General features: G+C 48.7%; 1 non-coding gene across 1 annotated transcript; it reads right to left on the minus strand.

Annotated features, from left to right (window-relative positions):
- Nucleotides 1-27,385: 27,385 nt before the first annotated feature.
- On the minus strand, nt 27,386-27,545 carry LOC119965506. Its single transcript, XR_005460532.1, has one exon. It is a non-coding gene; the product is annotated as a U1 spliceosomal RNA (small nuclear RNA).
- Between the last annotated feature and the right edge of the window lie 44,544 nt (nt 27,546-72,089).

Raw genomic sequence — 72,089 nt, forward strand, 5'->3', positions numbered from 1 at the left:
CAGAGCGGAGCTACTGATTGGCTGTTCCGGGGAGATTTGCATACGTGCAGTGCGGTCAGCCTAATTTGAAGGTGTACCTGCGAAAGAGACCCGAGGAGTTCGAGTGCAAATAAGCATCCAGCAGAGGGCAGCAGAGCGGAGCTACTAATTGGCTGTTCCGGGGAGATTTGCATACGTGCAGTGCGGTCAGCCTAATTTGAAAGTGGTTTGTGAAGGGGCTGTTGTCAAGTGACAATTAGCAGTTGCTGGGAGAAATTTAACTCTTCGTGTGTTGGTGAGTATTATGATTGGTAAGTAAAATCTTTATTCCTTTCACTTATTAATTATTTGATACTATATTTGTAATCAGTTAAGGTAAAGGGTAAAAATGGCAGGAGATCCCAGACCCGTGTTATGCTCCTCGTGCGCAATGTGGGAGTTCAGGGACGCGGCCGATGCCCCTGACTTCTACACGTGCGGGAAGTGTGTCCAGCTGCAGCTCCAGTTAGACCGCATGACGGCTCTGGAGCTGCGGATGGACTCACTTTGGAGCATCCGCGATGCTGAGGAGTTCATGGATAGCACGTTCAGTGAGTTGGTCACACCGCAGATTAGGATTGGTGAGGGAGACAGGGAATGGGTGACCAAAAGGCAGAGAAAGAGCAGGAAGGCAGTGCAGGTGTCCCCTGCGGTCATCTCCCTCCAAAACAGGTATACCATTTTGGATACTGTTGGGGGAGATGACTCACCAGGGGAAGGCAGTAGTAGCCAGGCTCATGGCACCGTGGCTAGCTCTGCTGCACAGAAGGGTGGGAAAAAGACTGACAGGGCTATAGTCATAGGGAATTCAATTGTAAGGGGAGTAGACAGGCGTTACTGTGGTCGAAAACGAGACTCCCGAATGGTATGTTGCCTCCCGGGTGCTCGGGTCAGGGATGTCTCCGATCGGCTGCAGGACATACTGAAGGGGGAGGGTGAACAGCCAGTTGTCGTGGTGCATATAGGCACCAACGATATAGGTAAAAAAAGGGATGAGGTCCTACAATCAGAATTTAGGGAGTTAGGAGATAAGTTAAAAAGTAGGACCTCAAAGGTAGTAATCTCAGGGTTGCTACCAGTGCCACGGGACAGTCAGAGTAGAAATTCAAGAATAGTCAGAATGAATACGTGGCTTGAGAGATGGTGCAGGAGGGAGGGGTTCAGATTTTTGGGACATTGGAACCGGTTCTGGGGGCAGTGGGACCATTACAAACCAGATGGTCTACACTGGGGCAGGACTGGAACCAATGTCCTAGGGGGTGCTTTTGCTAACACTGTTGGGGAGGTTTTAAACTAATGTGGCAGGGGGATGGGAACCAGATTAGGAAATTAGATGTCAGTAAAGAAGCAGCAACTAAAGCCAGTAAGGTATGAGACAATAAACTCAATGTGACTGAGGGGAAGAGTAGACAGGGAAGAGATGATGAATGCAAAGGTGGTCTGAGGTGCATTTGTTTTAATGCGAGAAGTGTAGCAGGTAAGGAAGATGAATTTAGGGCTTGGATCAGTACCTGGGAATATGATGTTATTGGTATTACTGAGACTTGGTTGAGGGAAGGGCAGGACTGGCAACTGAATATCCCAGGGTATAGATGCATCAGGAGGGATAAAGAGGGAGGTAGAAGGGGTGGAGGAGTTGCATTACTCGTCAGAGATGATATCACAGCTGTGATTAAGGAGGGCACGATGGAGGATTCGAGCACTGAGGCAATATGGGTGGAGCTGAGAAATAGGAAGGGTGCAGTAACATTGTTGGGACTTTACTACAGGCCTCCCAAAAGCGAGCATGAAGTAGAGGTACAAATATGCAGACAGATTATAGAAAAATGTAGGAGCAATAGGGTGGTTGTGATGGGAGATTTTAACTTCCCCAACATTGAATGGGATTCGTGTAGTGTTGGAGGCGCAGACGGAGCAGAGTTTGTAAGGAGCATCCAGGAGAGTTTTTTAGGGCAGTATGTAAATAGTCCAACTCGGGAAGGGGCCATACTGGACCTGGTGTTGGGGAATGATCCCGGCCAGATGGTTGATGTTTCAGTCGGTGATTACTTTGGGAATAGGAATCACAATTCTGTAAGTTTTAGAATACTCATGGACAAGGACAAGAGTGGTCCCAAAGGAAGAGTGCTAAATGGGGGAAAGGCAGAGTATAACAAAATTCGGCAGGAGCTAGGGAATGTGGATTGGGAGCAGCTGTTTAAGGGTAAATCCACATTTGAAATGTGGATGTCTTTTAAGGAAAGGTTGATTAGAGTGCAGGACAGACATGTTCCTGTGAAAATGGAAGATAGAAATGGCAAGATTAGGGAACCATGGATGATGGGTGAAATTGTGAGACTAGCTAAAATGAAAAAGGAAGCATACATAGGATCGAGGCAACTCAAAACTGATGAAGCTTTGGAGGAATATTGGGAAAGTAGGACAAATCTCAAACGCGCAATAAAGAGGGCTAAAAGGGGTCATGAAATATCTTTGGCTAACAGAGTTAAGGAAAATCCCAAAGCATTTTATTCATATGTAAGGAGCAAGAGGGTAACTAGAGAAAGGATTGGCCCACTTAAAGACAAAAGAGGGAATTTATGCATGGACTCAGAGGAAATGGGTGAGATTCTTAATGCGTACTTTGCATCGGTATTCACAAAGGAGAGGGACAAGGTGGATGTTGAGGCTAGGGATGGATGTTTAAATACTCTCGGTCAAGTTGTCATACGGAAGGGGGAAGTTTTGGGTATTCTAAAAGACATTAAGGTGGACAAGTCCCCAGGACCGGATGGGATCTATCCCAGGTTACTGAGGGAAGCGAGCGTCGAAATAGCTGGGGCCTTAACAGATATCTTTGCAGCAGCCTTGAGCACGGGTGAGGTCCTGGAGGACTGGAGAATTGCTAATGTTGTCCCTTTGTTTAAGAAGGGTAACAGGGATAATCCAGGGAAGTTTAGACCTGTGAGCTTGACGTCAGTGGTAGGCAAACTGTTGGAGAAGATACTGAGGGACAGGATCTATTCACATCTGGAAGAAAATAGACTTATCAGTGATAGGCAGCATGGTTTTGTGCAGGGAAGGTCATGTCTTACAAACCTAATAGAATTCTTTGAGGAAGTGACAAAGTTAATTGATGAGGGAAGGGCTGTAGATGTCGTATACATGGACTTTAGTAAGGCTTTTGATAAGGTTTCCCATGGCAGGTTGATGGAAAAGTGAAGTCGTATGGGGTTCAGGGTGTACTAGCTAGATGGATAAAGAACTGGCTGGGCAACAGGAGACAGAGAGTAGTGGTGGAAGGGAGTGTCTCAAAATGGAGACGGGTGACTAGTAGTGTTCCACAGGATTCCGTGCTCGGAACACTGTTGTTTGTGATCTACATAAATGACCTGGAGGAAGGTATAGGTGGTCTGATTAGCAAGTTTGCAGATGATACTAAGATTGGTGGAGTTGCAGATAGCGAGGAGGACTGTCAGAGAATACAACAAAATATAGATAGATTGGAGAGTTGGGCAGAGAAATTGCAGACGGAGTTCAATCCAGGCAAATGCGAGGTGATGCATTTTGGAAGATCAAATTCAAGAGCGGATTATATAGTCAATGGAAGGGTCTTGGGGAAAATTGATGTGCAGAGAGATCTGGGAGTTCAGGTCCATTGTACCCTGAAGGTGGCAACGCAGGTTGATAGAATGGTCAAGAAGGCATACAGCATGCTTGCCTTCATTGGACGGGGTATTGAGTTCAAGAGTTGGCAGGTCATGTTACAGTTGTATAGGACTTTGGTTCGGCCACATTTGGAATACTGCGTGCAGTCCTGGTCGCCACATTACCAGAAGGATGTGGATGCCTTGGAGAGGGTGCAGAGGAGGTTCACCAAGATGTTGCCTGGCATGGAGGTTGCTAGCTATGAAGAAAGTTTGAATAGATTATGATTGTTTTCGTTGGAAAGACGGAGGTTGAGGGGGGACCTGATTGAGGTCTACAAAATTATGAGAGGTATGGACAGGGTGGATAGCAACAAGCTTTTTCCAAGATTGGGGATGTTAGTTACAAGGGGTCACGATTTCAAGGTGAGAGGTGAAAAGTTTAAGGGAGATGTGCGTGGAAAGTTTTTTACGCAGAGGGTGGTAGGTGCCTGGAACGCTTTACCAGTGGAGGTGGTAGAGGCGGGTACGATAACATCATTTAAGATGCACCTGGACAGGTATATGAATGGGCGGGGAACAGAGAGATGCCGAACTTGGAAAATAGGAGACAGGTTTAGATAAAGGATCTGGATCGGCGCAGGCTGGGAGGGCCGAAGGGCCTGTTCCTGTGCTGTAATTTTCTTTGTTCTTTTGTTCTTTGTATTTGCAGCAGCGCAGACATGTCTGAAAAAAGGGGGAGCTGAAACAAACCAGCTGAAACAGCTTTTGAAGACATACAGCCAGAGTTTCTGCATGGGCCTGCCAGGAGTCAGATCTTTTCTTTAAAGCAGGGTCAAGAGATCTTTCTCAATGAAACTCTCAGTAAAGCAAGTATTCCGAAGTACCAGTGGCATGTAATGATGGATTGATGGCTGTAATGGGTTTTTTCCTTGTTGTTTAAGTGGTAATAAAGATATCAATTAGGGTATTGTATTCGCTGTATTGAGCAGTATTCTTTAAGAGGTATTTGTAAGTTATTCAGGAGTGATCTTAAAGGTTTCAATACTGTGTTACTAACAGTCTGTTTTAAAATACCAGATACCTAATTATTCATGCAGTCACTCCTGAGTGACATACCCTTTCCTCAAAGTCTTACAATATTAAAACAAAATATAATAATAATCTTTATAATAATCTTTATTGTCACAAGTAGGCTTACATTAACACTGCAATGAAGTTACTGCGAATAGCCCCTAGTCGCCACATTCCGGCACCTGTTCGGGTACACAGAGGGAGAATTCAGAATGTCCAATTCACCTAACAAGCAAGTCTTTCGGGACTAGAGGTTCAGTCCAGAATCCCATTCACTGTTGGGGTCTGGTCTGGGATGATAATAGTGTCATCACATAATCACCTGGCCACTCGTCTCCAAGCTAGACGGTTTTCTTCTTGTAGCTGAAGAATTGTAGCATACTGTTTTGTGGGAAAATTAATAACAATAAAAATAAGTTTAGACTCTGATCTTTCTTTTGGCCTCCTGATGGTGTAACCAAAGCATAATTATGTAATTTGTCACCCAACGGCATGGTGGCACGATGGTTAGCACTGCTGCCTCACAGCTCCAGGGACTTGGGTTCAATACCAGCCTTGGTTGACTGTGTGGAGTCTGCATGTTCTCCCCGTGTCTGTGTGGGTTTCCTCCGGGTGCTCCGGTTTTCTCCCAGAAGTCCCGAAAGACTTGGTTGTTAGGTGAATTGGACATTCTGAATTCTCCCTCTGTGTACCCGAACAGGCACCGGAGTGTGCTGACTCGGGGCTATATACAGTAACTTCATTGCAGTGTTAATGTAAGGAGGGGTTCTATGAAATTTGTTGACGAGATGCAACTCAAGTAGGAAATGCAATTCTTCCCTCAATTACTGTCGCACAGTGGTTGCTGTGACTGCTCCATTGGGTCACCCTTCCATATCTCTGCTATCTCCTCCAACCCCACAAAGCTCTGACATTAATGGCTCTGTTAATTCTGGCTCCTTGTGCTTCCCAATTTTAATAGCTGTGTCAGTCAAGGCAGGAGCTAGAGCCGCCTCAGCTGAAACCTCTGGAATTCTCCGCCCCCCGACATTATTTTCCTTCTTTAAGAGTGTCCGGGAACCTAACCTTTTGAACCAGTCTTTGGCTCTCTGACCAATATCTCTTCATGTGCCTGGGTTTCACGTTTGGTTTTCTAATGCGCACACAAAGCATCTTGGGATGTTTCATTACTTTGAAGATGTAATGGAAATATAAATTGATATCGTTTATCAAGAAAGAGTTTATATTTACCTTGTCTCAATGTCCAAATAATGATGAGGAACTGGGGAAGACTGAAGACAGCTGCTTCCGGTTGGGATAATTTTGGGAATCAAGCCGGTGTGAAGCCTGTTGTGCGAGGAAGTAGTGGGATGACCAGGTGCCTCAGATGTGGGCCCCTGATTTTCAATGATTGCACCAATCTGGCAAATGGTTAAACAAATGTCTGCAGTGTTGGGGGGATGTTGGAGGTTACCGTGTTGGGGGGATGTTGGAGGTTACCATGTTGGAGGTTACTGTGTTGGGGGGATGTTGGAGGTTACCGTGTTGGGGGGATGTTGGAGGTTACCGTGTTGGGGGGATGTTGGAGGTTACCGTGTTGGGGGGATGTTGGAGGTTACCGTGTTGGGGGGATGTTGGAGGTTACCGTGTTGGGGGGATGTTGGAGGTTACCGTGTTGGGGGGATGTTGGAGGTTACCGTGTTGGGGGGATGTTGGAGGTTGCCGTGTTGGGGGGATGTTGGAGGTTACCGTGTTGGGGTGATGTTGGAGGTTACCGTGTTGGGGGGATGTTGGAGGTTACCGTGTTGTGGGGATGTTGGAGGTTACCGTGTTGGGGGGATGTTGGAGGTTACCGTGTTGGGGGTATGTTGGAGGTTACCGTGTTGAGGGGATGTTGGAGGTTACCGTGTTGGGGGGATGTTGGAGGTTACCGTGTTGGGGGGATGTTGGAGGTTACCGTGTTGGGGGGATGTTGGAGGTTACCGTGTTGAGGGGATGTTGGAGGTTACCGTGTTGGGGGGATGTTGGAGGTTACCGTGTTGGGGGGATGTTGGAGGTTACCGTGTTGGGGGGATGTTGGAGGTTACCGTGTTGGGGGGATGTTGGAGGTTACCGTGTTGGGGGTATGTTGGAGGTTACCGTGTTGGGGGGATGTTGGAGGTTACCGTGTTGGGGGGATGTTGGAGGTTACCGTGTTGTGGGGATGTTGGAGGTTACCGTGTTGGGGGGATGTTGGAGGTTACCGTGTTGGGGGGATGTTGGAGGTTACCGTGTTGGGGGGATGTTGGAGGTTACCGTGTTGGGGGGATGTTGGAGGTTACCGTGTTGGGGGGATGTTGGAGGTTACCGTGTTGGGGGGATGTTAGAGGTTACCGTGTTGGGGGGGATGTTGGAGGTTACCGTGTTGGGGGATGTTGGAGGTTACCGTGTTGGGGGGATGTTGGAGGTTACCGTGTTGGGGGGATGTTGGAGGTTACCATGTTGGAGGTTACTGTGTTGGGGGGATGTTGGAGGTTACCGTGTTGGGGGGATGTTGGAGGTTACCGTATTGGGGGGATGTTGGAGGTTACCATGTTGGGGGGATGTTGGAGGTTAGCGTGTTGGGGGGATGTTGGAGGTTACCGTGTTGGGGGGGATGTTGGAGGTTACCGTGTTGGGGGGATGTTGGAGGTTACCGTGTTGGGGGATGTTGGAGGTTACCGTGTTGGGGGGATGTTGGAGGTTACCGTGTTGGGGGGATGTTGGAGGTTACCGTGTTGGGGGGATGTTGGAGGTTACCGTGTTGGGGGGATGTTGGAGGTTACCGTGTTGGGGGGATGTTGGAGGTTACCGTGTTGTGGGGATGTTGGAGGTTACCGTGTTGGGGGGATGTTGGAGGTTACCGTGTTGTGGGGATGTTGGAGGTTACCGTGTTGGGGGGATGTTGGAGGTTACCGTGTTGGGGGTATGTTGGAGGTTACCGTGTTGAGGGGATGTTGGAGGTTACCGTGTTGGGGGGATGTTGGAGGTTACCGTGTTGGGGGGATGTTGGAGGTTACCGTGTTGGGGGGGATGTTGGAGGTTACCGTGTTGGGGGTATGTTGGAGGTTACCGTGTTGGGTGGATGTTGGAGGTTACCGTGTTGGGGGGATGTTGGAGGTTACCGTGTTGGGGGGATGTTGGAGGTTACCGTGTTGGGGGGATGTTGGAGGATACCGTGTTGGGGGGATGTTGGAGGTTACCGTGTTGGGGGGATGTTGGAGGTTACCGTGTTGGGGGGATGTTGGAGGTTACCGTGTTGGGGGGATGTTGGAGGTTACCGTGTTGGGGGGATGTTGGAGGTTACCGTGTTGGGGGTATGTTGGAGGTTACCGTGTTGGGGGGATGTTGGAGGTTACCGTGTTGAGGGGATGTTGGAGGTTACCGTGTTGGGGGGATGTTGGAGGTTACCGTGTTGTGGGGATGTTGGAGGTTACCGTGTTGGGGGGATGTTGGAGGTTACCGTGTTGGGGGGATGTTGGAGGTTACCGTGTTGGGGGGATGTTGGAGGTTACCGTGTTGGGGGGATGTTGGATGTTACCGTGTTGGGGGGATGTTGGAGGTTACCGTGTTGGGGGGATGTTAGAGGTTACCGTGTTGGGGGGGATGTTGGAGGTTACCGTGTTGGGGGGATGTTGGAGGTTACCGTGTTGAGGGGATGTTGGAGGTTACCGTGTTGGGGGGATGTTGGAGGTTACCGTGTTGGGGGGATGTTGGAGGTTACCGTGTTGGGGGGATGTTGGAGGTTACCGTGTTGGGGGGATGTTGGAGGTTACCGTGTTGGGGGTATGTTGGAGGTTACCGTGTTGGGGGTATGTTGGAGGTTACCGTGTTGGGGGGATGTTGGAGGTTACCGTGTTGAGGGGATGTTGGAGGTTACCGTGTTGGGGGGTTGTTGGAGGTTACCGTGTTGTGGGGATGTTGGAGGTTACCGTGTTGGGGTGATGTTGGAGGTTACCGTGTTGGGGGGATGTTGGTGGTTACCGTGTTGGGGGGATGTTGGAGGTTACCGTGTTGGGGGGATGTTGGAGGTTACCGTGTTGGGGGGATGTTGGAGGTTACCGTGTTGGGGGGATGTTAGAGGTTACCGTGTTGGGGGGGATGTTGGAGGTTACCGTGTTGGGGGGATGTTGGAGGTTACCGTGTTGGGGGGATGTTGGAGGTTACCGTGTTGGGGGGATGTTGGAGGTTACCGTGTTGGGGGGATGTTGGAGGTTACCGTGTTGGGGGGATGTTGGAGGTTACCGTGTTGGGGGGATGTTGGAGGTTACCGTGTTGGGGGGATGTTGGAGGTTACCGTGTTGGGGGGATGTTGGAGGTTACCGTGTTGGGGGGGATGTTGGAGGTTACCGTGTTGGGGGGATGTTGGAGGTTACCGTGTTGGGGGATGTTGGAGGTTACCGTGTTGGGGGGATGTGGAGGTTACCGTGTTGGGGGGATGTTGGAGGTTACCGTGTTGGGGGGATGTTGGAGGTTACCGTGTTGGGGGGGGGTGTTGGAGGTTACCGTGCTGGGGGGGTGTTGGAGGTTACCGTGTTGGGGGGATGCTGGAGGTTACCGTGTTGGGGGGATGTTGGAGGTTACCGTGTTGGGGGGATGTTGGACGTTACCGTGTTGGGGGGATGTTGGAGGTTACCGTGTTGGGTGGATGTTGGAGGTTACCGTGTTGGGGGGGATGTTGGAGGTTACCGTGTTGGGGGGATGTTGGAGGTTACCGTGTTGGGGGGATGTTGGAGGTTACCGTGTTGGGGGGATGTTGGAGGTTACCGTGTTGGGGGGATGTTGGAGGTTACCGTGTTGGGGGGGATGTTGGAGGTTACCGTGTTGGGGGGATGTTGGAGGTTACCGTGTTGGGGGGATGTTGGAGGTTACCGTGTTGGGGGGATGTTGGAGGTTACCGTGTTGGGGGGATGTTGGAGGTTACCGTGTTGAGGGGATGTTGGAGGTTACCGTGTTGGTGGGATGTTGGAGGTTACCGTGTTGGGGGGATGTTGGAGGTTACCGTGTTGGGGGGATGTTGGAGGTTACCGTGTTGGGGGTATGTTGGAGGTTACCGTGTTGGGGGGATGTTGGAGGTTACCGTGTTGGGGGGATGTTGGAGGTTACCGTGTTGGGGGGATGTTGGAGGTTACCGTGTTGGGGGGATGTTGGAGGTTACCGTGTTGGGGGGATGTTGGAGGTCACCGTGTTGGGGGTATGTTGGAGGTTACCGTGTTGGGGGGATGTTGGAGGTTACTGTGTTGGGGGGATGTTGGAGGTTACCGTGTTGTGGGGATGTTGGAGGTTACCGTGTTTTGTGGGATGTTGGAGGTTACCGTGTTGGGGGATGTTGGAGGTTACCGTGTTGGGGGGATGTTGGAGGTTACCGTGTTGGGGGGATGTTGGAGGTTACCGTGTTGGGGGGATGTTGGAGTTTACCGTGTTGGGGGGATGTTGGAGGTTACCGTGTTGGGGGGATGTTGGAGGTTACCGTGTTGGGGGGATGTTGGAGGTTACCGTGTGGGGGGGATGTTGGAGGTTACCGTGTTGGGGGGATGTTGGAGGTTACCGTGTTGGGGGGGATGTTGGAGGTTACCGTGTTGGGGGGATGTTGGAGGTTACCGTGTTGTGGGGATGTTGGAGGTTACCGTGTTGGGGGGATGTTGGAGGTTACCGTGTTGGGGGGATGTTGGAGGTTACCGTGTTGGGGGGGATGTTGGAGGTTACCGTGTTGGGGGGATGTTGGAGGTTACCGTGTTGGGGGGGATGTTGGAGGTTACCGTGTTGGGGGGATGTTGGAGGTTACCGTGTTGGGGGGATGTTGGAGGTTACCGTGTTGGGGGGATGTTGGAGGTTACTGTGTTGGGGGGATGTTGGAGGTTACCGTGTTGGGGGGATGTTGGAGGTTACCGTGTTGGGGGATGTTGGAGGTTACCGTGTTGGAGGTTACCGTGTTGGGGGGATGTTGGAGGTTACCGTGTTGGGGGGATGTTGGAGGTTACCGTGTTGGGGGGATGTTGGAGGTTACCGTGTTGGGGGGGATGTTGGAGGTTACCGTGTTGGGGGGATGTTGGAGGTTACCGTGTTGGAGGTTACCGTGTTGGGGGGATGTTGGAGGTTACCGTGTTGGGGGGATGTTGGAGGTTACCGTGTTGGGGGGATGTTGGAGGTTACCGTGTTGGGGGATGTTGGAGGTTACCGTGTTGCGGGGATGTTGGAGGTTACCGTGTTGCGGGGATGTTGGAGGTTACCGTGTTGGGGGAATGTTGGAGGTTACCGTGTTGGGGGAATGTTGGAGGTTACCGTGTTGGGGGGATGTTGGAGGTTACCGTGTTGGGGGATGGTTGGAGTTTACCGTGTGGGGGGATGTTGGAGGTTACCGGGTTGGGGGATGTTGGAGGTTACCGTGTTGGGGGGATGTGGAGGTTACCGTGTTGGGGGGATGTTGGAGGTTACCGTGTTGGGGGGATGTTGGAGGTTACCGTGTTGGGGGGATGTTGGAGGTTACCGTGTTGGGGGATGTTGGAGGTTACCGTGTTGGGGGGATGTTGGAGGTTACCGTGTTGGGGGGATGTTGGAGGTTACCGTGTTGGGGGGAATGTTGGAGGTTACCGTGTTGGGGGGGATGTTGGAGGTTACCGTGTTGGGGGGATGTTGGAGGTTACCGTGTTGGGGGGATGTGGAGGGTTACCGTGTTGGGGGGATGTGGAGGTTACCGTGTTTGGGGGATGTTGGAGGTTACCGTGTTGAGGGGATGTTGGAGGTTACCGTGTGGTGGAGATGTTGGAGGTACAGTGTTGGAGGTTACCGTGTTGGGGGGATGTTGGAGGTTACCGTGTTGGGGGATGTTGGAGGTTACCGTGTTGGGGGATGTTGGAGGTTACCGTGTTGGGGGGATGTTGGAGGTTACCGTGTTGGGGGGATGTTGGAGGTTACCGTGTTGGGGGGATGTTGGAGGTTACCGTGTTGGGGGGATGTTGGAGGTTACCGTGTTGGGGGGGATGCTGGAGGTTACCGTGTTGGGGGGTAGGTGGAGGTTACCGTGTTGGGGGGATGTTGGAGGTTACCTGTGTTGGGGGGATGTTGGAGGTTACCGTGTTGTGGGGATGTTGGAGGTTACCGTGTTTGTGGGATGTTGGAGGTTACCGTGTTGGGGGGATGTTGGAGGTTACCGTGTTGGGGGGATGTTGGAGGTTACCGTGTTGGGGGGATGTTGGAGGTTACCGTGTTGGGGGGATGTTGGAGGTTACCGTGTTGGGGGGATGTTGGAGGTTACCGTGTGGGGGGATGTTGGAGGTTACCGTGTTGGGGGGATGTTGGAGGTTACCGTGTTGGGGGGATGTTGGAGGTTACCGTGTGGGGGGATGTTGGAGGTTACCGTGTTGGGGGGATGTTGGAGGTTACCGTGTTGGGGGGGATGTTGGAGGTTACCGTGTTGGGGGGATGTTGGAGGTTACCGTGTTGTGGGGATGTTGGAGGTTACCGTGTTGGGGGGATGTTGGAGGTTACCGTGTTGGGGGGATGTTGGAGGTTACCGTGTTGGGGGGGATGTTGGAGGTTACCGTGTTGGGGGATGTTGGAGGTTACCGTGTTGGGGGGGATGTTGGAGGTTACCGTGTTGGGGGGATGTTGGAGGTTACCGTGTTGGGGGGATGTTGGAGGTTACCGTGTTGGGGGGATGTTGGAGGTTACTGTGTTGGGGGGATGTTGGAGGTTACCGTGTTGGGGGGATGTTGGAGGTTACCGTGTTGGGGGATGTTGGAGGTTACCGTGTTGGAGGTTACCGTGTTGGGGGGATGTTGGAGGTTACCGTGTTGGGGGGATGTTGGAGGTTACCGTGTTGGGGGGATGTTGGAGGTTACCGTGTTGGGGGGGATGTTGGAGGTTACCGTGTTGGGGGGATGTTGGAGGTTACCGTGTTGGAGGTTACCGTGTTGGGGGGATGTTGGAGGTTACCGTGTTGGGGGATGTTGGAGGTTACCGTGTTGGGGGGGATGTTGGAGGTTACCGTGTTGGGGGGATGTTGGAGGTTACCGTGTTGGAGGTTACCGTGTTGGGGGGATGTTGGAGGTTACCGTGTTGGGGGGATGTTGGAGGTTACCGTGTTGGGGGGATGTTGGAGGTTACCGTGTTGGGGGATGTTGGAGGTTACCGTGTTGCGGGGATGTTGGAGGTTACCGTGTTGCGGGGATGTTGGAGGTTACCGTGTTGGGGGAATGTTGGAGGTTACCGTGTTGGGGGAATGTTGGAGGTTACCGTGTTGGGGGGATGTTGGAGGTTACCGTGTTGGGGGGATGTTGGAGGTTACCATGTTGGAGGTTACCGTGTTGGGGGGATGTTGGAGGTTACCGTGTTGGGGGGGATGTTGGAGGTTACCGTGTTGGGGGGATGTTGGAGGTTACCGTGTTCGGGGGTATGTTGGAGGTTACCGTGTTGGGGGGATGTTGGAGGTTACCGTGTTGGGGGGATGTTGGAGGTTACCGTGTTGGGGGGATGTTGGAGGTTACCGTGTTGGGGGGATGTTGGAGGTTACCGTGTTGGGGGGATGTTGGAGGTTACCGTGTTGGGGGGATGTTGGAGGTTACCGTGTTGGGGGGGATGTTGGAGGTTACCGTGTTGGGGGGATGTTGGAGGTTACCGTGTTGGGGGGGATGTTGGAGGTTACCGTGTTGGGGGGATGTTGGAGGTTACCGTGTTGGGGGGATGTTGGAGGTTACTGTGTTGGGGGGATGTTGGAGGTTACCGTGTTGTGGGGATGTTGGAGGTTACCGTGTTTTGTGGGATGTTGGAGGTTACCGTGTTGGGGGGATGTTGGAGGTTACCGTGTTGGGGGGATGTTGGAGGTTACCGTGTTGGGGGGATGTTGGAGGTTACCGTGTTGGGGGGATGTTGGAGGTTACCGTGTTGGGGGGATGTTGGAGGTTACCGTGTTGGGGGGATGTTGGAGGTTACCGTGTTGGGGGATGTTGGAGGTTACCGTGTGGGGGGGATGTTGGAAGTTACCGTGTTGGGGGGATGTTGGAGGTTACCGTGTTGGGGGGATGTTGGAGGTTACCGTGTTGGGGGGATGTTGGAGGTTACCGTATTGGGGGATGTTGGAGGTTACCGTGTTGGGGGGATGTTGGAGGTTACCGTGTTGGGGGGGATGTTGGAGGTTACCGTGTTGGGGGGATGTTGGAGGTTACCGTGTTGGGGGGATGTTGGAGGTTACCGTGTTGGGGGGATGTTGGAGGTTACCGTGTTGGGGGGATGTTGGAGGTTACTGTGTTGGGGGGATGTTGGAGGTTACCGTGTTGGGGGGATGTTGGAGGTTACCGTGTTGGGGGATGTTGGAGGTTACCGTGTTGGAGGTTACCGTGTTGGGGGGATGTTGGACGTTACCGTGTTGGGGGGATGTTGGAGGTTACCGTTTTGGGGGGATGTTGGAGGTTACCGTGTTGGGGGGATGTTGGAGGTTACCGTGTTGGGGGGATGTTGGAGGTTACCGTGTTGGGGGGATGTTGGAGGTTACCGTGTTGGGGGGATGTTGGAGGTTACCGTTTTGGAGGTTACCGTGTTGGGGGGATGTTGGAGGTTACCGTGTTGGGGGGATGTTGGAGGTTACCGTGTTGGGGGGATGTTGGAGGTTACCGTGTTGGGGGATGTTGGAGGTTACCGTGTTGCGGGGATGTTGGAGGTTACCGTGTTGCGGGGATGTTGGAGGTTACCGTGTTGGGGGAATGTTGGAGGTTACCGTGTTGGGGGAATGTTGGAGGTTACCGTGTTGGGGGATGTTGGAGGTTACCGTGTTGGGGGGATGTTGGAGGTTACCATGTTGGAGGTTACCGTGTTGGGGGGATGTTGGAGGTTACCGTGTTGGGGGGATGTTGGAGGTTACCGTGTTGGGGGTATGTTGGAGGTTACCGTGTTGGGGGGATGTTGGAGGTTACCGTGTTGGGGGGATGTTGGAGGTTACCGTGTTGGGGGGATGTTGGAGGTTACCGTGTTGGGGGGATGTTGGAGGTTACCGTGTTGGGGGGGATGTTGGAGGTTACCGTGTTGGGGGGATGTTGGAGGTTACCGTGTTGGGGGGGATGTTGGAGGTTACCGTGTTGGGGGGATGTTGGAGGTTACCGTGTTGGGGGGGATGTTGGAGGTTACCGTGTTGGGGGGATGTTGGAGGTTACCGTGTTGTGGGGATGTTGGAGGTTACCGTGTTGGGGGGATGTTGGAGGTTACCGTGTTGGGTGGATGTTGGAGGTTACCGTGTGGGGGGTATGTTGGAGGTTACCGTGTTGGGGGGATGTTGGAGGTTACCGTGTTGGGTGGATGTTGGAGGTTACCGTGTTGGGGGGGATGTTGGAGGTTACCGTGTTGGGGGATGTTGGAGGTTACCGTGTTGGGGGGATGTTGGAGGTTACCGTGTTGGGGGGGATGTTGGAGGTTACCGTGTTGGGGGGATGTTGGAGGTTACCGTGTTGAGGGGATGTTGGAGGTTACCGTGTTGGGGGGATGTTGGAGGTTACCGTGTTGGGGGGATGTTGGAGGTTACCGTGTTGGGGGGATGTTGGAGGTTACCGTGTTGGGGGGATGTTGGAGGTTACCGTGTTGTGGGGATGTTGGAGGTTACCGTGTTGGGGGGATGTTGGAGGTTACCGTATTGGGGGGATGTTGGAGGTTACCGTGTTGGGGGGATGTTGGAGGTTACCGTGTTGGGGGGATGTTGGAGGTTACCGTGTTGGGGGGGATGTTGGAGGTTACCGTGTTGGGGGGATGTTGGAGGTTACCGTGTTGTGGGGATGTTGGAGGTTACCGTGTTGGGGGGATGTTGGAGGTTACCGTTTCTGCTTACAGGACGGTTGAAAATGTGAGAGAAGACATTGGATTTGATTATCAGTTTATGCTACTTTAAAGAGGCTATTACTTCGCTTTTCATCCAACTGAAGGTTCCTCTCCAAGTCATTCACCATTCCTGACTCGGAAATGTATCGCCGCTCCTTCACTGTTGCTGGGTCAGATTCCTGACAGCACAGTGGGAGTACCTACTTCTCACTGACACCGGTTGTTCAAGAAGACGGCTCACCATCATCTCCTCAAAGGGCGATTTGAGATGGGCAATAAATGTGCCATTCCAGCAATGCCCAGATCCTATAAGTGAATAAAAAATACATAAATAAAGAATTCATGATTAGACATATAACTCTCAATATCTCATCATTGAGACATCTAAAGAACTCACATTACAACACAATCACACACACATTCACACTCATGCACATATTCACACACACTCACACATTAATACAAACACAGGCAGACACATACAGAAACACACTCACATACACACTAATAGACACATACACAGACAGACACAGATGCATTCATACACACAGACAGACACGCATGCACACAGACATTCAAATGCACACACACATATTCACACACACTCACACAAATTCCACATCCCCAACTCACGCACACACATATTCACAAGCACTCACTCACACATAGACACGCACACACACTCACAAACTCACACACACCGGGTGGGTGGCACAGCAGCACAGTGCTTAGCACTGTTGCTTCACAGCACCGGGTCCCAGGTTCGATTCCTGGCTTAGGTCACTGTCTGTGTGGAGTCTGCACGTTCTCCCCGTATTTCGCCGGGTGCTCCAGTTTCCTCCCACAAGTCCCGAAAGATGGGCTGTTAGGGAATTTGGACATTCTGAATTCTCCCTCTGTGTACCCGAACAGGCGCCGGAATGTGGCAACTAGGGGCTTTTCACAGTAACTTCATTGCAGTGTTAATGTAAGCCTACTTGTGACAATAATTATACATATCCAGACACCCATTAACACACACACATTCACACATTCACACACATATACACATTCACATTCACACACACAAAATCAATTACACACATTCACACACTTCACACACTCACATGCTCACACACATTCACACACTCACATACACATTCACACACACACACATTCACACAGATTCTCACACAAGCACATTCTCGCATACTCACACATTCCCGCACATGCACAGACTCACACACAATGACTCACACACAATGACTCACACCCACACAGACACAAAAAACCCACACATACGCCACGTATATAATCCACACTAACACATACACACTTGCATTCACAGACTAACTTACGCCCACATTCACATGCACTCACACATTCACACACAGAAACATCAACATACACACAATCATATAATTACACACACACACACACTCACTCGTGCAATCACAATCACAGACACTGACACCCAAACATTCCCCATACATACACATTCCCACAGTTCCACACATGCACATAATCCCACACACATACACGTACCCATGAGCCTGTATATGTGCACAGACAGGCTCATGCAGCCTTACACACATACTCAGACACATTATTTAATTTAAGGAGCACTGGATGAGCACCAGGCGTGAGGGGGTTCCAGCTGATTTCCCCTAATTCCCATTTCTTTGCCCACTGGTCTATGAATAGCTGCAAGACTCCTCCAAGCTGACTCTCGCTAATTGAATATTGAGCAGACAAGCAGCCGACAATCTTTTTGCTCTTTCTGGATCACCATCACAGCAAGCTTGGCATTTACAAACTATCTTCCAAAGCTTCCCACAGCTGAAGCAAAGCAACACCATGGAGTTATCTGCAAAATAATAGACAATGAAGGAAAATAAAACTTCATTTTAAATGGCAGCCTGACTCAGAGACAAGAGAGAAATATAATTTGTAGCTCATTGACAATGATCTCAGAAATAACGCAGAAACACACCAATTGACCAGCCACATGGTTCCTCAACTTCTCATTTCTCCTGCTCAATTCTCATACACTTTCCTTATTCACCTTGTTCAAGTAAATCCGGTTTACGGAAGGAAATTCCACATTCCAATATCCTTTTGGTTACGGAATAATTTTCTCACCTTAATTGGGGTTGAAGTGGATTTCTTTAATTTCTGTCTCCCCTTCTCTAACACGGTAGCACAGTGGTTAGCACTGTTGCGTCACAGCACCAGGGTCCCAGGTTCGATTCCTGGCTCGGGTCACTGTCTGTGCGGATCTGCACGTTCTCCCCGTGCTTGTTCGGTAATTTGGACATTCTGAATTCTCTCTCTGTGTACCCGGACAGGCGCTGGAATGTGGCGACTAGGGGCTTTTCACAGTAACCTCATTGCTGTGTTAATGTAAGCCTACTTGTGACAATGAAGATTCTTATTATTATTAACTGATCCAGAAATATAATTATGTCCGACGTTTTTCTTGTAATTCTTGCAGGATGTCTGAGGACATTGTCCTTGTTTACATATATTAAAAATAATCATTATTCCCAGATTGACAAATGGCAGCACAATTGCTTCGTTCTTGCCTCGCATTCTTTCAATGCTTGAGTGAGTGAAGTGTCAGACATGGCTCAGTGACTTGCCTCTGAGTCTAAAAGATTCTCCAGAGGGTTGGCGACAAGATCGAAGCTGTGACTGCAGGGCACAACCGAGAGAGTGCTGCAATGGGAAGGTGCCATGTTTTGGATCAGGCCCTGTCCTCAGCCACCTCGAAGCACAAGAACAGCTGATGCCTGGGAACATCACCACCTAGAGGTTCCCTTCCAAGTCACTCGCCATCCAGACTTGGAGATATATCGCCGTTCCTTCACTGTCGCTGGGGTAATGTCCTGGAACTCCCTCCCTAACAGCACAGTGGGTGTACCTACACCACCTGGACTGCAACGGTTCAAGAAGGCAACTCACCACCATCTTCTCAAGGGTAATTCAGGATGGGCAACGAATTCTGGCTCCGCCAGTGACATCCACACCCTGTAAACAAAGAAAATAAATAAAATGGAGCAGATCCTGTGGCACTTTAAAAAGAAGAATCTGACTTTGTGGGGCCCTTCCCCATCAGATTACCTGGTTATTACCACAGTGCTGTTGCAATGTGCAATTTAACTGCAGCATTTCCCACATTAAATGGTGGTTCCTCTTCAAAAGTACCTGACTGGCTGTCTGTAAGATGCTATACAAAAGACATTCTCCTTTTCTGAATATAATCTCTCTAGCCAATTAGCTGGTTTGTGTGAGAGTGGAGTTGGCTTCAGCACCTCCAAAATAAGGAGCAACAAAATGTACAAGACCAGGCCCATAGAATCCTGACAGTGCAGAAGGACGCCATTCAGCCCATCGAGTCTCTCTTACCCTCCAAAGGAACGCACCACCTAGAACCACAGCCCTGCCCTATCCCTGTAACCCCACCTAACCTTTGGACATTACGGGGCAATTTATCATGGCCAATCCACCTAACCGGCACATCTTTGGACTGTGGGAGGAAACCGGAGCACCCGGAGGAAACCCACGCAGACACGGGGAGAAAGTGCAAACTGCACACAGACAGTCACCCGAGGTCGGAATCGAACCTGGGTACCTCGAGCTGTGAGGCACCAGTGCTAACCACTGTGCCACCATTCTTGCTCCTGGTTGCTACCTGGTGACATTTTCTGGGAAATATGTGTGTTTGAGTGTTTAGCGAGTGGCAGCAATAAACCTGACCATTGGAAACTAGTTAGAAGAGAGCCAGCAGAGTGGAATTTAAGGACAGTTCTGAGAGTGTTTGGAACTGGTGGTGGTGCCTCACAGCTTGCTGGTTTAGGCAAACTCCCATTCAGTATGCACATCTAATAACTTGGGCCAAAGCCAACTGGACTCACATCAAAGTTTTCAGATGATGCCAAAAGCTAGATGTTTGGTTACTTCTTTGAAAGACAAGACGATGAGGGGATCTGGAAAACAGGGATGATAATGTTTATTTCCAGTCATTCCCAATTGGGAATGATGAAGAGTCCAAGTTAGGATGTGGGCAGCAGAGGTTCGGATGGTTTGAAATGAAAGAAAAATTGCTTATTGTCACGAGTAGGCTTCAATGAAGTTACTGTGAAAAGCCCCTAGTCGCCACATTCCGGCGCCTGTCCGGAGAGGCTGGTACGGGAATTGAACCGTGCTGTTGGCCTGCTTGGTCTGCTTTCAAAGCCAGCAATTTAGCCGAGTGAGCTAAACCAGCCCCGTGACTGAAGCCAATAACTGTGGCGTTGTCAATGGCTGCCCAAACCCTGAGAATAAATTAAAAAGATGTATCACAAAGTTAAGCTGTAGGTAAGAAACGGACAAAACAACAGCGCTTCTTACAGCTATTACTGGGAGGTAGCAGAAGGATTTCACTGTTGTTATTCTGGCCTCTGGGTAACAAGGAGTTAATTGTTAATGTTTGTTGTCATGTCCAATTTATGTTACTCTTGGCAGCTTGTCTGGTCCCTGCGGACTTGTCTACCTAATTGTGCAGCTGATGGCTTTTCTCGTGGCCCACTCCCTTGTAACGAATTCACAGAGCATTCAGTAAACGCAGTGTCTGTCAGCATCCTTACACTGATGAGTTGTTTAAGTAATATTTATTCACCTACAGCTGGACAGCATAGCTAAGCTGAGTCTCGCTAACCACATATATGAGTTTATATACAATAAGTGTTAGAATTGAATTTAGCACCTGATTTATGTGCACCAAAATCAAATAATATTCATTGATCCTGGAATTTAACAATTGATTATTGGCATAGCTCCGTGGCACATTAGGAAGAGATTACAGTCAGATTATTGAAGGAACTTACAGGGTAGGCAGAAAGCATTTGCTCTGGTGAGGGAGCCCAGAACGAGGGTGCAGAAAGATATTGGAGCTGGACTATTGGGGGATGTTTTCAGGACAGCTTTCTCCTTGGGAAGCCATTAAGGCCAAGTGTTCATTGGAATTCTCAAAGCTGGGACTGATAGATCCTGGTGAACGGTCATCGACCTGGACGGTTAACTTTCTCCCCTGATGCTGCCTGACCTGTGATGTGTTAGGTACTCTGGATCTGAGGAGACTGCGTTTACCTTAGCAGTAACATAGACAGGCTACCAACACTTGTAATAGTACAACACTATTTTATTAAGCTAGGAACTGTTGAACATACTTGCACTGTGGGTCGAATCTATGTTAGATTAAACTGAAGACCTATGCCTCTCCTGACCAGTCTAAACTGTTAGCACATGGTGAAGATCTGTGCTACAAGCTGCGAGCTCTGTCCTTCTCAGAGGCTGCATCCCGAATGAGCGGGATAACTAGTGCTCTCTGTCTTTATACTGAGTGTGCTCTAACTGGTGATTGGCTGCTCTGTTCTGTGTGTTGAATAGTCTTGCAGTGTGTCAGTCAGTGTGTGTCTCTGCACCATTATATACTGATGTGTATATTATGACAACCTGCTAAGTGCTTCCCGCATTTTTTCTCATTTTGTTTCATATTTCCAGCTTCTGCATTATTTCACATTTGCGTTGACAGATTTTTGTTATGGACGATAATTGAGGGTTACAGAGTCAAGGCATATGGGTAGTGTTATGGTTCAAAGAACAAACAACAAAGAACAATACAGCACAGGAACAGGCCCTTCGGCCCTCCAAGCCTGTACCGGTCATGATACCAACCTTTGCCAAAACCCTCAGCACTTCCTTGTGCCGTATCCCTCTATACCCGTCCTATCCATGTGTTTGTCAAGATGTCTTTTGAATGGCGTCAATGTATCTGCTTCCACAACTTCCCCTGGCAACGCGTTCCAGGCACTCACCACCCTCTGTGTAAAAAGCCTGCCGCGCACACCACCTCTAAGCTAAACTGGTAGCTCTGCGGCCAACTCCTGTTCCTATATTTCCTGCTCATGTTGGACATAGTAATAAATAAACTGGAAACAGAAATTTCACTAGTTCCGGGTTTTTTCCTCCCGAAGACACTGATTGTTCACAGCTTTATAACCTCACCCAAGTGATAATTCCTTGTTGGAACGTCAGTGCTGTAAGGCTAGTGAACAATACGGGGCATCACAGGTGATCTTGGGTTTTGCCAGCTGCCCAGCACAAGTACATTTCCCACCTGGTCCTGATCAACCAGAAGGACTTGACCACTGCCTGAATAACTCAGCCTGAAGCAGCACATTAGGTTGGAGGTCAAAACAGAATGTTATTGAATCTGTTGCTGTCGGTTGTCATTTACAATGGAAATGTTACTCTTCTCCACCAGCTGCACTGATTCAGTGAAGCTAGACCTTTTTTTTAAAGAAATTTAGTGCACCCAATTCATTTTTTTCCAATGAAGGGGCAATTTTAGCATGTTCAATCCACCTACCCTGCTCATCTTTGGGTTGTGGGGGCGAGACCCACGCCGACACGGGGAGAATGTGCAAACTCCACACGGGCAGTGACCCAGAGCCAGGATCGAACCTGGGACCTCAGCGCCGTGAGGCATCAGGGCTAACCCACTGTGCCACCGTGCTGCCCTCCACTGTGCCACCGTGCTGCCCAGTGAAGCTAGACCTAAGATCGGGGAACCGCAGCTCATTTCTGTCAGGCACTTTACAATGTTCCAAAACCAAATAAAGGATTGCAGAGTTTTGATGTATAGTCTCTGCCCCCATTTTGTTTTGGATGGGAGTCATTGGTGATAATTCTGCTCTCCTATTTATGCCTCCGTTAGGCACATCATTTGCTTCTTCACTTGCCCCATTACCACCTCGTTTAACCTTCCATGTGGCATTTGAACCGTCTGCTCACTACAAATGGATGAATGGACAGAAGGCCCCAGAGGCAGTCAGCATCAATTGGAAACTCTGTCCAGTCTGCGTCCAACTCAGCAATCCCTTTCTGACAGAAATAAAAACAACAATACAGATAGTATCATAGAATACATACAGTGCAGAAGGTGGCCATTTGGCCCATCGATTCTGCACTGACTCTCTGAAAGAGCACCCTACCCAGGCCCACTCCCCCACCCTATCCCTGTAACCCCACCTAACCAACATGTCTTTGGACACAAAGGGGCAATTTAGCATGGCCAGTCCACCTAACCTGCACATCTTTGGACTGTGGGAGGAAACCGGAGCACCCGGAGGAAACCCACGCAGACATGGGGGGAACGTGCAAACTCCACACAGACAGTCCCCAAGGCCAATCCAGGTCCCTGGCGCTGTGAGGCAGTGGTGCTAACCACTGTGCTACCGTGCCACCTGGGTCCCTGGCGCTGTGAGGCAGCAGTGCTAACCGCTGTGCTACCGTGCTGCCCCCAAAAACATAAAACATCGGAGGTTGGTTTGTGGATGTTTTGCTCGTTTATCTTTAAAACCCATCCTTTGACTCACACCTGGAGAGCAGAGAGAACTGAACCTGTATGCAGGAGCAGATAAAAGAGAGAGTGAGACTTGGAGTTTATGACATCGCGACGGTGGTCGGACAGGAATTCAAGAGAATCATTGGCATTTTCGGCTGCGACGCGATCGCAAAGTTGGTGCCAAATTTATTATTTCTATTTAAAAGAAAAACAAATCTAAAAATTATTTGTGACCAGCACAAATTTGTGGTTAGCACTGTTGCTTCAGAGTTCCAAGGTCCCAGGTTCGATTCCCGGCTTGGGTCACTGTCTGTGCGGAGTCTGCACGTTCTCCCCGTGTCTGCGTGGGTTTCCTCCGGGTGCTCCGGTTTCCTCCCACTGTCCAAAGATGTGCAGGTTAGGTGGATTGGCCATGATAAATTTCCCCTTCGTGACCAAAAAAGGTTAGGAGGGGTTACTGGGTTCTTGGGATAGGGTGGAAGTGAGGGCTTAATTGCAGACTAGATGTGCTGAATGGCCTCCTTCTGCACTGTATGTTCTATGTTCTATGTTGTTCTGCAACAAGCAACGAGAGTCCAGATGGCTGTGTTGCCTGCCCAGAGCCAGGATTCAGGACATCTGCTGCGCGCTGGAGAGAGAGGAACCTGCAGCGGGTAGGAGAGCATGGTCCATGAAGGTACCAATGACATAGCTAGGATGAGGAAGGAGATTCTACATGGTAAGTACGAGAGGATAGGTACCAAATTAATGAGCAGAACCTCAAAGGCAATGATCACTTGATTATTTAGTGAGCCACGTGAAAATTGGTAGAGGGCAAAGAAGATTAGAGAAATGAATTCATGCCTCAAAGACAGGTGTGGGAGAAATGAGTTATGATTCGTGGAGCATTGGCACTGGGGAAAATGGGACCTGTGCTGTTGGGACTTTTAGCACCTGAACCAGGCTTGGACGAGTGGGCTTGTGAATTGAGGGCACATTGCTGACAGTGGCAGAAGATAGAAAGTAGGGATAATGGGTAAGTACTCAAATTGGCAGGATGTGACTAGTGGTGCACCACAGGATCGATGTCAGGGCCACAATTGTTCACATTGTTCATTTAGGATTTGGAAAATGCTATGTAAAACCATATATCCAAATTTGCTGATGACGCAAAGTTGGGTGGCATTGTAGACGACAGCGTAAAATTACAATGGGATAGTGATAGACGAGGTGAATGGGCCGAACTGTGGCAGATGGATTTCAACGTAAGCAAGTGTCAGGTTTTCAAGTTTGGACCAAAAAAGGACAGGGTACTTTCTAGATGGTATGAAGCTAAATTCAGTGGATTTGCAAAGAGATCTGGGGGTCAGGTGCATATATCTTTGAAATGCCACAAACAAGTGCATATAGTAATCAAAAAGGCTAATGGAATGCTAGCCTTTATATTTGGAGCACTGGAGTCTAAGGGCGTAAAGGTTATTCAGCACCTTTACAGAACCCTGGTTACTCCAAGTCCACTCCAAGTCACTGTGAGCAATTCTGGGCACCACACCTTAGGAAAGATATGTTGGTCTTGGAGGGAGTGCAACGCAGGTTTACAAATGATTACAGGGGTTGAGTTATGAAGCGAGATCGTACAAATTAGGCCTGTTTTCTCTAGAATTTAGATGGTTAAGGGCGATCTGATTGAAGTTTTCAGGATATTAACAGGCAAAAACAGGATAGATAAAGTTTCCACTGGTTGGAAATTCTAAAACTGAGGGCGGGGGCGGTTGGTAGGGGCAGAGCCTAAAAACTATGTTTGTGAAAAGCTGCCTGACAGGTCAGATGATTATTCAGAATATAAAGAACAGTAAAGACTGACCAAGAAATTAGAATATGAACAAAAGCTAGCTAGAAATGTAAAAACAGATGACAGATAGCAAGCATTTCTACAGGTATTTAAAAAGGAAAAGAGTGAAGAAAGCAAGTACTGGTCTTCTGGAGAGTGAGAATGGGAAGTTAACAGTAGGTTATAAGGAAATGGTAAATGAAATGAACAAATATTTCACTTCCGTCTTCACGATAGAAAATACAAAGAATATTGCCGTAAAAGCTGTAAATCACGAGGTGGAAGGGAGAGGGGAGCTTGGTAGAATTACAATCACTAGGGAAGTGGTACTGAGCAGAATGATTGAGCTGTGACCTGTCAAGTCTCTGGGTCCTGATTCATCCCCCAAGGTAGCTGATGAGAAAGTTAGGTACGTTTGTGTTAATTTTCCAAACTTTTCTAGATTCTGAAAGATTCCATCAGACTGGAAGGTAGAAAATATAACCCTGTTATTCAAAAAGAGAGGGAGGCAGAAAGCAAGATACTGGAGGCCAGTGAGCTTGACATCTGTTGTGGGGGAAGGTGTTAGAATTGATCATTAAGGGGGTTATAGCTGGGCACTTCGAAAATGTCAATGAAATCTCGAATCAGTGTGCGTTTGTGAAAGGTAAATCATGTTTAACCAATTTATTAGAGTTCTTTGAAGGAGTAACATGCACTGTGGATAAAGGGGAGCCTGTAGATGTACTGTATTTGGATTAACAGAAGGCATTTGATAGGGTGCCGCATCTGGTGAGGGCGTTGGTTCCTTGGTCAGTGCAGTCAGAGCAGTTTGTGACACCAAGAGTGGCTCAGCTATCTAGGAAGGGAGGAGGAACAATGGGAGCATAGCAGTAACAGGGGATTCATTAGTTAGGAGAACAGACATTTCTGTGGTCGTAGACATTACTCCAGGATGGTATGTTGCTTCCCTGTCGCCAGGGCCAATTATATCACGGAGTCGCTGCAGGGCATTCTTCTGGCGTAGGGTGAACAGCAAGAGGTCGTGGTCCATATTGATACCAATAACTTGGGTAGGAAGGGGGATGAGGTCCTGAAAGCAGATGTCCGCGAGTTAGGAAGGTGATTGAAATAACGGGCCTCTGAAGCAGTAATCTCAGGATTACTCCCAGATACACATGATATTGAGCATTGAAAAATGGCGAACTGAGTAATCTAACACATGGCAACAAAAGCGGTGCATGAAGGAGGGCATCTGATTTCTGAAAAATTGGGGCCAATTGTGGGGAAGATGGGACCTGTCTACACCTGAACAGGACTCTCGTGGGAGTGGAGTGAGGGGGCTGAAGGGGGGGGGGGGGGGGGGGCGGGGAGTGGAGGAGGACTGGCAGGGTGATGGGAAGCGGAGGTTAAATTCAGAGCAAGGAACAGGAAACAGAAAGTTATTGAGTGACTCCGAATGTCAGAAGAAGCACGCTTTAAAAACGGGAATTTGATAGCGTTAAAAAGTCTCTATGTAACTGCAGGAAACCTGGTAAATAAAACCAATGAGCTGAGGGAACAAAAGCAGGAAATACTGGGCAATCTCAGCAGGCCTGACAACATCTGTGGAGAGAGAAGGGGGCTGACGTTTCAAGTCTGGATGACTCTGTCAATGCTGACAGACCTGCTGAGGTTGTCCAGCATTTTCTTTTTTTGTTGTAGATTCCAGCATCCGCAGTAATTTGCTTTTACCAATGAGCTGGGGGCACAGATTGACACAGGGCAGCATGATATCATTGCTAACGTGGAAACGTGGCTTAAAGAGGGGCAGTAATGAGAGCTCAACATCCCTGGATATGGAGTTTTCAGGCAGGATGGACAGGGGGCCAGAAAAGGTGGGGTAGAGAGGGTATCAATGATTTAAAAAAATATTACTACAGCTGTGAGGAGGGATAATATACCAAATGACGCTTCAAGTGGGTTGAGCTCAGAAATAAAAAGGGGACAGCTACTGTAATATCCTGACAGATAGGCGACCACCAGGTAGAATAATTAATGAATGTTTTATTAAACTGAGAAACAATACGTAGACAGTGAACTATAAGCCACCATGTTACAAGACTCCAAGACAGAAGAGCAAATATATCAGCAAATTTCTGAGTGCAAAAGCAATAGGGCAGTAATTGTTGGGGATTTCAGCTGCCCTAATATCAACTGGGATACAAACAGTGGAATAGGCACAGAGGGCACAAAATTCTTGATCTGCATCCAAGGGAACTTTCTTAGCCAGCACCTAATAAGCCCAACGAGAGGGGGCGCAATTCCAGATTTAGTCTTAGAAGCTGGACAAATGGATGAAGTAGCAGTGGGGGACCGTTTTGGAAACAGCGACCGTAATATAGTTGGATTTCTCATAATTGCTACTAATAATCTTTGTTAGTGTCACAGGTAGGCTTACATGAACACTGCAATGAAGTTACTGTGAAAATCCCCTCGTCGCCACTCTCCGGTGCCTGTTTTGGTACACAGAGGGAGAGTTCAGAATGTCCAATTCACCCAACAAGCACGTCTTTTGGGATTTGTGGGAGGAAACTGGAGCAACCGGAGGAAACTCACGCAGACACGGGGAGAATGTGCAGACTCCACACAGACAGTGACCAAGCTGTGAATCGAACCTGAGACCCTGGTGCGGTGAAGGAACAGTGCCAACTACTGTGTGACCGTGCTGACCATAAACAACGCAAACGCAGTCCCCCACTACCACAAATTCTGCAGTCGAGTATCCCGCATTTGGGGACATCTCAGGCGTCACCACACCCGAAGTGCACTGGGTTAGCCTCCGGGGTAAACCACCTTCTTGATCATGGTTTCGCCCCTGCTAAGTAAGTATTGTGGAAAATTATGAAAATAGGATGAAGATTGAACAGGGGGAAAAGTTCTAAATTGGGGGAAGATACATTTCATGAAAGCCGAAAGGTAAACTAGTGAAAGTTGAGAGGATGCAGTAAATGGAAAGGGAAACACTGTCAAATCAGTGGGAGGTATTCAAAAGCGAGATTGTACAGGCACAGTGTAGACAAGTCCACACAAAGAAAAAGGGTGGTCCTGCCGGATCTAGAACCCACTGGTTACCTAGAAGCATACTGGCTAAGTTAAAGCAGAAATAGGAAACTTGTGACAGTGACATAAAACCTGGTACTGTAGAAAGCCTGGAGGTATGTGTAGAGTGCAGGGGTGAAGTAAAAAATGAAATCAGGAAAGCAGACAGAGGATATTGTCATGTGAGAGCGCCTTTAAGAAATGGGTGTTTATAAAATGGCTGTAGTGGCTGTACCTTTAAGAAATAGGTGTTTATCAGTGATGTCAGAGAGTGGGTGGAGCTGGGCTGTCTGTCTGCTTTTAGTTTCGCTTTGGGCTGTCTGCTGCAGGGTGTATTTTAGTTTTCTTTTAGATTTGGAGAAGCTGCAGTCACAGCAAGATGTGTATGAATCTCTGCAAGCTTATGAATGTTGATTTGGTGATTTCAAAGTGGTAACTGCTCTCAGTACAGAAGTTAAACCTGACGTCTTTCTGTAAAAAAGTTATTTTTTGTATTATGGATGTTGCAAGGAAAGATTAAAAGTTACTTATAGAGTACTGTATTCTTTGGGGGATTTATTGGTGTTGATAGTTGTTAAGATGTTTACTGTGGGTTTCTAAAGTGTTAACTGGTTTCATAAATAAACATTGTTTTAATTCTAAAATACTTTAACTCTCTGTTGCCCTACGTCTGTAAGGTAGGCCCGTGTGCTCCCTATAACCACAATCTAGTAAAAGTTGTGGGTCAAGTGAACTCCATGATACACTTTGGGGTTCTCTTAATTCTGACCCATAACAATATGAAAACTATAACCAGGCAAAATCAAAGAAAAACCCAAAGATATTTTAACAGTAAGTTAAGAGCTACATTGTGCCTCAGACAAGGAAAGTCCTGATCGGAGATTTGTAAGGTAATTTATGTATAGATATGGAAGATGTGGTCAGAGTTCCCAAGTTTTCAACAAGAACTCTGAAAAAAAATCCAGTTTTGGGCGTGGTTAGTGGGATGATTCTCATCGGCGAAGCCTCTCTCTGCGCTTGAATCATTCCCTGCTGGCGACCCAGGCTGTCAGTGCCAAGGTGCCTGAATACCAGAGGGAGCACCAGGGTGCCACCCTGCACTGTCCCTGACCAGCTGGGAGTCTCGGATGTCCGAGGAGATCCTCCAACGAGATCCAGATCGCGACGTCTCACAAGATCCCATGAGGCGTTTCAAGCGTTGCTAGGGAGGGAGAGAGAGAGGGGGGAGGAGAGAGGGAAGAATAGAGGGAGGGGGAGTGAGGGGGGGGGAAGGAGCGCGTGAGGGACAGACAGAGGGAGATAGGGTCGGAGGGAGGGAGCCAGCCATGGAGGGTGCCAGGTTGGCTCTGGACAAGGCGGCCCCCAAGCTCTTGGTCACTAATGTTTATGACATCGTGGCGGTGGGCGGACAGGAATTCAAGAGAATCATTGGCATTTTCGGCTGCAACGCGATCGCCAAGTTGGTGCCAAATTTAGTATTTCTATTTAAAAGAAAAGCAAATCTAAAAATGATTTGTGACCGGCACAAATTTGTGGTTAGCCCTGTTGCTTCACAGCTCCAAGGTCCCAGGTTCGATTCCCGGCTTGAGTCACTGTCTGTGCGGAGTCTGCACGTTCTCTACGTGGGTTTCTCTACGTGCTCCGGTTTCCTCCTACAGTCCAATGATGTGCAGGTTAGGTGGGTTGGCCATGATAAATTGCCATCAGTGACCAAAAGGTTAGGTAGGGTTACTGGGTTACAGGGTTAGGGTGGAGGTACGGGCTTAAATAGGGTGCACTTTCCAAAAGGTGGTGCAGACTCGATGGGCCGATTGACCTCCTTCTGCATTGTAAATTCTACGATTCTATGAAATTTCACACGAGGCTTCTCACGTGTTTCAACGGCCTCGTCCCGACGCAAAGTCAGACGGGGCGAGGTCGCTGAATCGCACCCTTGTTCTCTGTCCTCACAAAAGAGGGAGATGATGCAGCCATTCAATTTATAGAGGAGGATTGTGAAATATTAGATAGACTAAGGACAATAAGGCAGAGAGGAAATAATGGAGGGACCAACATCCTGGAAGATAGATAAATCACCAGGGCCGGATGGATTGGCTCCAAGTCTGTTGATGCAAACCAGAGAGGAAGTAATGGATGCTCTGGGAATCTTTTTCCAATCCTCGGTGTATGCAGGTGCTGTAGCGGAGGATTGTATGTCTGCGAGCATTGTGGCGTTATTTAAAAAGGGTGCGAGGGATCCGTCAGAAAACTATAAGTCGGTCAGTCTGATGTCAGTGGCGGAAAAATTATTGGAATCAATTCTGAGAGACCGGATGGACTGTCGCTTGGAAATGAATTGATTAATCAGGGATAGTCCGCATGGCTTTTTTAAGGGCTGGTTTAGCTAGGGGCTGGTTTAGCTAGGGCTGGTTTAGCTCACTGGGTTAAATCGCTGGCTTTTAAAGCAGACCAAGCAAGCCAGCAGCACGGTTCGATTCCCGTACCAGCCTCCCCGGGCAGGCGCTGGAATGTGGTGACTAGGGGCTTTTCACAGTTACTTCGTTGAAGCCTACTCGTGACAATAAGCGATTTTCATTTCATTCATTTCATTTCATTTTTCATTCATGCTTTACTCATTTAATTGAATTTTGTGAGGAAGTAACGAGGTGAATTGATGAGGGTAGTGTGGAGGATGTTGGCTACTTGGAATTCAGTAAGGCATTTGACAAGCTCCCACTTGGCAGACTGGTCAGGAAGGTGAAATCCCATGGGATACATGGGAACGTGGTGAGTTGCATTCGTAATTGGCTCAATGGCTCGAAACAAAGAGTAATGGTTGGTGGATGTTTTAGCGAATGCAAAGTGGTTTCCTGTGGTTTCACAAGGTCTCCTGTAGATTTTGGTGTACATTAATAGACTTAAATGTGGGAGACATGTGTGGGAAATGTGCAGATGACAGAAGAATTAGCTGTGTAGTTGACAGTGAAGAGGATAGCAATTGACTCAGGAATGATATCAATGTTTTGCTTGTGTGGGTGGAGAAGTGGCAAATGGAATTTAACCATGGGAGGTGAGACATTTTTGCAACTTGTGTCATCCTAGCGAATCTGTATATATCTGTAAAGTCTAGTTCACAGAATCACAGAATAATACAGTGCAGAAGAGGCTCTTCGACCCAGTGAGTCTGCATCGACGCATGTAATGCCCTGACCTGCCCACCTAATCCCATCTGCCAGCACTTGGCCATCGCTTTGAATGTTATGACGTGCCCAGTGCTCGTCCAGGTACATTTTAAGTGGGATTAACAAGGCAAGGGAATACACAATGAATGGTAGGACCTTAGCAAGTACAGGGGACCAGAGAGATCTTAGGGTACGTGCACAGGCATCGTTAAAGACAGCAGGACAGGTAGATAAGGTGGTTAAAAAAGCTTATGGGATACATGCCTTCATTAGCCAAAGAATAGAATATAAGAACAGGGAGTTTATGATGGAGCTGCATGAAACACTGGAGTATTGTGTACAGTTCTGGTCGCCACGCTGTGGGAAGGGTGTGATTGCACTAGAGAGGGTGCAGCGGAGATTCAACAGGATTTGCCTGGGCTGGAGCGTTTCAGCTGTGAAGAGAGGCTGGTTAGGCTGGGGTTGTTTTCCTTGGAGCAGAGAAGGCTGAGGGGGGACCTATAGAACAGTACAGCACCGAACAGGCCCTTCGGCCCTCGATGTTGTGCCGAGCAATGATCACCCTACTTAAACCCACGTAACCCGTATACCCGTAACCCAACAATCCCCCCATTAACCTTACACTACGGGCAATTTAGCATGGCCAATCCACCGAACCCGCATATCTTTGGACTGTGGGAGGAAACCGGAGCACCCGGAGGAAACCCACGCACACACGGGGAGGACGTGCAGACTCCACACAGACAGTGACCCAGCCGGGAATCGAACCTGGGACCCTGGAGCTGTGAAGCATTGATGCTAACCACCATGCTACCGTGAGGCTGATTGGGGTGTATACAATCATGAGGGGCATAGATAGATAATGTGGACAGAAAGGTACTTTTTCCCTTAGTGGAGGGATCAATGACCAGGGGGCATCTATTTAAGGTCGGGGCAGGAGGTTCAGACGGAATATGAATCTGGATCTCACTGTCTGAAAGTGTGGTAGAGGCGGGAACCCTCGCAACACTTAAGAAGCAATTTAGACAAGCGTTTGAAATGCCGCAGCAAACAAGGCCATGGACTAAGTGCTGGAAAATGGGATTAGAGGGGATAGGTGCTGGATGGCCGATGAGGTCACGATGGGCTGAAGGGCCTTTATCCATGCTGTAAAATCTCGACAAGGGTAATTTTGAGCCTGCAGTCTCCTCGGCACAGGCTCAAAATCCGGATTCTCCCCGACACGATTGGGTTTTGGAATTTTCACCCCCCCCTCCCCACCTCCCCCCAACTCTGGTGTATTAATGTGAACCTTTCCGCGGGAGCATGGGAACCTCATTATAAAACATTAGAATATCATAGTAATCTCTGCAGGCTTTACCCCCTTCACGGAATATTCTCTGGGTGCCAACGTGACATTGCGTTGGCTGGTTTCACAACAGGTTTGGCCAGGCGTCGGCCACCCCTCCAGGGACGGGGGGAGTGGTGGCGTAGTGGTATTATTAATCCAGAGACCCAGGGTAATGCTCTGGGTACCTGGGTTCGAATCCCACCAGGGCAATAAAAAAATATGGAATGAAAAGTTCAACCATTGTCGATTGTCGTAAAAAAAACCCCATCTGGTTCATTAATGTCCTTTAGGAACGGAAATCTGCCGTCCTTACCTGGTCTGGAGTCACATGTCCTTACCCGGTCTGGCCTACATGTGACTTCAGACCCACAGCAATGTGGTTGACTCTAAAATACCCTCAGGGATGGACGATGAATGCTGACCCAGCCAGCGACGCCCACATCCCATAAACGAATAAAGAAAGAAAAGATCCAGGGGTAAGCATAGTCCCCAGAGGGTAGAGGGGCATGCACGGACAGACATGCTATCACTGTCAATCTTAGTGCAGTGCCACGGTGTGGCATATGGTGTGGCACTATGGGGGGCGGGGGGGGCAGGGAGAGGAGATCACATGAGACCGCCGTGAAGTTAGCAGCGGGCCGTTAGACTGCACTGCTGGTTGGGGTAACAATGGCGCTCCAACCTCTTTGGAGCTGGTTCCTGCCAACACTACCAGAGTGACGGCGTGACCAACGCCCACTCACTTTTCTTAGGCAAAGAGGGTTAGGGTGAGAACCCCGCCCATTCGCACCGATTCACTCACCATAACAGATGCTTTGTCTCTTTTGATAAGATTCCGCCCTGTGACTCTTTGACTGAGTGAGGGACCTTGCAGCTCATGTCCACAGGTTTCTGCCGTGGCCGGACAGGTAGACAAGGTGAGTTGTAGAATACAAAAGCAGGGGTGTAATGCTGGCACTGCATAAAATACTGGTCAGGTGACAGCTGGAACTCTGTGCACAGTTCTGGTCACCACTTTACAGGAAGAGCATAGTCACTCTGGAGAGAGCGCGGAGGAGATTCAGAAGAATGTTGCCTGAGCAGGAGATTAGCAGCCATGTGGAAAGGTGGGAACGGCTGGGGTTGCTATCCTTGGAACAGCGGAGGCTGAGGCTGACTTAACTGAGGTGCACACTATTATGAGGGGCCCAGAGAGCGTGGACAGGAGAGACCCCCCCCCCCCCGGAGAGATCGAGTACCAATGGGCACAGGTTTGATGTTATTAGTCGAAGGATTAAAGGGAATCTGAGGCAAAACCTCTTCACCCAGAGTTTCGATTCACTCTCTAGTTTGGCAATGAAGGCAGAAACCCCAAACTCATTTAAAAGCTATCTGGGATCTGTACCTAAAATGCTGTAACCTTCAAGGCTGTGGACCAGGTGCTGGAAGGTGGGATCAGAATGGACGCCTAGCTTTTTTATTTTTTTATTCATCAGCAGGTGGCGACAACTTGGGCTGTGCCGTAACATTTCCATAGTTCCAAGGCAAGTTACCGTCATGCCACACAAGCCCCAAGCAATGACCATTTCCTGCAAGAGAGGATCTAACCATCGCCACTTGACATTCAATGGCATTATCATTGCTGAATCCCCCACAATCAACATCCTGGGGGCTACCATTGATCAGAAACTGAACTGGCCTTATTAATACTGTGGTTGGGCAGCACGGTGGCACAGTAGTTAGCACTGCTGCCTCATGACACCGAGGTCCCAGGTTCGATCCTAGCCCTGGGTCTCTGTGCGTGTGGAGTTTGTACATTCTCCCGTGTCTGCGTGGGTCTCACCCCCACAGCTGAGAGATGTGCAGAGTATGTGGATTAGCCACGCTAAATTGCTCTTTAATTGAAAAAATAATAATTTGATACTCTAAATTTATTTTTTTTAAATTAATACTGTGGCTACCAGGGCAGGTCAAAAGCTAGGAATCCTACGGCGATTAACTCACCTCCTGAGCCCCTCAAAGCCTGTACACCATCTGCAATGCACAAGTCAGGAGTGTGATGGAATACTCTCCATTTGCCTGGATGAGCGCAGCTCCAGCAACACTCAAGAAGCTCAATACCATCCAGGACAAAGCAGCCCCTCTTGATTGCTCCCCCTTCCACAAGCATTCACTCCCTCCACCACTGACGATCAATGGCAGCCGTGTGTACCATCTACAAGATGCACTGCAGGAACTCACCAAGGTTCCTCAGGCAGCAGTTTCCAAACCCACGTCCACTACCACCTAAAAGGACAAGAGCAACAGTTACCTGGGAACACCACCACCTGGAGGTTCCTCTCCGAGTCACTCACCACCCTGACTTGGAAATATATCACCGTTCATTGTCAAAATCCTGGAATTCTATTCCCCCTCCCTAACAGCACAGTGGGTGTACCTGCACTTGAAGGACTGCAACGGTTCAAGAAGGCAACTCGCCACCACCTTCTGAAGGGTAACTAGGGATGGGTAATAAATGCTGGCGTAACCAGCGACGCCTACATCCCATAAATGAATAATAAAAAACAATCCCATTGCGAAGAGGAGCAGAGGAATTTTCCCGGGTCAGCAACACATTACTGTTCATATACAAATTGCCTCATACATTTCCGACGTTGCAATAGTGACAACTCTTCAAAAAGTGCTCGATTGGGTGCAAAGTGCTGTGGGATGTTTTGTTGTTGTGCAAGGTGCTATATGAATGCGAGTCTTTCATTCTTTCAGTTCTGAGGAAAAGTAATCGATCTGAAACTTAAACTCTGTTTCTTTCTCCAGTGACTCAGCCTGACCCGCTGAGCACTTCCAGCCTGTTCAGTTTTTAATTAAGTCTATGACCTTCCTTGGTTTGGATCATCCTGATACTTGTACAACCAACTGAGCCACCATGCTGATTGTGAATTAATTACATTAAATTAAAATGTAGTGAGGCTTGGGCAGGGAGGGGTAAATTGTAGAAGTACAATTGTCATGTTTCGCAAAAGCGTCATTCGGAAAAAGACCGTTCTTAAGAACAGACGGAAAAATAACTTTAAAATAAAGGGACCCGCTGAAGAAATGCATTTACCTCCCCTGCTTTAAGATGCTCCTTACTGTCCACATCTTTGATCAAGCATTTAGTTACCTCCCCTGCTTTAAGATGCTCCTTACTGCCCACATCTTTGATCAAGCATTTAGTTACCTCGCCTGATATTGTTTTGTATGATATGGTTTTCCTTTTTGTCTGATTATGCTCCCGTGAAAGCACTTTGGAATGTTTAACTCCACTATGAAGGTACACGGGAGATAATATATTCATCTTATTAGTCTGTAAATAGTGCATCACAAATACTAATGGACAGATTTCAACAGAACCTTGTACACAGATAGGGAATACCATAAGGAAGGACTGATCTGTTTTTGGTGAAGATGTTGATCCAGGTCTTGGGCTTAAAAAAAAATAATCTGTTAACATTGGGAGATAGGAATAATGGACTTTACTAATGTCCTGGGTTGTTTGGTTTTGAATGTCGTTTGATTGATTTAGAAAGCACTTTGTGGATTTTCTCAGCCACTGTGGTTATAATTTGTCACAGTTGTCAAGATGTGAGCAGAGTTTTCTGAGTAGGCTGTTGGATGTGGATTGGCTTGAAGCCGCCTGAGTGAGACGGAAGCTCCTAAAAATAGACACTTTTTTGGCTTGGTCAACCAGGCAGGGAAAATCCTCGGGGAAGAGCTGCGTAACTGTATTAACATTGAGTTAAAGTGAGGAAGTCTGATCTGAAACTAGGGTCCAAAACCTACACAAAGGAAAATACAAAGGTATGAGGTGTGCGTTAGCTCAGACAGGTGGGAGAATTTCCTTAAAAGGCATAATGGTGGATAGGCAATGCCTAACATTTAAATAATTAATGTGTGCATTGCAACAGTCGTACGTTCCTCTCTGGTATGAAAACAAAACAAGGAAAGAGGCCGAACCCTGACTTGCATCAGAAGTCAAGGATAGTATTAGATCCAAAGAGCTTTTATGTTGCTAGAAAAAGTAGCAAGCCTGAGGATTGGGAAAAGGTCAGTATTCAGCAAAGGAGGAGAAAGAGAAGTTTACAAGAGTAAACTTGCAAAAGTGGAATGTAAAAGCTTCTCTAAGTATGTAAAAAGAAAAAGATTAGTGAAGACAAATGAAGGTCCATGTTATGAAGTTGGGATGAGATGAAAGGTGAAGTATTGGATAAAATATGAATTGATAGACATTTAGCAGCATTGAGTATTCGTGTGATGCAGGTTAGATGAGGAACAGGGCCAAACTGGTACTTTGCTACGCATAGTGGAGACGAGCAGTCCAGTGGCACAGATCATAGCCATTCCCAGTTTGCAAATAGAGTATTTTTCCCTCAGAGAACGTCAAGGTGTTGTGCTGAAAGCAGGAGAAGCTGTTCGTGTTTCTCCCCAGATATTCCATTCTAAATTAAAAGAAGCGTTCCTTCCCAAAGCAAAACTATAGGTTTGGTGTGATAATTATTTGCTGGATTTGGCCCAGAGTGGGCAGCATGGTAGCACAGTGGTTAACACTGTTGCTTCACAGTTCGATTCCCGGCTTGGGTCACTGTCTGTATGGAGTCTGCATGTTCTCCCCATGTCTGCGCGGATTTCCTCACACACAGCACGTACAAAGCAGTCAAAAAAAAAGAATAACCAACAAAGTACATCGACAAACAGTGATTGGTTACCGTGTGGAACAAGGGGCCAAACAAAGCAAATGCATGAGCAAGAGCAGCAGAGGACCTCGCGAACAGTGTTCTTACAGGGAACAGATCAGTCCGAGGGGGAGTCGTTGAGGAGTCTAGTAGCTTTGGGGACACTTACACAGTTAAACAGTCTCATCAAACATCCCCTCTCCCCACAAAAAACACTTGGTCAGGACACACAAATAAACTACTTGACAACAATTCCCTGTTGAGATTTGTAACAATAAGAATAACACTTAAAGCAAGAACGGCTGTTACTTTAGTAGAGGTATAGCACACGACTCCTCAAACTTCCACTCTGCTGGGGAAATCAAACAAACTGCTTTCTGAAGCAGGACTTTTCTGGTCTGACTGGAAGGCAGTTTGAGATTTCACACTTTTTCTCAGCATGGAGCTGGTGCGTCGCCAAGGGAAAGACTCCGGAATCAACGCACATTGCTCAGGCGGCTTGAGTCAAAGATCAGGGATTGAGTCTTCTGGTGACATCTCCAAATGACCACAGAACCAACCTCTCAGACTGCTCAGTGCACCAAACCGTCCCCCCCACCCCACCCCCACACCTCCTTCCTCCCTAACACTCACCCAGTAGCACTCCCTGGCCCTCAGGCCTCACTCCTGACATTAAGCCCAGCTCCCATTGTTTCCTGTTACCTCTAGCTATTCAGCTGTGGCAGGCAAACACAGTGCAAAACAATCACTGCCGTTCTGTGACCTCTTTTACAGGACAAGATGACCCAGTAGAGGAGTGAGCACAGCAGAATCACTGGGTGATAAAGCCACCTGCATCACCTCACCCTGGATCTCCACAACATGGTATCCAGCACAACTAGACGGTATGTGCTGCCTTCTGCCCTTTTCAAACTCCCAGCTCGTTCTCATCCTGCTGTCCGGATTGATGATTGAGCTGCAGATGTTGTTAGTGGGGACCTCTTGCTTCCCACTGACCCACCCTTTATCTGACATCAATCTTTACCTTGTGAGGTTCTGCTTTCAGACACGGAGGAATTGCCACAACATCCCCAGTGGGAAGAGAGGGAGCAAGGAAACAGTACTGATGAAGAGGTCCTGCCAGCTAGTCTGATGCTCACGGCCACCAGCTCAGATACGGGCACTGCACTTGCCTGAGAAGTTGGCACTGAGTTGGGACATTCAAGTGGTGAATCGTGTCGGAATGAGGGAGCTGGAGCCTGGTCAATGGGAAAGGAGAGTTTGTTCGCCAACTCACCGGAGGGTGAAGCCACAGGTGGGTACTGTTGCAGAGAATTCAGATGAGGACCTCGGCGCTAGGGGTCATGCAGAATGAGGTCCTGGGCACATCGGCTGGCCTGCCAGCCAGTTTCTTATCTCTGTCAAGGAGCATGGAGGAGTCCAGCTGCAACTGGGCAGTGGGCAGAGTGCAGAACATACTGTCTCCTCAGCTCCTGTGCTACAGACCCAGGGGCATTGCCACTGCTGCCCCTTAGCTCTTGCAGCTCTATTGTGGGCAGGTCACCTCCTCCTCTGCCCTCACTGTGGGGCTGCAGCATTGCTCTCTGCTCAAAGCAGAACAACACCTCCAAAAACATTCCAGAGTACTTCCAGACATTTTGGAAAAAGTCCTTCACAATGACTTTCTCAGCAATGAGGAAGCCACGGCCCTTTCAATACCAATCACTTTGTCACAGAGCGCTGATTGGCCAGAATTCTCCACTCGTTGAGACTCAATTTACCCGCCGACAGCGAAGGCCCACCAGCGTAGTTACAAAGGGAGATCCCATTGACAATCAGCGGGAAGAGAGAATCCTGCTGCCAGTGAAGGGGCCACCCGGCGAGAAACACACGACTGGCGGAGCAGGACAACCCCGCCCATCGATTGCAAAGTGAACACATTGGCCAACTGCCGGGTCCAAATTTGGAATTTACGTGTCGCACTGGCGGGTCGGACTTTGTAATCGGATCAGTTAAAACCATCTGACAGGGGGCACACCCACCTGCACCCATCTCCTGGCACAACACCCCGGTGGCTGGCCCAGGAAGAAGCTTCCCAGCTCACAGCATCTCAGAGAAGCAGCGTTTGGCTTCCATGGCACCACTCGAAGCAGCACCGCTCACAGTTCCTCGCCCTGAACCCCAGGACTGTCGCTCTGAGGAGAGATTCATGGAACAGAAATGAAAATTGAGAAAATCTTAATCCAGTCCATACTTCTCCCAAAGCCTCTGCTAACACTCAGAGGCAGGTTAGAGAGCACAGGAGACGACAGGCATGTTAATAATACATAGCTTGACTCAGCTGGTACTGTCACCTGTAAACAAACTCAGACTTCTCAGATATTGCCGGGTTTAAATCACACTATCTCATAAAGCTGTGACTTAACTGGATGCTGTTGCTTGACCCATAATCTGAACATGAAGCTTCACTGTGTTCTGTAGAAACAGTGGCTCTGCTTGCAAGGTGTTACACAGAGTTATATTGAGTCTACAAAATAGAAATAGGGCATGCGGCCCAGCTTTTAAAAAAATAATTTATGGGATGTGGACATCGCTGGCTGGGCCAGGATATATTGCCCATCCTTAATTGTGGTGGTGAGCTGCCTTCTTGAACCGCTGCAGTCATATTAAACAGCGGTGGCATAGTGGTATTGTCACTGGACTTGTAATCCAGAGGTCCAGGGTCATGCTCTGGGGACCCAGGTTCAAATCTCACCTCCGATGTTGAAATTTGAATTCAACAAAAGTCTGGAATTAATGATGATCCACCTGGCTTACCATAGCCATCCACACCTCGTCTGGCCTAAATGTGACGCACAGACCCTCGGAAATGGCCCAGCAAGCCAATCCAGTTCACTCCTGTTTGAGAGTGAGTTCCAGGAATCATAGAATCCCTCCAGTGCAGAGTGAGGCCATTCAGCCCTTGCTCGGTTAGAGGCCCCCTACCTCGACCCTAACCCCTGCTCCTGTCCCTGTAACCCCACCGAACTGTGGTGATATACGTCACTGTAAATACACAAGGGGTTAATGTAAATACACTACGACTAAGTAAACACTAGAGGGAGCACCAGAGACGTCATGACATGCAGACATACAACAAATGAACACATAGAATAGGACACGACCAATGGGCAGTCAAGACACCCAGAGATGAAACTACCACAAGGGGGCATTACACAACCCATATACAAGGGCAGGGCACACATGCTCTGTCTCGTTCCACAGGCGACACTTAGAGAGTAGGACAGGGGCAGATCAGAAGCATCACACCCACCATGTGGCTTAAAGCAGACTGGTTAGTTAGACTGAGTTACTATGGCAAGATTAGCAGGAGAGTCGAACTCATAGAGAACTGTGATAATGGTTCAATAAATCAGATTGAACTAACTTCAAGGTCTGGAGTATCTTTTGGTTAAAGCTGCATCCAGTTGCAGCCTGTGTTATCCCAGAGTACATAACACAACACTAACCTTTGGGCAATATTAGCCTGGCCACCTAACCTGCATTTGTTTGGACTCTGTGAGGAAACCGGAGCACCCGGAGGAAACCCATGCAGACACGGGGAAAGACCCTGAAGCTGTGAAGCAACTGTGCTCACCACTGTGCTGCCCTGAATGTTTCATTTATTTAGAGAGGCTTTCAGAGTGTCCTTGTAGCGTAGCCTCTGCACTCCTCGTGATTGCCATTGTGGAGCTAGGAGTACAGCCCTTGTTTTGGGAGTATTGTGTTGGGCATGCAGATAATGTGGCTCGTCCATCACATAAGTGTGACCAGTGCTACGATACTGAGGATAATGGCCTGGGAGAGGACACTCACGTTGGTACGCCTATCCTGCCAGTGGATTTGCAGGATTTTGCAGAGGCAACGTTGCTGGTATCTCTCCAGGGATTTGAGATGTCTGCTGTACATTGTCCATGTTTCTGATGCATACAGGAGGGCAGGGGGTCAGGGAGCCTCTCTGTAGACCATGAGCTTGGTACTGGGTTTGAGGTCCCGGTCTTCGAACAGCCAGTTCCTCAGGCATCCGAAGACTAATCTGGCGCATTGGAGTCGATGTTGGATTTCATCGTCAATGTCTGCTCGCACCGAGAGGAGGCTCCCGAAGTGTGAAAAATCATCCACATTGTTCAGGGGTTCAGATGGATCGTGATGGTCAGGGGGCAGTTTTGTGTGGCAGGAGTGGGTTGGTAGAGAACCTTTGTTTTCCAGATGTTTAGTCTGAGGCCCAGCCTCTCATAAGTCTCGGTCAATACAGTGATGATGGTTTGTTGCTCGGTCTCTGAGTGTGTGCACACGCGGGCATTGCCTGCATACTGCAGCTCAATGACAGGTTGTGGTAGTTTTGGTTCTTACCCGGAGTTATCGGAGATTGAATAGATTCCTGTTTATCTGGTAGGTTAGCTCCACTCCAACGGGAAGCTTCAGGGTGACAGGGTGGAGTATCACTGTGAGGAAGCTGGAGAAGAGCCTTGGTACAATGATGCAGCCCTAATTGACCCCAGTTTGCACATGTATTGGGTGTGTAGTGGTTCCGTTAGGGAGGATCACTGCTTGCATGTCAATGTGGAGCAGGTGGAGAATGGCGATGAATTTCTGTGGGCAGCTGAATTTGAGGAGGATGCTCCACAATCCCGCACGGTTGACAGAGTCAAAGGCCTTTGTGAAATCGATGAAGGCCAGGGCCGGCTCAAGGCACCGGCAACACGGGCAGTCGCCCGGGGCGCCATATGCTAGGGGGCGCCAGAGACTCGGGTCCCGCGCATGCGCAGTTGGGCCGGTGCCAACCAGCGCATGCGCGGTGGCCGCCCTCCCGCTCGGTCCGCTCCCCCCCCCCCCCCGCTCGGTCCGCTCCCCCCGGCCACCCCCTCGGGTCCGCCCCCCCGCCCCGCCCTCGGGTCCGCCCCCCCCGCCTCAGCCCCCCCCCCCCCGGCTCGCCCACCCTCCCCTCGGCCCCGCCCCCCTCGGCCCCGCCCCCCTCGGCCTTGGCCCTGCCCCCCCCCTCGGCCCCCCCCCCCCCCAAAGGGCGCCGAAGTTCAGCTTGCCCGGGGCGCCAGCAACCCTAGGGCCGGCGCTGATGAAGGCCATTTGCAGAGGTTAATGCTGCTCCCTGCACTTTTCCTGGGTTTGTCGCGCTCTGAAGATCATGTCGATTGAGCCTCTTGATGGACGGAATGCGCACTGAGACTCAGGAGAGGGTTTGTCAGCCACTGAAATGAAAAATAATTAAATGAAATGAAAATCGCTTATTGTCACAAGTAGGCTTCAAATGAAGTTACTGAAAAGCCCCTAGTCGCCACATTCCTGCACCTGTTCAGGGAGGCTGGTACGGGAATTGAACCGTGCTGCTGGCCTGCCTTGGTTTGCTTTAAAAGCCAGCGATTTAGCCCTGTGATAAACCAGCCCCTGGGAGGAGGCTTCTCGCGATGACCTTTCACGTGGCGGAGAGTAGGGAAATCGCTCTGTAATTTCCTCAGTCTGGCCTGTCTCCATTCTTGAAAATGGTCACAGTTAAGGTGTCTCTGAGATCATCCGGCATGCTATCATCCTTCCAGAAAAAGTGTGATGAGTTTGTGGATTCTTGTCAAGAGTGCATCTCCATCGCATATAGATAATTCTGTGGGAATTCCATCTGTGCCAGAGGCCTTGTTATTTTTCAGGTCGGATGGACTTTTTGGCCTCACGGTGAGCTGGGGTTGCGCTGAGATGGTGGGGGGATTGCGCATTACGGGATGGTGTCGAGGACGCTTGTGTTGAAGCCTGTGTCCTGGTTGAGGAGCTCCTCGATGTATTCTCTCCAGCGGGTATTGACTTCCTCTCTGTCTTTGATGAGCGCCTCTCCGTTTTTGGCTCTCAGTAGGGTTGGCCACTGCGCAATTGTGGTTGTTGGAGAGTTACTGAGTCTCCTACGCTCTTTCCACCCACCATCTGTTCTTTAGTCTGGTGGTGCAGTAGTATTCCCTGCCCCTGGGCCAGAAGCTCTGGGTTGCAGTCCCCCTCCAGGACTTGAAGGTCATGGAAGGAAAATTCATAAAGTGGCCAAACAGCTTGATTATCAACCTGTAAATCCTCCGAATGGTAAATGGGAGGGTATCCTGGTCAACCATACTGCAGAAGGCAATAGAAAACCAGGACTTGCAGGACTTTGCCAAACATAATCATGGGCCTGAAAGTCCATACCTGCCAATGTCCTCAGAATGTCAGCTGAATGAGGAGGAAGGCAGTTTAAACAATGGATGCACAGGAGTGTGTGAATTATCCGAATGGCTTCTGGAATTACAGCATTATCTCTGTAAGCACTGATGATTTGAGAATGTGCAGATACGTTCCCTTTCTTGCTGACTCTCAGTATATTGGGATTAATTTTCAGACCTGGCTTAATGAAATGAAAATGAAAATTGCTTATTGTCACGAGTAGGCTTCAAATTAAATTACTGTGAAAAGCCCCTAGTCGCCACATTCCGGCGCCTGTTCGGGGAGGCTGTTATGGGAATTGAACCGTGCTGCTGGCCTGCTTGGTCTGCTTTCAAAGCCAGCGATTTAGCCCAGTGTGCTAAACAGCCCCGAATGAAAATCGCTTATTGTCACGAGTAGGCTTCAATGAAGTTACTGTGAAAAGCCCCTAGTCGCCACATTCCGGCGCCTGTTCGGGGAGGCTGTTACGGGAATTGAAACGTGCTGCTGGCCTGCTTGGTCTGCTTTCAAAGCCAGCGATTTAGCCCAGTGAGCTAAACCAGCACTTAAGATGGTGGACGGAAGATAAAGGATGTTGAAGAAAGAACGAGGAAGTGCATTATCTGACATTTTATAGCCAATGGATTGCATCTAAAGTTCAGTCACTGTGATGGAGGCGAATAAACTGAGCAACATCCCACACACTGCAAACAAATCAGACAAACTGAGTAGTTACTTTGCATCAGTCTTCATGGTGGAAGACACCAGTGGGATGCTGTTGCCAATTCGGCTTGGAGACGCCAATAATGTTGCTCTTTTTAACTGGATACTAATATAACAGTTATTAATGATGATATTGCTTTCAGAGTCGCCAGTTATCAGATGATACCACCACAAGGTTTAGCCGGATATCAATCAAAGACCCAACAATTAGTTTGTTAGTTCAAGTTCAATGATCGTTTATTTACACACAAGAATTACTTCGACATGCAACATAAAACCCTACAAGCTAAATTACACCTAACACTGTAATAACCTGTACTTAACTTCAGGCACTCGGCTTTATGAAGAGGAACAAGGCCTTTGTTCGGATCTTGTGTGGCTGGGTCTGGAGAAGGGACTTCGTTTCTGCTGGGCTCATCCATCTGGTAGCGATCGTTGGTCTTGAACTTGCTTCTGGTCGTGATGCTGCAATTGGTATCAGGCGTAGGCCGGGCCAAGGGAGTGCCGGCGCGCCAGGGCCAAAAGAGACTGAACACGTGGCAGTGTCTCTTTTTAATCTTCAGGGGTTTTGCGCTCTTTTGGGCGGTCCATAGCTTTGGACCCAATAATTCAGCAGGCTTCCATCACTGCCTTTGATTTTAGCCAATAAAGGGGCGGGTGCCCTGATGGCTCGGCATGTCCTGAGCGGTCAGTGACCTTGGCTGTTTGGGCTTCCTGGGTGAAGGGAGTGGCGCTTATGAGTCTGTGTCTGTATCTGATACCTGAGTACAAGTCTTTTGTTCTGGGGAAATGGGCCATTAGAATGCAAATCGGCTGGGGGTTTCGATAGTGTCTGGTTATCTAGTGGCAAATATACACTTAAGCTCTGAGTTTGTCTGGATCCTGCATTGGCCATATTTCCCATGATTCTTTGCAAGTGGCCATGTTTCCCTTTGTAAGTGGCCATCCCAGATGGCTACATCCTTTTGATCCTGAACGTGAAGCATGGTGGATCACACTATTTGTGCCAGTCACCCTTGGTCAAGGACAGGTTCTTCATTACTCTGTCCTATGTTTTTGGAGCATTTACCTACGTTTTTAATACATCACACGTTCATAAATTCTGAGCGGCCACTATAAACATTTAATCATTCATATAACTTATTTACACAAGGGAACCTCTAACTGCCATCACCTAAACTACACTCACGCTGCTGGCAAATAACTAAAATGAACTTATATAACAATACAAAAATTTTAAACAACAGCAGCATCACATTTCTACTTAACTTGTTACATTTACAGAAAATGGAAACGTAATTCATCAGATAAAGCGGTTCAAAATGTTTGTGGGGTCTGTTGGATTCTAAGAAAAGGGGCTCGGAGTGTATATATCAGGGAGCGGGAGGCTCTCCTTCGCCATTTGCGGAGTCTAAGTGTCTGAACGACACTGCAGAGTATTGCAATTACCAAAAGGGCTTCGACTGTATGACAATAATAATAATAATCACTTATTGTCACAAGTAGGCTTCAATGAAGTTACTGTGAAAAGCCCCTAGTCGCCACATTCTGGTGCCTGTTTGGGGAGGCTGGTACGGGAATTGTACACCCGCTGCTGGCCTTGTTCTGTATTACAAGCCAGCTGTTTAGCCCACTGTGCTAAACCAGCCCCTTGGAGAGGGAATACCATTTAGGATACCATATTGGAGAGGGAATATCATTTTACAATGTTTTCGCACTATGTGGGGGTATCAGTGTGTATCTCTATGTGTGGTGTGGTGTCCGGGCTCGGGGTATCATGTTGTGTGGTCATGTTCTGGGCCAGTGTGGTGTAGGGGGTAAACGCGTACAATGCACCCAACTGTAGGGATCCAATGATGATCATAATGGAGGTCATCAGTTCTGTCTTCACCTTCTTGTATTTTTGTTCTTCGTTCTTCGTATATCACTGAGGGTGTAAGCATAATATCTGTAATTACCCTTGGTTAATATCTCATTTTGTTTGTCTTTCTCTTCTGAATTTCAATTACCCATTAGAATCATCACCATGTGTGACTCCCTCACTTTTTTTTTGAAATAACCATTTTGGAGATAAGACATGCGAAAAAAGAATTCTGTTAAAGTGCACGGAATCTCGCAGCTTGTGGTCGATGCGTGCAGAAACAAATTTTGTGACAACCAAGTGTGTTGAACATGGAAATAGCAGTTGGAGTAGCAACCAAAGAGTTTTGAAAGTGAAGAGTTGAGTGCAGAGACTGACAAAAAGCATTCTTTAAACCACACAAAAGAGCAGATAAGTGGAAACAAAGATCTGCCAAGGACAGTAAGGAGTGTTAAGAATTTTCCCAAATTACTCGCAATGATGGGAACATGGGGTGCGTGTGAGCCATGGCAGGGCAATAATGGGTGGACTTCCCGGGTAGGGCGGTGATCAGTGCCGTTGCTCCACTACCCGGGCTTGGCTGACCGAATACATAGGGGCTCCTCAGGCAGGGCGAGGATTAGTGCCGTTACTCCACTGCCTGGGTGACCTTACACGAGCGGAAAGAATTTGTATCATATGGATTCCGACAATGTGCAGAAGAGTAATCATGACGGCATCAAGAAATTGAGTGAATGGGTGACATTTATTAAAACATGTGAGACCGGAAGAATGAACTGTACCAAGAAATTCCATGTCGAAGTGATATTAACTAAAACCATGTAAGATCAGAAAGAAAGAAAGAAAGAAAGCGGGCAGCCTCCATCAGGAAATAAGACACTGTAAATCTCAGTCTGTTCCTTCATCTCATCATCTGGATACCTCAGGGTTCAGTACCATAAAGCGTCGAGTTGTCGCGGTTCCAATGGGAAATTCTTTGGCCATGAGGGGTCGGTAACTGCAGAGGGCAAATTCTCTCATTGGGCTGTGGCGGTGGCTCTGGCTGTGACAATGAAAGGGGGTAAAGGGGGCCAAACATGTCTTGGTCATGGTTCCAGGGGCTGGAGCGACTGGAGCCTGGGTCGTTGTGCCATTGATCTTTGATTTCAAATGTCTGGAGTGCTGTCGCTCGCGTCAAGTTCAAGGTGGAAGGTCGTTCCTGTGGGCGGGGACAAGGTCGGGTCTGTGGGCGTGCTGTCCTGGCTGGGGTAGGGTCGGTCTAGGTTGGCAGAGGGTGGGGCGTATTTGTCTGCCATTGCCAGGGAGACGTGGTGTGAGTGGCTGCATTGGGTTCCATAAACATTCAGCTGGTTGATATGGAACCAACCTGATTTTTCATTGGGGTACGTTATTTTGTATACAGAGGGGCTCACTTTATCCGAAATGGAGTAGGGTCCTGCAAATTTAGGGGAGACGAATGAACTTGGGTTGTATAGGGAAACCATCACTTGCTGACCGACTGTGTACTCTACTGGGTGGACTGTTTTATCAAAGCAGGCCTTACTGTGCTTTTTCCTAGTGCCCAGTCGGATAGCTACAGCGAGCTGGACTGCTTTAATATTTTCCATGACCTGTTGGACTGCTTTTTCGGGGGTGAGGGCGGCGACCGTGAGGCTGGCCAAATCAAGTCTTAATAAATATTCAATTCCTTTCATGGGTAGTCCGGTCATAAGGGTATGGGGGGTGAAACCTGTGGAACTTGATACCGTGTTCCTAATAAACATCAGGGCGAATGGGAGAACTGTTCCCCATGTGGTGGTGTGCTGGCGCCCCATTTCCCTAATAGTAACTTTCAGGGTCCGATTCATACACTCTGACAATTCTGTTGGAATTCTTTGAGGAGGTAACAAGGAGGTTAGACAAAGGGGAACCAGTGGACTTGATTTATTTAGATTTCCAGAAGGCCTTTGACATGGTGCCGCATAGGAGACTGTTAAATAAGTTAAGAGCCCATGGTGTTAAGGGTAAGATCCTGGCATGAATAGAGGATTGGCTGACTGGCAGAAGGCAGAGAGTGGGGATAAAGGGGTATTTTTCAGGATGGCAGCCGGTGACTAGTGGTGTGCCTCAGGGGTCTGTGCTGGGACCACAACTTTTCACAATATACATTAATGATCTGGAAGAAGGTACTGAAGGCACTGTTGCCAATTTTGCAGTTGATACAAAGATCTGTAGAGGAACAAGTAGCATTGAGGAAGCAAGGGGGGTGCAGAAGGATTTGGACAAGCTAGGAGAGTGGGCAATGAAGTGGCGAATGAAATACAATGTGGAAAAGTGTGAGGTTATGCCTTTGGAAGGAGGTATCTCGGCAGAGACTATTTTCTAAATGAGAAAATGCTTCGGAAATCAGAAGCACAAAGGGACTTGGGAGTCCTCGTTCACGATTCTCTTAAGGTTAATGTGCAGGTTCAGTCAGCAATTAAGAAGGCAAATGCAATGGTTTAGCTCACTGGGCTAAATCGCTGGCTTTTAAAGCAGACCAAGCAGGCCAGCAGCACAGTTCGATTCCCGTACCAGCCTCCCTGGACAGGCGCTGGAATGTGGCGACTAGGGGCTTTTCACAGTAACTTTGTTGAAGCCTACTCGTGACAATAAGCGATTTTCATTTCATTTCATTTCATTTCAATGTTAGCATTCATGTCAAGAGGGCTAGAATACAAGACTAGGGATGTATTGCTGAGGCTGTATAAGGCTCTGGTCAGACCCCATTTGGAATATTGTGAGCAGTTTTGGGCCCCGTATCTAAGGAAGGTTGTGCTGGCCTTGGAAAGGGTCCAGAAGAGGTTCACAAGAATGATCCCTGGAATTAAGTACTTGTTGTATGAGGGATGTTTGAGGACTCTGAGTCTGTACTCGTTGGAGTTTAGAAGGGTGAGAGGGGGATCTTATTAAAACTTAAAGGATACTGCGAGGCCTGGATAGAGTGGATGTGGATAGGTTGTTTCCAGTTGTAGAAAAGCTAGAACCAGAGGACACCACCTCGGACTAAAGGTACGATCCTTTAAAACAGAGAAGAGGAGGAATTTCTTCAAAGGGTGGTGAATATGTGGAACTCTTTGCCGCAGAAGGCTGTGGAGGCCAAATCACTGAGTGTTTTTAAGACAGAGATAGATAGGTTCATGATTAATTAAGGGATCAAGGGTTATGGGGAGAAGGCAGGAAAATGGGGATGAGAAAATATCAGCCATGATTGAATGGCGGAGCAGACCCGGTGGATATTCAAGTAGCCTAATTCTGCTCCTATGTCTTGTGGTCTTGTTAAACATTCTGTGTTGTCTTATGCAGCATAGCACAGCTTTGTTCCAGTTTGATACCATCCTTAACATTCTTAATCAGCCATCTTTGTAGAAGAGTCTTTCTCAATAGAATATATCATTGTTGCGAGTGATGAACTATCTTTGCAGGATGGCACGGTGGTACAGGGGTAAGCACTGCTGCCTCGCAGCGCCAGGAACCCGGGTTCAATTCCGGCCTTGGATGGCTGTCTCTTTTTCTCCCCGTGTCTGCGTAGGTTTGCTCCGGGTGCTCTAGTTTCCTCCCACAGTCCAAGGATGTGCAGGTTAAGTGTGGTTACGGAGATAGGGCAGGGGAGTGGGAATAAGTAGGGTTCTCTTCCAGAGGGTCGGTGCAGACTCAATGGACCGAATGGCCACCATCTACAGTGTAGCACTTCTATGGTTCTAACAGAGCTCCCCTACCTCCATTCTCTTTCCTCTTTTCCTTCTCTGGAGTCAAATGCCATTCAATGTTTACTTCTCCGCCTTGGTCCCATTGTTACCTTGGCTTTGCAATGGTTTTCATGTCTTATTCATTTGGTTATTTCATGGCTCCCACGTGCTACAGTTGAAACAGACGAGGAGTTTTTCACAGTAACATAATTTCAGTGTTCAAGCCTACTTGTGACACTAATAAAGATGATTATTATCAATGAATGCCTTTGGAATTCAGCTCTTGGATCTTGCTGCCCCTCGCTCACTCTCTTTGATCACTTCTTGTTTTCCAGAAGATCAAAACAGCGCCACTTTCCTCACTGCCCCAAACTCTCTCACTCACCAACTTCTCAAATTCAGCACTTTCTCAAAACTGGATTGTGTCGAATTGATATCCGTGCTACTTACTGAGAATGATTGGTATTGACTAACAACTCTCAAACATGTTCAGAAGACCATTTTATCAGGCTACTGATTACAAAAAGTCACAACCGGTCCACAGCAGACGCCATCTCCCTGGCCCTACACTCATCCCCAGAGCATCTCGACAACAAGGACTCCGACATCAGACTCCTATTTATTGACTACAGCTCCACCTTCAACACCATAATCCCAGCCTAAGCTCATATCAAAGCTCCAAAACCTAGAACTTGGCTCCCCACTCTGCAACTGGATCCTCGACTTTCTGACCAACAGACCACAATCAGTAAGAATGAACAACAACACCTCCTCCACAATAGTCCTCATAACCAGGGCCCCGAAAGGCTGTGTACTTAGCCCCCTACTCTACTCCCTGTACATACATGACTGCGTAGCAAAATTTGGTTCCAAATCCATCTACAAGCTTGCTGATGATACGACCATAGTGGGCTGGATCGCGAATAACGATGGAGTCAGAATACAGGAGGGAGATAGAGAATATAGTGGAGTGGTGCAGCGACAACAATCTCTCCCTCAATGCCAGCATAACTAAAGAGCTGGTCATTGACTTCAGGAAGCAAAGTACTGTACACACCCCTGTCAGCATCAAAGGGGCCGAGGTGGAGATGGTTAGCAGTTTCAAATTCCTAAGAGTACACATGTCCTCAGGAAACTAAGGACATTTGGCATGTCCACATTAACCCTTACCAACTTTAACAGATGCACCATAGAAAGCATCCTATCTGGCTGCACCACGGCCTGGTATGGCAACTGCTCGGCCCAGGATCGCAAGAAACTTCAGAGAGTTGTGAACACCGGCCAGTCCATCACACGAACCTGCCTCCCATCCATTGACTCCATCTACACCTCCTGCTGCCTGGAGAAAGTGGGCAGCATAATCAAAGACCCCTCCCACCCGGCTTACTCACTCTTCCAACTTCTTCCATCAGGCAGGAGACACAGAAGTCTGAGAACACGCACGAACAGACTCAAAAATAGTTTCTTCCCCGCTGTCACCAGACTCCTAAATGACCCTCTTATTGACTGACCTCATTAACACTACACCCTGTATGCTTCATCCGATGCTGGTGCTTATGTATTTACATTGTGTACCTTGTGTTGCCCTATTATGTATTTTCTTTGATTCCCTTTTCTTCCCATGATCTGTTGAGCGGCTCGCAGAAAAATAGCTTTCACTGTACCTCGGTGCACGTGACAATAAACAAATCCAATCCAATCCAAGTAAACTGTGGGCGCGATTCTCCCACACAGGGAGAAACGTAAGGCTGGCATCAAATCCGGGCGGGTTTGACGCCAGCCCCCCCCCCTCCCCGACCGGGAACCGATTCTGGTCCCCGGTCGGGGCTAGCATGCCGCCGCCGTAAACTCCGGCATCGCGGGCTTAACGAATTTCGTTAAGCCCGCTTGCCAGAGTTTGCGCCGGCTGATGCGTCATATGACTTCAGCCGCGCATGCGCGGATTGGAAGACTCCAACCCGCGCATGCGTGGATGACGTCATCGGCATTTGCGCGAAACCCACGCATGCGCGGGCCGGGATGCCCCTCAGCCGCCCCGCGAAGTGATACAGCGGGGCGGCGGAAGGACAAAGAGTGCGCGGGTATCGGACCCGCTGCCCGCGATCGGTGCCCACCGATCGCGGGCCCATGGCACCCTTAGCACGGCCGTGGTACTGCCGTGCCAATCGGTGCCATGGTTTTAAAAATCGGCACTTTATGGCCGTTTTTACGAACGGCCAGACCAGGTGTGTTTGCCGTTCGTAAAAACAGCCGTAAAGGGCTTGGAACTCGGCCCATCGGCCAACTGAGAATCGCTGCTGGCCGTAAAAAAACGGCGGCAGCGATTTGTATCGGGAATCGGGCGTGGTGGGGGGGGTTGGCAGAATAGCGGGATGCCGTCGGACTAGCGTGGCCGTAAAATTTTACGACCACCGCTATTCTCCGCACCATCGTGAGTGCGGAGAATTGCGCCCTGTGTTTCTCAATCCCTCCCAATGCTGCCAGACCTGCTGTGTTTTTGCAACAATCTCAGGCAAGTTGCTGTTCATTGAAGGAATGTCCCACTCGGCATGTTATTGTGCTGTAAATCCTGTCTCATATTTCAGAAATTTCGACGCAATAGCTCAAAAGCTTAAGCACATTGTAACAGAACTGAATTCAATAGTTCCTCTGGGCATTGCATGAACTCATCAATTGCTGTACATCTGAGTTTTCTCCTCTTCAAGTTGCTCTTGCTCTTTAAACTCTGCTTGTTTTAATATAATTTCCTGCATAGTATAAATGTACTCTCGGTATTCATTACCAGCAGAAGTTGGCATTGAGTCTAGTTATTACTATTCAGACCATTAATGAAGCAACTACACAGCGACCACAGGGAGTAATTGAGGCGGATAGCAAAAATGCATTTAAAGAGAAGCTTAATATGTTGGAGAGAAAGAAATAGAAGGGAATATATATAGTTTGAGAAGGAGGAAGATGGAAGAGCATAAGGACTGGCACAGACCTGTTGGATTGAAAGATCTGTTTCAGTCCGCTCTATACAGTGAAATATAATGTAATGATATCTAAAAAGTTTGATTCCGGCCTCGGGTGACTGTGTTGAGTTTGCACATTCTCCATGTATATGGAGCATATGGAGTATATAGAGTATATGCAGCACGGTAGCATTGTGGATAGCACAATCGCTTCACAGCTCCAAGGTCCCAGGTTCGATTCCGGCTTGGATCACTGTCTGTGCGGAGTCTGCACATCCTCCCCGTGTGTGCGTGGAGTTCCTCCGGGTGCTCCAGTTTCCTCCCACAGTCCAAAGATGTGCAAGTTAGGTGGATTGGACATGATAAATTGCCCTTAGTGTCCAAAATTTCCCTTAGTGTTGGGTGGGGTTACTGGGTTATGGTGATAGGGTGGATGTGTTAACCTTGGGTAGGGTGCTCTTTCCAAGAGCCGGTGCAGACTCGATGGGTCGAATGGCCTCCTTCTGCACTGTAAATTCTATGATCTATGTGGGTTTCCTGCGGGTGCTTCGGTTTCTTCCCACGGTCCAAAGACCTGTTAAATTACCCCTAGGTGAGGTTGCGGGGATAAGGTGGGGGATTGGACCTAGGCAGGGGGTGCTCTTTCAGAGGGTTGGTGCAGACTTGATGGGCCGAATGGCCACCTTCTGCACTTTAGGGATTCCATGCTTCTATTACCATTGATGCTAGTAACGACCATGAGCCAGAATAATATGACAGTAAATAAAAACAGAAAATACAGGAAATATTCAGCAGTTAGGCAGTATTGGAGAAGCCAATTTGAAGCTTATTTGGCACTCCCTCCACCACCGGTGCACAGTGGCAGCCGTGTGTACCGTCTACAAGATGTACTGCAGCAACTCACGAAGGTTCCTTCGGCATCACCTTCCAAATCCGTGATCTCTACCATCTAGAAAGACAAGGGCAGCAGATACCTGGGAACCCCAACAGCTGGAGGTTCCCCTCCAAGTATGTCCTATCCTGCCTTGGAAATAGATGGCCTTTCCCTTACTGTTGCTGGGTCCTCTCTAACAGCACTGTGGGTGTACCTACACCTCAGGGACTGCAGCGGTTCAAGAAGGCAGCTCACCACCACCTTCTGAAGCACAACTTGGGGTGGGCACCGGAACTCGGCCCATTGTTTGCGGAGCATTGGGGAAGGGCCTCAGGTGACGTCCTGAGGTTGTCCCAACGGCCTACAAGCTGTTTTCAAGGGGGCGGAGCATCGGAAAAGCAGCACCGCCCCCGATTTTGGCGCAAGCAGGGATTCTCCGGCCAATCAGCAAACACGATTTCAGGTTTGGCCCGGAGAATCCCACCCCCGTTATTGATACTTTAATTATCTGTCTGATTGACACTTTTGTAGAGTTGAAAGAACAGAGGTTTCTTTCCAAGAACATTTCTTTTCCATGGCAATTCCACACTGGCCATTGTTAATATGTGGCTGATTGGTTCTGTACATGGTGCATACTGAGTGAATGAGCATCATAGGGGTGTAATTCGGTATTGCGTTGGCATGGATGATGTGATGGGCGACAAGAAGTGGATATGGAGTGAGGTGATGTGAGGGGCAAGGAGCCTAACTATTTTTATTTCGACCGGGATGAAGCCCCAGAGAACCAGCGTTCAGAGAACCTACTAAGCAACCTGAATTGCGCCTTGTTTGGTCACGGCTGTTCCTGAGCGGGAGAGAGTTCAGGGCCGGAATTCTCCGACCGATTCACCTTCCCCGCTGGCAGTGCACCTCAGCCCGGAGTTCCCCAGTGGCGTGGGGCGGCTTCAATGGGAAATCCCATTGACAAGCGGAGGGAAGATAGAATTCCACCACCGGCAAATGGCGCGCCTCCGTGAAACACGAAGAATGCAGACCCAGGTGTTTCCACAATGCCACAGCTGCAAATGATATGCAAAGTACCTGGCGTTTCTCTGCAGTAGGAGGGGTCTTCTCCAATCCTGCTTCAACATTCTTTCCAATGGCGCGGCATCCAAAGCTGACGTGTGAGATCCTGTGGCAGTCCCGGCTGCAGGGTTAGGGATGTTGTTGCTTCCCCATGCAAACTAAACACTCAAAACAACCCTCACTCCTGCAAGGGTTGTCTCCAATTCTGTGTCATTAGTTTTAGCCCAGGAATGTATTTTCTTCTGAAACTATCTTAACCTTTGACAGGCACCATGGAATACATTGCTGCTGGCATTTTGCTTTAGCTTGAGCGAATTGAGCATTAACCAAACTAGTTGCATGATTAATGTGCAATGAACGTGAATAATCAGTCAGATGCTGCACGCTAATGGTGTCGCAGTGTTTAATTATTCAATGCCAGTGTCATTGGACAGAACACCCTGGCAGCGATGCCCATTCTGATACTGGTGCTGCAGGAGGGTGGAAGAGACATGAAAATTTTCAAATGTTTTCACTGTAACTAACTAGGCCATGTAAAGTCACAGTGTTGGTGGTTGAAGAAAAGCATTGCAAAGGGTGATGTGGTAAAACAGGATAAGACAGTGGGATTTGTCAAAGTGGTAAAGGAAAGCCCAAGTGAAGCGAAGGAGGTGCAAAAGATTGTACAGCCTGATCAAGAGGTGATTGATAAGAAGGTGCCCGATCTCTTTAAAGAATTTACTTGTGTGGGTAAAGTTTACTCATGTGTATCAGGAGGAGCAGGTAAAGAAGTCACAATTTTAAGAGATACGGGAGCTAGTCAATCTTTAATGGTAAGAGATGAGGAGTTATGTAGTTTGGGAAGAATGTTGCCAGAAAAGGTGGTAATATGTGGAATTAAGGGTGAGAGGAGTAGTGTTCCATTGTATAAGGTAAGGTTGGAAAGTCCAGTGAAGAGTGGTGAAGTGGTAGTAGGAGTAATAGAGAAACTGTCTTCTCCAGGAATACAGTTTACCTTGGGTAATGATATAGCTGGATCGCAGGTGGGAGTGATGCCTACTGTGGTTGATGAGCCAGTGGAAAATCAGACAACTGAAGTGTTGAAGAACGAATATCCTGGGATTTTTCCAGATTGTGTAGTAACAAGGTCGCAAAGTCACAGGTTAAGACAAGAGGAGAACTGAAGGAGTGAAGATGAAGTTGAAGTGCAATTATCAGAAACAATTTTTGATCAGATGGTTGAAAAAGAACAAGAACAAGTGGAGGATGAGGCGGATATTTTTAGTTCAGGAAAATTGGCGGAGTTACAACAGAAAGATGGAGAAATAAACCTAATGTATCAGAAAGCATACACAGAAGAGGAATCTGAGAATATACCAGATTGTTATTACCGTAAAAGCGATATCTTGATGAGAAAATGGAGACCATTACATATGCAGGCAGATGAAAAGTGGGCAGAGAATCCAAAAACATTTTTATTGGCCAGGACTACATAAAGCTGTAGTTAAATTTTGTCCATCATGTCACACATGTCAAATGATAGGAACCTCAAGCAGTGATAAAACCAGCACCCTTAATACCCATTCCAGCATTTGATGAACCTTTTACAAGGGTCCTAATTCAATGCGTCGGACAGCTTCCTAAAACAAAAAGTGGGAATCAATATCTTTTGACTATAATGGATGTGTCTACTAGGTTTCCAGAGGCCATTCCAGCACGTCATATTGCAGCTAAAAAGATTGTGGAGGAGTTACTTAAATTCTTTACTAGATATGGACTACCCCAAGAAATACAATCGGATGAAGGATGAAATTTTACCTCAAGGTTATTCAAAGACGTTATGGATAGCTTCGGAATAAAACAATTTAAATCAACTGCATATCATCCAGAATCACAGGGAGCGTTAGAAAGGTGGCATCAAACATTAAAGACAATGTTGAGGGTTTATTTTCAAGATTATACAGAGAATTAGGATAAAGGAATTCCTATCATACTGTTTGCAATTAGGGATGCACTTAATGAGTCAACCAAATTTAGTCCTTTTGAACTAATTTTTGGTCGTGAGGTAAGAGGACCACTTAAATTGATTAAGGAAAAATTGGTGGGTGAGAAATCAGAACTTACATTATTGGATTCCGTGTCAAATTTTAGGGAATGATTACATAGAGCAGGTGAATTGGCTCGACACCATTTGAAAGTTGCACAAAATGTGATGAAACGGGTCGCGGACAAGAAATCCGAAGTTCGTAGTTTTGCCTGTGAAGATAAAGTTTCACTGTTGTTACCAATGGTGGGTGAGCCTTTAAAAGCTAGGTTCTGTGGACCTTATCAGATTGAAAGGAAACTGTGAGGTGAATTCTGTGGTAAAAACATCAGACAGAAGGAAGACTCACCGAGTGTGTCATGTGAATATGCTTAAAAGTTACTTTGAAAGGGAAGGAGAGAAAAAGGGGGTTTTAATGATTCTACCTGAAGTGGTGAATTTGACATACCTCAAATTAAATTGGAAAACGAGGATGTTCTTAAAAATTGTGATAAATTGTTGAGTTACCTTCCAGAGGAAATACTAAGTGACCTGAAAGAGTTATTGACATCACATGGGCAAGTTTGTGGAGATAAATTGGAAAGTACTAAAACGGCTATACAAGATGTAGATGTGGGAGATGCTGTTCCAAGCAAACAACATCCATTATAGACTTAACCCTTTAAAATTGGCACAGTTTAACCAAGAGATTGAGAGTATGCTTAAAAATGGCATAATTGAAGTGGGTTGCAGCCAATGGAGTTCACCCATAGTGATGGTACCAAAACCAGATGGTACCCAATGGTTGTGTGTGGACTATAGAAAGGTTAATGCAGTTACAAGAATGGACACTTATCCAATCCCACGTTTGGAGGATTGCATTGAGAGGGTGGGACAGTCCGCTTTTATTTCCAAATTTGATTTACTTAAAGGTTACTGGCAGGTACCTTTATCCGAAAAGGCGAAGGATATTTCAGCTTTTGTGACTCCAGATGGTATATACCAATTCAAAGTTATGCCATTTGGCATGAAAAACACCCCAGCCAAATTTCAACGGTTAGCTAACAAAGTTGTTTCAGGATTACCCAATTGTGCGGTATACATCGACAACCTGGTAATTTTCAGCCAGACATGGAAAGAACATTTAAAACATCTGATGGAGTTATTCGATCGACTTCAGGAGGCGGGTTTGGTGATAAACCTAGTTAAAAGTGAGTTTGGAAAAGCCCAAGTCACTTTCCTTGGCCATACAATCCGACAAGGTCGAATGGTCACACAGGATGTGAAACCAACAGTTATTGAGGAGTTTCCAACACCCTCGAGATGAAGGGAAATCATGCGATTTCTTGGTATGAGTGGATTTGATTGACCATTGGTGAAAAATTTTTGTAGCGTGGTTGCTCCACTGATGGACTTACTGAAGAAACGTCGAAAATTTCAGTGGACAGCGGACTTTCAACAGGCATTTGTCCGCCTGAAAGCTGTGATAACCAATGCTCCTGTGTTGGAGAATTACAAGGGACTCTGTGATCAGATTCGACTAAAGTATCTGACTTTAAAGAGATATGCCGAGGCGTAGAGAAATGGATGGATCATGCAGAGACCTTGTCGTTCAAAGAGACTGTCAATCGAGAGGGATTCCAGTTGGAGGAAAAACAAAAAAATGGACTATATTGTTGTACCTGTTGCGTGTGTTGCTTTTTTTAAAAACAAAAAGTATATTCACTGTCTGCATTTCTCAAAGGATAGTGAAAATGTGAAAAATGAAACCATCTTGAAGTTGATGGTTTATTTTTTTCTTCTTGGGGGGAGGTGTCATGTGAGAGTACCTTTAAGAAATGGATGTTTATTACTGCAGTGATGTCAGAGAGTGGGTGGCGCTGGGCTGTCTGCCAGCTTTTTACTTTTGTTTTCAGCTGTTTGCTGCAGGGTGTGTTTCAGTTTTGTTTTCAGAGCTGGATAGCTGCAGTCACAGCCAGAAGGGGTATTAGTCTCTCTCTCTGTAATCTAAAAACTGTAAATCGATCCTTTGGTGATTTAAAACTAATAACTGCTCTCAGTAGTGACTTTAACCTGACGTGCTTCTGTTAAAGGTTTTGTCTTTAAGTCTTATGGATGTCTTCAGGATTACTTAGTGTTGTGTTCTTTGGGGGTTGTATTTGAATTAATGGTTGCTAAGACGTTCACTGTATGTTTTAAAAAGTTTAACTTGAGTTCATAGTATAAACATTGTTTTGCTTTAAAAAGAAAACTTTTCCATTTCTGCTGTACCACACCTGTAGAGTGGGCCGTGTGCTCCCCATACCACAATCTATTAAAAGTTGTGGGTCAGGTGAACTCCATGATACACCTTGGGGTTCTCCAAACCCTGACCCATAATAATCTGCTTTCCTTGGTTTACCAACTTGCCATAGTGGTCAGGGCTCTTAAGCTCCTGGAAAGGTCACCCATGATGGTAAGGTCGGAGGGGAGGAATCAGACAAAGCACAATCCAAAATAAATCCTTAATGACGGAATGACGGATCAGAGGGAACATACTCGTCTGGTATCAATGGCTGTGCTGGCAGATGAAGGCTGCAGATGTAGGGAGATCCTCAGACGTCGAAGTTCCCTCCCCACTGGAACTGGACATACACTCTGTCAAGGACCGTGTGCAACGGCACAGCCATGTTAAACAATGTCCCACACCAGGCATCTACCTGGAGGTACCAGCACTCCCACTCCCCCACCTGCAGGTAACCAGCACCACCCCCTCTCCCCCCCCCCCCCACGCACACACAGACAAGCCCCACGGTGATCAGCGAGGGGTGATGGGGGACGGGTGAGATCAGGAAGTCCCGAGCTTCGGACCGGCACATAGGCAGTGGAGTTTGATTCAGTCATCTCGCTCTTGGAATCGGAACAGGAGAGCGTTTCTGCAGCTTTCCTCACAACTGAGTCACCCTCTTCGGGATCCACTCTGCTCGCTCCGCATGGGGAAGGGGGAGAAAGGTTGCCCTGAAAATAGTCCGTGCATCCCCAGCCTGGCTGGAAAACCGCACCCGGCAGCCCATCGGCCTGCAGTCAGAAAATCAAAGTTAAACTGACTTTTGGAACCTGAAATGTACGAATCCTCATGGATAACGGGCAAAACATCAACCGGAACGGAGAACTGCCCTTGTTGCCGTGAACTCAGGCACTTCAGCATTGACACGCTTCCCAGCAAGAGACTCAGAGAGCAGGCAAAGGGCAGCTGAGGAGAGATGGTGGTGGTTACACCACTTCCGGGCGGGAAACCCGAGGATCAGCTCATGATGCATGGAATTGGATTCTCCATCAGGAACGCACTCAATGATGCTGACTCTTGGAGCTTTTTGTCAGCATCAGGGAGCACCTCAGGACCCTCTTAGCACAACTTGCCAAGAACCAGCAGACAATGGTCATGAGTGAGTGCTCTTGATGCCAGTGATGACTCCAAACACGGCTTCGACACCACCCTTGACACCGTACTATCCAACATTCCTAAGGAAGCTCATCCTACTTGGGGACTTCAATTCCAGGGTGGACTCCCAAATCTGGAAACCTGCCATTGGAAAGTAAGGAGTTAGGAATTGTAATTCCAACGGGGTTCTCCTGCTCGCCAAATGTGCTGAACACCAGCTCGTCCTCAGCAACACTTTGTCAAAAAGACAAGTTGAAAACTTCCTGGAGATATCCACAATAATAGCACTGGCGCAGGATCGACTTCATCATCATCCGATCCCGGGACCAAAAGGATGTCCTCATTATCAAAGCAATGACCAGTGCAGATGACTGCTTGCTGGAGTTCAGAGACTACACTGCTGGACAGACCAACGTCTCATCTGCTGCTCTATATCCATCAAACTCCACCAGAAGCAGCGAAGGTGAAGAACCAGCTCAGAAAAAAGATCAAGAGCCAAGAATGCTTGTGAACTTCCAGCAATGACTTCTCCCAAAATCTCCAAAGTGTCCATTGTAATGGAGTGGAGGAAAACTGGAAAGAGTTGAAGACAGACATCATCTCAAACTGTGAGGAAACCATCGGCAACAAGACCAGGAAACACAAAGACTGGTTCAATAAGAAGGATCACACCATCCAAGACCTCATCGACAAGAAGAGGAAATCTCTCCATACCTGGGTGAAGAGGAGAGCTCATCAATCAGCCAACCAGAGGTACAAAGAAAAAATTGTGAAAGCAAGAACCAGTGGTGGACTGAGAAAGCTCAGTCGCTGCAACTCCTCGCTGACAAGCATGACCCAGGACTTCTTCAGTGTCATCAAGACAATATATGGAGCCAATAGCCAAGACCTCAAACCGGTGTAAAGTAAGGACAGAACCCTTTTGGAGACAGAGGAAATATCAGCCTTTTATGGCGAACACTTCAAAAAACGTCTGAACCATGATACAACCAGAGATGAGGACATGTTTTAGGAAAGCCCTCATCTACCTTCAAAGGTTTCTACCTTTCCCGTACCGGCCTTCCCGAACAGGCGCCAGAATGTGGCGACTAGGGGCTTTTCACAGTAACTTCATTTGTAGCCTACTTGTGACAATAAGCGATTTTCATTTTCATTTCATTTTCATTTCAAGATGGTCTTGGATTCCCACCAACCAAGGGGAAAGTCGAAGTTGCCATTAAACACATGAAGAATGGAAAAGCCGCAGGAATGAATGGTTTCCCACTAAAGATTTTCAAATTCAGAGGACAAGCAATCAACTGTGCTCTGGAAGAACCTGTCAAAGGCTGGCTGTCCAGAGAAAATCATCAACATACTCCGACTCCTCCAGGACAAGATGTCAGCCACAGTCCTCACCAACAGAAATAAGACAGAAACCTTCAAGGTCAAGACTGGAATCAAGCAGAGATGTTGCATCAATCTTTTCTCCATATTCATCGCCACCTTTGCCTTGTCAAGAACAAGCTTCCCATTGGAGTGGACATTGTCTACAGGATGGACGGAAAGCATTTCAACCTCAACCGGTTGAAATCCAAGAAGAAAATAACACTGACATCGCTCGAGGAACTTCAGTATGTCGATGACATCACCATCTCCATTCTCTCAGAAGAGAATCTCCGAGCTGTGCTCGACACCTTCGCGGAAGCATTCTAAAGAATTGGTCTCAGCCTCAACCTCAAGAAGATTCAAATCCTTTACCAACCCGCCCCAGGATAAGGTCCAATTTCTTCTCCATCAAGATCAACGGAGAAACCCTCCCAAATGTGAAACATTTCCCCAACCTGGGGAGCCACTTCTCCCTGAACACTGACATTAATGCAGAGATGGAGCATCAGATCCAATCTGAGCCTGAGAAAGGAATATCGGCGATCTCGAATCCAAAGACCCATCTCACCTCCTGGAAACACCCGACAAGAGTGCGGTCGGCGATGCGACTCCATGATTGGGCTCAACGGCGACACGAGAACTCACAGGGCCCGTGACCAGTAACACAGAGTTTCTTTGGAGGTCAATCATCCTCGTTAATGAGTGATTGCTGCAGAAGTAGCCATTTATTTGGAAGAACAAGGAGAGGCAATATAAATAAAGTGTACAGTTCTAAAGTGGATGCAAGAGCAGAGGGACCTGGGAGTGCGTGTGTACTAATTATAAAAGGCGTCAGAACAGATTGAGAAAGTGATTTGAACCACATGTGGGATCCTGGGATTTATAAATCGAGGCTTTGAGTACGAAGGTCGTTATGATGAACCTCATAGAATGTAGAGTGCAGAAGGAGGCCATTCGGCCCATCGAGTCTGCACCGACCCACTTAAGCCCTCACTTCTACCCTATCCCCAGAACCCACTAACCTCTTCTAACCGTTTTGATCACTCAGGGCAATTTAGGAAACCAGAGCACCCAGCGGAAACCCACACATACACAGGGAGGACGTGACCCAGCAGGGAATAGAACCTGGGACCCTGGAGCTGTGAAGCCACAGTGCTATCCACTAGTGCTACCGTGCTGCCCTCGGTCTAAGTTGTGCCTATTTGAGGAAGGAGTTAAAGGCTTCAGAAAGAGTGCAGCAAAAACTGGGGCTATTTTGCTTCGAGAAGAGAAATTGAGGAGGTTTTAATAGCTGAAAATCATGAGGAGTTTCACAGTGGAGATGGAGAGAAAGTGTTCTCACTGACACACAGGCTGAACTAGAGACACACATTTAAGGTGATTGGCAAAAGTACTAATGGCAACAGGAGGATTATTTGTTTGCAACAAGTATTTAGGATACGGAATGAGGGGCAGGATTCTCCAACTCCCCGCCAGGTCGGAGAATCGCCGGGGGAGGGGGGGGCACGATTCACGCGACGCTGCCCCGATGCCGGTCCACTGATTCTCCGGTCATTGGCGCCCGCGCAGTCGGCACGGCGCTGGTCAGGGGCCACTCTAGGTGGCCCCCCTGGGGATTCTCCGCGCGCAATGGGCCAAGTCCCTCTGGCGCCGTTCAAGTGTGGTCCTACCCGGCGGGACCTCGGTGTTCATGTTGCAGGGGGTGGCCTGGTGAGAGGGAGGAGGGATGCGGCCAAGGGGGTGGGGGGGCGGGCTCCCACGGTGGCCTGGTGAGAGGGAGGAGGGATGCGACCAAGGGGGGGGGCTCCCACGGTGGCCTGGTGAGAGGGAGGAGGGATGCGACCAAGGGGGGGGGGGGGGGGGGGGGGGGGGCTCCCACGGTGGCCTGGCCCGCGATCAGGACCCACCGATCGACAGGCGGGCTTCTCCTCGTCGGGGACCATGTTCCTCCTCGCCAGGCCCCTGTAGCTCTCCGCCACGTTGCATCCGGGCCAGCGCAGAGAAGGCAACGCATGCGCAGGCGCGAACTCGCACTGACCGTGGTGCGCAGGCGGAAACTCGCGCCGGCCGTAGTGCGCAGGCGCAGACCCGCGGCCCCTGTTCTGCCGCCGGTTTCGGCAACTGGAGCAGCGTGAGGCTTTCCAGTGCCGTGCTGGCCCTCTGTGCCGTGCTGGCCCTCTGTGCCGTGCTGGCCCTCTGTGCCGTGCTGGCCCTCTGTGCCGTGCTGGCCCTCTGTGCCGTGCTGGCCCTCTGTGCCGTGCAGGATCGCTGCTCCAAGGGTCCCTTTGACACCGGCGTAAAACACTCCGGTGTTTACGAAGGCGTCAACACTTAGCCCCAGGATCAGAGAATCCCGCCCGAGCTTCCTGAGCATGTGCTGGGTTCAGATTCAATTGTGGCTTTCGAAAGGGAATTGGTTAAGCACCTTCAGATTTAAAAACTTGCAAGGGCAGGAATCTCCGTCCTGTTGCACCCCCCCACCGGCAGCAGGATTCTCCGTCCCGTTGCACCCGTTTTCCGGTGCGAATCACCCCCCACCGGCAGCAGGATTCTCCGTCCTGTTGCACCCCCCCCACCGGCAGCAGGATTCTCCGTCCTGTTGCACCCGTTTTCCGGTGCGACTCACCCCCCACCGGCAGCAGGATTCTCCGTTCTGGCAGCTGGCCGATGGGGCTTCCCATTGTGGGCACCCCCATGCCGTTGGGGCGTGAGTGCTCTGCCGGTGAAGCGGAGGACCCTGCCTATGGAGAATCCCACCCACAGGGTTTCAGGGAATAGACAGCAGAATGGAACTAGCTAAATTGCTCTTGCAGAAATCTGGCAGGTCTGTAATTGACTGACTGACCATATTTTGTCTTGTAACCATTGTACAATTCTATCATTAATACAGCAGAGCAAACTAAGGCACTGTGCAGGAGTGATAGTCAAACACTAGATCGTTTGGAGACTGGGGCGGAGAGATGGCAGGTGGAGTTTAATCCGGACAAATGTCAGGTAATGCATTTTGGAAGGTCTTCTGCAGGTAGGGGATATACAGTGAATGGTAGAACCCATCTGTAGTGATCCATACATCTGTACATACATCTGCACATACACCAGGGATTACAGCACAGATGTAACAGTCACAGCATCACTAGAGGGCAGCATCAGAGACAGGTATAAAGGGTCAAGCCCAAGGCAGGAGCCGCCTCTTTGAGAAGCGCAGAGCTAGTGAGCAGCAGCAGACAGAGACAGCTCAGCATAGGCAGTGTACCTTAGCTTCACTGCTCATACCTCTTGACTGTTTTACATCTAGTTGAGCTCTGGAAGCAGAACAAACCCTTTGAATAAAGTGTTTGTGTTAACTGTAAGTCTACGGTCTTCATTCAGACTTAGAGAATAACATACCCTCAAGTGTATTGACAGTCAGAGAGATCTGGGTGTACAGGTCCACAGGTCACTGAAAGGGGCAACACAGGTGGAGAAGGTAGTCAAGAAGGCATACGGCATGCTTGCCTTCATTGGCCGGGGCATTGAGTCTAAAAATTAACAAGTCATGTTGCAGCTGTACAGAACCTTAGTTAGGCCACACTTGGGGTATAGTGTTCAATTCTGGTCACCACACTACCAGATGGATGTGGAGGCTTTAGAGAGGGTGCAGAAGAGATTTGCCAGGATGTTGCCTGGTATGGAGGGCATTAGCTAGGAGGAGAGGTTGAAGAAACTCGGTTTGTTCTCACTGGAACAACGGAGGTTGAGGGGCGGCCTGATAGAGGTCTACAAAATTATGAGGGGCATAGATAGAGTGGATAGTCAGAGACCTTTTCCCTTGGTAGAGGGGTTAATTACTTGGGGGCATAGGTTTAAGGAGCTAGGGGCAAGGTTTAGAGGAGATGTACAAGGCAAGTGTTTTACACAGAGGGTAGTGGGTGCCTGGAACTCGCTACCGGAGGAGATGGTGGAAGCAGGGTCGACAGTGACATTGAAGGGGCATCTTGACAAATACATGAATAGGATGGGAATAGAGGGATACGGACCCCGGAAGTGTGGAAGATTTTAGTTTAGGCGGGCAGCATGGTTGGCGCAGGCTTGGAGGGCCGAAGGGCCTGTTCCTGTGCTGTACGTTTCTTTGTTCTTTGTTCACTAGCTGAGCCACAGCTAGGGGCAGGTGAACACAAGCTTGGTCAAACTGATAGTTTTTATTGTTTTCTTAAATTTTAAAGTATCCAATTATTTTTTTCCCATTAAGGGGCAATTTAGCGTGGCCAATACACCTACCCTGCACATCTTTGGGTTGTGGGGGCGAAACCCACGCAGACACAGGGAGAATGTGCAAACTCCACACAGACAGTGACACAAGGCTGGGATTCGTACCCAGGGACCTCGGCGTCATGAGGCAACAGTGCTAACCACTGTGCCACCGTGCCACCCAAACTGATAGGTTTTAAAGAGTGACATCCAAGAGGAAAGTGAGGTGCAGGGCGGCAGATGTTTCGGGAGAGAATCCCAGATTTCACATCTTAGACGGATGATGCACACAATCTCTAATCATGGATCGATTAAAATCAGGGAGCAAAACAAGGCAGAATTGTCGGAGTGCAGAGATCGGAGGGTCATAGGGCAGCACGAGGTCAGAGGGATTGTGAGGGGCGAGTCCACAGAGGGTTTTGAAAACAAGAACAATCATTTCAATCTGCAGTTATTCACATCATTTCCTTGTTGGAATTATCAATGAGAAACTATTCCTGCCCAGTTTAGAGACCCAATGTTCACATGATACTAATGACTTAATTCCCAGTTTCTTTCAAATTGTCACCTACCTCTCAGGGTCAGGTGAGATTTAATTGGACATTTCAGGGAAAGTACAGACTTGCCGGAGCCAGTAAGTTGATTACAGTTCCCCGATGTGCTTCAGTGCATCAGGCACCTGCTCACTGTATAATTGGGCAATGGAGACTTCAACATGCCAGAGGTACTCAGCACGCCCACTATGTAGCTGCCCAGTCCTTTGGGGACCTGCACACAAACTGTGCTCAAACCTCATTGAAGTTCAGCCTCCAGCCCCAAACTATTTAGACTGAGGACCTTCTGAACAACACTAAATGCAATATCTAAGCAGTGCCATTTGGAGCTTGCACTGGAAAAACAGCCCTACCGGTGAGGGAAATAAACACTCGCCGTTTGTTCCCTGAGAGCACTTGCCAAAATTGAGGGACTGCCTGTGCATTCAGTAGCACCTGGGTTATCGGTGAGTTCTGCCATTCAGTCCCTCCACACTGTGCTCTCAATGGGTCCTGAGCCAAGTGCCGCAAATATCATCATTCCTTTTTATTCATTCATGGGATGTGGGCGTCGCTGGCTGGGCCATCATTTTCTGCTCATCCCCAAATTTCCCTTGAGGGAACATTTAAGAGTTAATCACATTGCTGTGGGTCTGGAGTCACATGTAGGCCAGACTCGGTAAGGACGGCAGATTTCCTTCCCTAAACGGCACTAGTGGACCAGATGGGTTTTTACCACAATCGACAATGGTTTCATGGTCATTATATTTTTGATACCAAATTTTTATTGAATTCAAATTCCTCCATTTGCCCGGATGGGATTCGAACCTGGTTCATTACCCTGATCGCTGGATCACTCGGCTAGTGACAATGCCACTACACCACTGCCTCCCCTATGTGCTAGTTAATGGTTGAACTGCAGTACTTTGGGGACATTTACACAGAGGATTGATCAATAATAGGGCTTCTCTCTCTCGCGCACCCCCACTGTCAAAGTACCTGTGGTGATGTGCATCACTGTAGATACACAAGGGGTTAATGTAAGTACACATAGACTAGATAGACACTAGAGGGAGCACCAGAGACACAACACACAGACATTCAACCAATAGGTCAGTAAGATAGAACACAACCAACGGGCATTCACGATACACACAGAGGTGACACTACCACAGGGGGGCATTACACCAACCCATATATAAAGGACACAGCACACATGATCTTCCTCTTTCCAGTGGAGACACTCAGTGAGTACAGACGCAGGGTTGATTGAACATCACACCCACCACGTGGATTGTAGCAGACTTGTTCGTTAATCTGAGTAGCTATAGAAGGATTAACAGTAGAGTTGAATCCAAGTAGGAGAATTGTTAACAGTTTAATAAATGTGTTAAAGCTATCTCCATGTCTGAACCTTCCTTTGTCAGAGTGCACATCAAGGAAGCAGCTTATGCTACATCAAGAGCATAACAAAACAGTACCCACCCCTTTTTCTGCAAGGTCTCCAAGGCACTTCACTCAAGTGGTCAAGTGACCATGAATGGAAAGTGAGGTTTATCTTTCAATCAGCACTGTTTTACTGTCGGCAAACATTAACATTTGAATATACTTTTAGAGATATATGATCCAAACCTATTCTGATCCTGAAGTTGCAGCAAAATTTTCCCAGCACAGGGGTGGAGCCAAATCCTACTCCAGAATTCCAACAATTACTCTCATCGAGATTAGTTAAGCCAGTTCAGGCTTGAACCTTCACCCCTCTCATTGAAATTTTTAAATATTCGTTTTTGAAATGTGGGAGCCACCTGCCAGGCCAGGTTCGATTCCGACCTTAGGTGATTGGTTGTGTGGAGCTTGCACGTTCTCCCCGTGTCTGCGTGGATTTCCTCCGGGTGCTCCGGTTTCCTCCCGCAGTCCAAATATGTTTTTTTTAATGTTGCCCACACGTTGGATCAAACACTGTCTGAATTAGAGATCTTATGGTGCAAAGGTGGTGTCCCTGCCTCTGAGCCAAAAGCTCCATGTTCAAATCCCCCAATCCCCCCCCAACCCCCCTCCACCTCCACCCCTTGATGTCACCCTGTGGACCTGGTCCTGTTCGTCTGGGCCTGCCCTTGATCAGGGGCCATTCAAGATGGCCACCGACTGCTTCCTCTTTTTCATTGTCGCCACGTGCGACCTGCTGCAACCAGCGCTCTACCCTGTCCTGTCCTGCCCTTCCCCCACCCCATCTGTTCTACCCCCGTACCTCCCATTCCTGTGTCCCCTCGGGTCCCCCTCCCCCTTTGCTTTGCCCCTTCCCCACCTTCCCTGACCCCGCCCTGTTTGCCCTTTGTTTCCCCTGAAGTTATTTTTCCCCTTCCCCTCTGCCATGCGCCCCTCCCTCCTTCCCTCCCAAGAGGCGTGCCACGGCCTCCTCCCCTCTTTAACTGTACTCCCGTACACCAGCCTGCTAGCCCGTGTAGCCGCTCCCATATAACATAGAACATAGAACAGTACAGCACAGAAAAGGACCTTTGGCCCTCGATGTTGTGCCGAGCACTGTCCGAAACCAAGATCAAGCTATCCCACTCCCTGTCATTCTGCTGTGCTCCATGTGCCTATCCAATAACTGCTTGAAAGTTCCTAAAGTGTCTGACTCCGCTATCACAGCAGGCAGTCCATTCCACACCCTAACCACTCTCTGAGTAAAGAACCTACCTCGTATATCCCTCCTATATCTCCCACCCTGAATCTTATAGTTATGCCCCCTTGTAACAGCTACATCCAGCCGAGGAAATAGTCTCTGAACGTCCACTCTATCTAACCCCCTCATCATCTTATATACCTCTATTAAGTCACCTCTCATCCTCCTCCGCTCCAAAGAGATAAGCCCTAGCTCCCTCAACCTTTCCTCATTAGACCTATCCTGCAAACCAGGCAGAATCCTGGTAAATCTCCTTTGCACCCTTTCCAATGCTTCCACATCCTTCCTATAATGAGGTGACCAGAACAGCACACAATACTCCAAATGTGGTCTCACCAGGGTCATGTATAGTTGCAGCATAACCCCGCGGCTCTTAAACTCAAGCCCCCTGTTAATAAACGCTAACACACTATAAGCCTTCTTCACGGCTCTATCCACTTGAGTGGCAACCTTCAGAGATCTGTGGACATGAACCCCAAGATCTCTCTGTTCCTGCACATTCCTCAGAACCCTGCCGTTGACCCTGTAATCCACATTCAAACTTTTTCTACCAAAATGAATCACCTCACACTTATCAGGGTTAAACTCCATCTGCCATTTTTTGGCCCAGCTCTGCATCCTATCAATGTCTCTTTGCAGCTTGCTACAGCCCTCCACCTCATCCACTACTCCACCAATCTTGGTGTCATCAGCAAATTTATTGACCCACCCTTCATCCCCCTTCTCCAAGTCATTGATAAAAATCACAAATAGCAGAGGACCCAGCACTGATCCCTGTGGTACACCGCTGGTAACTGGTCTCCAGTCCGAAAATTTTCCATCCACCACCACCCTCTGTCTTCTATGTGATAACCAGTTACTTATCCAATTGGCCAAATTTCCCTCTATCCCATACCTCCTTACTTTCTTCATGAGCCGACCATGGGGAACCTTATCAAACGCCTTGCTAAAATCCATGTATACTACATCAACTGCTCTACCTTCATCTACACACTTAGTTACCTCCTCAAAGAATTCAATCAAATTTGTGAGGCAAGACTCACCCTTCACGAATCCGTGTTGTTTTCCCCAATTTAATCTCCGACTGCCTCTCTCTGCCCTACCCCCGCTCTCTCCGCGCCTCTGCCCCATTGGACCTCTTGCAGTCGCGTTCTGTCCTTTGCCTTCTATCGCTATTTGCCCAGTCCATTTTTCTGGACAGATGTTTTGGGTTCCTCCAGGGCATCAAAGTAGTGTTCTTTATCCTGATATGTGACCCATAGCTTGGCAGAGCAGAGCATACCAAACTGCACAACGCTTTTGTAGAGCGCGGATTTGGCACCGTTGAATTCTGCCTGGCACTTGACCAGGTCAGCACCAATGTCCTGGTACAGGCGGATAGAATGTCCTGCCCACTTGCACCCTCAGCACTCTTCACCAACCTCAGGTGTCATCTCACCGTCAGGAGGTCTCTTCTCATCTCCTACCGATGTCTCTGGAACACGGAGGTGATGAAGCCTGTCAATTTGTCCATCAGTGCCTGGGTCTGTGCTGAGAGCTCTGTGGGGTCGACCCTCGCTGGGTCCCAGCTGCCAAGTGCAGTTCCCTCCTCCGAGGCTGAGTTTTCCCTCTCCTCATCTCTACTGGCTCTCGGCTGGGCGGTTGGTACTTTCCCATCCTGCTTGGCAGTGCGGTCGATGGGGGGTTAGACTAGGGGATTGTGGGCACATTTGGTGCTCGATGGCTCATGTTAAAAGGCCGTAGTCGAAGTTCTTAGATGCGAGCCACCTTTTATACGTCCTCCCAACTCAAAGCCGCCATTGAAGTCTGACCAATCACTGATGGGGCACGGACAATCACTTCCTTGTTTGAGGCCATTGTGGAATGCGACTTTGGCATTCTCGCGATGTTTTACTCTCCTGTCACTGGACACGCCCGAGGTGAAAAGGAGCAGAAAATCCTGGCCAAAGACTTTGCTTCCTTTGGAGGAAGAGAATTTCAAACATTCATGACTCTCGGAGAAAAAAAGATTCTCCTCATCTCTGTGCTAAATGAGCGACTATTTATTTTTAAACAGTGACTCCGAGGGCGGGATTCTCCGACCCACCGCCGGGTGGGTGAATCGCCGGGGGTCGGTGTGAATCCCGCTCCCGCCATCCTCCCAATTCTCCCGCCCCCCAAAAACCGGCATGAGTCGCGCCGCCCGCCTCGGAGAATGGTGGGGTCCGGCATGACTCAATGGGCACCGGGGCCGGCCGGATTCTCCAGCCCGCAATGGGCCGAAGTCCCGCCAACTGTAGCCGGTCCCGCCGGCGTAAATCAGAGTAGGTCCCTTACCGGCGGGACCTGGCGGCGCGGGCGGGCTCCGGGGTTCCTGTGGGGTCAAGGGGGGGATCTTGCCCTGGGAGGTGCCCCCACGGTGGCCTGGCACGCGGCCAGGGCCCACTGATCCGCGGGCGGGCCTGTGCCGTGGGGGGCACTGTATTACTCCGCATCGGCCGTTGTGGTCCTCCGCGGTGGTCACAAGGAGGCAAACCATCCCCCGCATGGGCGGTGATGACGCCAGCACATGCTGACACTCCCGTGCATGCGCCAACTCACGCCGGCTGGCAGAGGCCCTTCGGCGCCGGTTGACATGACGGCAGGCCCCTATCCCGCCGGCCTGTGGGTTACAAACCACTCCAGGGCCGGCCTAGCCCCTTATGGTGCGGCGGATTCCGCACCTTCGGGGCGGCCCGACGCCGGAGTGGTTCACGCTGCTCCGTCCCACTGGGTTCCCCCGCCCCGCCGGGTACAGGAGAATCCCAGCCCTAGTTCCAGATTTTCCCAGAAGAGGAAACATCCTCTCCACGTACACCCTATCAAAACCCCTCATGATCTTAAAGGTTTCAATCAAGTCACCTCTTGCTCTTCTGAACTCCAGTGGATGCAAACCTAATCTCTCCCACCTTTCCTCATAAGAAAACCCGTCCATTCCTGGTATGTGAGGCATGGTGACCTCAGATCGCCAGGGACCCGGGTTCAATACTGGCCATGGGTCACTGTCTGTGTGGAGTTGTATTTTCCACGCGAGTTTGCGTGGGTTTCCTCCGGTTGCTCCGGATTTCTCCCACTGTCCAAAGATGTGTAGGTTAGGTGGATTGGCCATGCTAAATTGCCCCTTGGTGTTCAGAGATGTGCGCGTTAGGTGGGGTTGCGGGGATAGGGTGGGGGAGTGGGCCTAGGCAGGGTGCTCTTTCAGAGGGTCAGTGCAGACTCAATGGGCCAAATGGTCTCCTCCTCACTGTAGGAATGTAATTCTATGATTCTAAACCATAGCATAAAGTAGCAGTTACACAACTGGGGTCACGTTCTCTCAATCAAAGAAACAATGTAAACAGTCTTGCACTGATGTTCAGCAGAGATGAATGGCAGCTGGAGCCTCAGCAACTTATTCCGAGTAACAGCAACTGGACGAAGGGGCCTCAGCAGACACAGCTGACAATCAGCAGCCTCCCGATGGAGCCATATTGGAATTCTCCTCACGGTGAGGACAAGGTTTCCATCTCCAGCCAAACCCAGGCTGCAATT

This window comes from Scyliorhinus canicula, chromosome 4 (genome assembly GCF_902713615.1).
Source record: "Scyliorhinus canicula chromosome 4, sScyCan1.1, whole genome shotgun sequence".
Lineage (NCBI taxonomy): Eukaryota > Metazoa > Chordata > Chondrichthyes > Carcharhiniformes > Scyliorhinidae > Scyliorhinus > Scyliorhinus canicula.